Consider the following 72,089-nt stretch of genomic DNA (forward strand, 5'->3'; position numbering starts at 1 on the left):
TATGATGACGTGATTTTCCTTAAGATTCCTTGAATTTTAGGGGTTGTTTCCCCCCTATTTAAAAATCAGGCAAATTTTTTCAGGCTCGTGACTTTTGATGGGTAACACTGAATCTGATGAATCCTATATATTTAGAATCAGCATAATAAGCTGATTCTTTTGATATATCTTTCTTCTGTTTGAAAAAACCAAAAAGATATTAATATTATTTGTTCAATGTAAATTTAAAACAAACAAAAATTAAATTAAAAGCTTTTTCCACACAACAAGTTTTTAAAAGAAAAGTAAAGAGCTCCATTAAACCAAAAATGAGCAGAAATAAAGTCAAATTATCTTTGCAAGGGTAAAATTATCTTCCTACCACAAATCACCGTCAATAAAAATGAAACACACAACGAACAGAAAATGCAATAAATAACTGAGTCAAACTCAAAACGAGCAAAAATCAGCATGAGCAGGGCTGACAAACCCCATGCCTTCCCCAGACCAGAACATAATTTGCAATTTACTTAAAACAATACATTCTAAATGCTTTCACTTTTTGGTATTAATAAATAAAAAATTATCAAAACTTTAAGGAATAAATATCAGTTATTAAACTGACAATCCACGTTCATTCGTAGTTTTTTTTCAGTAGAGTGCAAATCATATTCTGGTCTTGAGAAGGCATGGGGTTTGTCAGTCCTATTCATGTTAATTTTTGCTTGATTTGAGTTTGACTCGCTAAATCAATGCAATGTCTGTTCGTTTTAAGTTTCATTTATTTATTGATGGTCATTTGTGGTATTTTTACGCTTGGAAGATTATTTGACTTTATTTCTCCTCGTTTTAGGTTGAATGGATTACTTTTTCAAAATAAACTTTTTTCTGGGAAAAGTTTTACAAATTAATCCTACAAGAAGACCATATAACTTGTTCTGGAAAAAAAACAGAATTTTTTTTTATTTTACGAACGAAAATAAAATTCAGGGAAATAGTTTGAATCAGCGGACCGGGTTTATTTTGCTTTTAAATGTGGGTTATAAATAATAGTTGATCAAAAAATGTCACATGACAGCTTTTGAATTACTACAGCAAAAAATTTGATATTTTATCTTTTTCCTATTTTCTTATATTTTCAAAGCGCTTGAACCTGTATGCTTTTAGTTTACAGAATTTATTGAATAAATAAGTCAAAACAAACAACTCTCGGCTGATAAATCTTGAATTTCTGTTAGGAATCAGTAAAAATATTAATAGCTATTTCATTGCAAACAAAGCTGTAAATTAAGCAAACAGCGAAAAATTTATTAATGTTGCCTCATCCGTTTTGAATTGTTTTTTCTAAGAAATTAATTTTCATTTTTGTGTAAGGTTTCATTACCGGATTTTTAAAATGAGTTAAACATAGTTGCCATAATAGAACAATAAATGTATCCCAGTGTAGTCAAAACATTGTTTGAAATAAAATTGTTCGGATGTACACGAAAGAACCGATATATAATCAAGGTCTGTTTATCTCTTACTGTAAATAATAAAAACGGTGAAAAAATTATGTAAGAACTAAAAAATATTTTGGCTATTATTTTGTAAGAGAGCACAAAGGTAGCAAACTGGATCATGGCCTAATTATTTTTTCCAATGATGCTTCTTCTAAAAAATATTTTCTTCTACGAAACGTTCCTTTGTGAATGGACCAATTACCAAAGTTGGCCCCTTACTCCCCCGTAACCGTACGAGCCCTGTTTCATCTACCACACATTTTAGACTGGTTAGGGTGAAATTAAAATAAAAATTTGGTGCCAAGAGTTATAATAATGGGCTGAAAAAAAAAACAAAAAAAACCCATAAATTGTTAAGTTCAAACCACTGTAAACATCTCTTGAATTCAGTATCACGAGGACACTACATAATAAAAATAGGTACTTGTGTATTATACGCCACTCACTCAGGTTTACGCTGTGTAAAACTCGAGAACAAACTGGTTTCTTCGTTAGTTTTTATGATACTTTAGAAACAAATTTGGGCTATATATTTGCACATTAGAGGGGATGGGGTAAAATATAGCGGGTCTGCATGCAAAGTGTATTAGGTACAATTATTCTGCATATTATGAAGTAAGAATTGTTTCTAACTTCAAACTGTCCAAATACTTTACCTCCAACCAACCCTCCCCCCCCCCCCTAAGATGCAAATATATAGCCCAGATTATATATTTCCCATCTATTCTGTCACTTGTCTTTTTCTTGGTTCACGCTAAGCTGAAAGAAACTAACGAAGAAACTGGTTCGTTCTCGAGTTTTACGCAGCGTAAACTTGAGTGAGTGGCTTATAATGCACAAGTACATAAAATATTATTGGGGAAAATCTCTTTGGGCAGGTTTTTGATCTTTCCCATTTCCCAAAAATGGTCACTCGTTTCGGTCATTTCAGACACTGAAAATATAGTTCTATTGGGATATAAAGACTGGCATGCAACAGCAACCCCTATTACCCTTTCACTATGGAAGAGAGGGGTGTCATCTTTCTTGAATCTCTGTTTAAAATTCGAATAGGAGCACTAGCATTGTGCTGGACTATTTTGCGGCTGAACAGGCTTACCTAAGATAGGTGAAATCAAGGTTATGATTTCTAAGAAAAAATTAAATTTGTATTCATTAGAAAAAGTGACACACCATCAGGGTTGCCACCACGGTCAGTTCCCTAAGTGTTACAACTGGCCAAATTTGTGTGCTACCCAGCGATTTTCGGTGCTATAGTAAAAAAAATTACTGCAATAGTGCTAAAATATCACTGTTGTGCTGTTGTAGAACTGTTTTAGCAGCCCCGAGTACGAGCTACAGTGCTATACATAATAAAATAGTGCTAAAATGGCACTTTCTTGCTACAGGTGGCAATTCTGCACACCATTCTCCTGTAAAATTGGGAAAATGGTAGCGAATACAGCAGAATGGCTACTCTGAAATACAACTAGTGCAGTCGTGGAGTGGAGTGGAGTCTCTTTAATGAAGATAATGTACGGGTTAAAAGAAATATATTTTCTAATAAATCAATGGTTAATAATGGGGAGTTTTTAAAGACTCATCCCTCCTAAGATGATTCCTAGACCTGATATTCTCCCCAAAGAAACACTGTTCACTATATCAATTTTGAGAATCATAAAATGAAATGGAGTTTATTTGGATTTAGGGTCTTGAGTTGTAAAATAGTACTTTTCATTCTTGCTACTTTTAATATTGTCCTGGTTTACCCTCTGTATCTTCTTCGGCTAAGGCCACTAAAAAGTTCCAAAGCAGGAAACTCCATCATAGTTTTTGCTCGGCAGCTATAAATATTTCGTAAAGTAATTGAGAGAATTGCCAAAAGGTTAATGATGTAAGGGTAGCATAGCCAGAATTCTTGGTGGGAGGTAAATCCAAATAAGGACTTCCAAATCCATATTTTAGTTAAAGTTATATTCTTCGGTGTTTTTTTGTTTTTTTATTATTATTATTCATAAGAAGGGTTGAGTGAGGTTTTCAGCCTATATTATCAGTGACAGCACAGTTTATTTAGGATTTTGGCATTTATTAAAACTAAATAAACATGCACTACATATGAAGTGGGAGGCCTCGGAAAATTTAGCCCATTAGGGTCTGTATTAAATACAATTCACACAGGAAAATCCCTCCTAGAAAACCATTCCGGAGATAGCATAGTGTTATAGCCGTACCTAGGCTCAGCAGCTCATAAGATATGCGACAAGTCCATAATTTTTTTATGCTTTAAAATTCCATTGTTTTTTCCTTCAGTCCTAACCTCCTTCAGCAGCATCCTTAGCTAATGAACCTGACTCCAAAACTTGGTCTCTAAATTTTTCCGAGATTTTAATTCTAGTCTTGGTTAGAATACCCCTGTTTCCTCAGGCTATGTCTCAAATCTTACCTCAGTTCTAACTCATAGACCTTTTCAACTAAAATAGAATTTGAGATAAACTTATTCAAAGTGAGGAATGCAAATAGGGACTTCCTGCATCCACGCTATAATTACAAATATATTCTCAAGCATTTTTTTGAAGCTCAAAAGAAGATTTAAGTGGGTTTTTCGGCCAATACTGTCCATTTAAAGTAGTTTTTTTTTACCTTTCCGTTCAAAATCCTTGAAGGTTGAAAAAATATCTTCAGACTTGCAGATCAGAGAGTCTTACTATATTTAGGTAAATTTGTTAAATATGTAAAGTTGTATGTGTTAAAAATGTGCAAGGTTTTGTACAAGTCTTAGCTGTAACGTAAAACACTTCTGTAATGACCGGTCACCTGAAGTAAATTCTGAAAAAAACTTCGAACAACTTCACGATGAGGAGGGCCAGATCCAGACCATGGTTAGCCCTCAAATTAATGAAATGTTTTGGCCCCCTAAGATAGAGCATAATTTAGCAAACTGCAAAAGTAGGCCTACTCATGTAAGGGAGCCGAAGCTGAGGCCATTCATCAAAAAACATATAATTTCTGACTAAAAATGATTAGGTAAAACAATGCAAAAGACATTTGGCTAATGGTTATTCTAAAATAATGTTTTTAATTTTCTGAGTATTGTACCAACTGCTACAAGAACTGAAGTCTACTTTTAAAAACCTGAAAAACAGTGCCGCTCAACTATTCAAAATGGAAAAAAATATAGTTCATTCTAAGACCTCCCGTCCTTCCATTCTCCTCCCAGATGTGACGCACCTGATTCTACGAAAATTTACTATAAACTAGGTATTTTCCTTGCATTTACTCTCCTTGGAGTTCAGAAACCAATACCTTCTTCTCAAGTGTAAACATAATGCTAAACGTGGCTTATAAACAAACAGTAAGAGGAAATTCCACCCAATTCTTTCCATACTCTACTTAATGTATTAGTGGTACAAAGCTTGATCATTTTCTGGTTATATTTGATGAACCGTCACAAAATTTTGGGATCGCCAGAAACGCAAACAGTTGACCAAACCTATGCTGAAAGCTGAATTCCATGAATACTGATGCTGAATACGAAAAAAATTTTCATTTTCTGAGCACTGTAACCACTGATACGACACCTGCACATTATACTTTTGAACTTGAACTAATTTTTTAGAGGTCTGAGAAATACGGCCTTATAGCCATCCAAAAAATAAATGGAATTCTGGCTTTACACTTATCTTTATGTTTGGTAGTTTCGTAATTTCAGGATGTAAACAAAATTGTGACTTGGATTAGAAATAAATACCAGTTCATGTATTAGGTTTTTTTTTTCTTCGCACGTTCCCAAAGAGTATTTGTAAAGAAATAACTTAGCTGTATTACCAAGGGTATAATATGGAAACAATGCTTAATAAGATTTCTTCTATTTGAATGTTTTCAGACTAAAAAAGCTCTGGAATTAACACTAACTCAGTGAATAGAAAACATATTTTTATTAAAATAAGGTATTTAAAATAAATATAACAAAATAAGATTTGTATAGCTAAAATAAAATCTGAATAACAAATATAAGGAATATATATAGCACCTTTGCCAAACTTTATATAAATTCAAATAAAAAAAGGCAGAAAGCATAAAATTTTCAACTTTATTCCATAATCTGGGCGTGTGTTTTTGAGCAAACATACCATACAATACAAGCTTATGAAATAACTTAGAATACGGACCTCAACACAAAGTTACATTAATATTACCAGTTGTCGTAACTAACTTCTATACCTTTTTATCAGCTGTGTTATATTGCAATTGTGACCAGGCAGGTAAGGTACCAACCGGAAAAGACAAACGGGGACTATACAGAGCCTACTGGGTACATAAAAGTGAGGCAAGATAGGTTAAAGGTGGTCAAGAGATAGGGGCCACCAATTATTCTTAGGGGTTAATTTTTTTCCAGAACAGATACATGCTGACCTGCTCCTTATGTATTAATATTTTATTATTCCTCAAATTCTTTTTATTCTTAATTTTATAAAGATGCGAGAAAAAAAAAAATCAGAGTAGCTAATTTTGATTGACTAAAACCTTTGCAAGTTGTCAGCAGCTGGAAATTTGGCAATATTTGAATAACCACAAATGGCTTTGTTTCATGTTTTAAATATAGTGATTGGGTATTGTTAATTTAGACATTTAACTTGACCCATTTGTAACAGAAGCAATTCTTATATTTAAAAAGAGCATCTTTGATTATTTACGAACTAGCAGAGAAGCCCGCAAGACGACAGGGGTAAAAAAAGCAAATAAGTATTTTAAGTAATATTAAGTAATGAAAGAAATATAATTAAATTAAAAAGATAGAAAATCTTTTAATTAATAAAAGAAAACGTCTATGCTTTTTTAAGGACAAGGAATCTACTGACTGTAAATAAGCAGTACTTGCTAGGTAAGATGACTCCAGGTATCCGTTGTATAACGTTACACGTTTGTAAAAGCTGAGAGCTACGGAAATCCGACAGTTCTATAGCTATATATGGCCAAATCAAGCTAAGCTCATTCTATCCAATTCATTTAGGGTTGCAAAGTACAAGTTTGAAAGCTGAAGGCAGTCTCAATACAAAGGAGACGATATACTGAAAGCAGAGGGATACAAGATCCTCCGTCTTTCTTATTTTATCTACGTTTGAAGGTATAACCTTACCTCCATTGCCTTTGCATTTTTAATTATTATTTATGATGAGATATTTCCGTATAGGTTTATATTTTAAGACTTATCCTGATCTTATCTTGTCTATAACGAAACCCTGGGCTAAATTAAACCCTGGGCCCCACATTAAAACGCAAAGAAAAATTCACTTTGCTACCACGGGCATAAGACGTTACCACAGAGTAGTTTGAACTTGATTATCCTGTTTCTTAAGAAAGTATTATTTCCCCAGTGATGTGGTAGCTAAACATTGATGTAATCCTCAGGCTCAACTATTTTTCAAACTTCAACCAAATATTCTTAATGAAGTAATCTGTCTTACGAAATATTTCTGATTATGCTTTAATTCAGTTCCCTTGTTTTTGTGTTTTTTTCTAATTTCGTATTTACTCCAACATGTGCTTTCCAGTACTAGCTCTATTTTGGGTTTCCACGTCCGTCACCAAGGACTTATTCCTTTCGTTAAGTATGGAGCAGTGTTCTTTTTGTCTTGGTACCATTGTAGTGAAATTCTCCTTGGGAACTCTCTAGCAACCAATGGTATATCTAGTATTTTTTTTTCGGGGGGGGGAGGGATATTTTGTCGGTGAGGGGAGGGAGGGGGTAAAAAAATCTTGAAAAAACTCATCAAAAATTTGTTTACATGCATTTTGTTACGTCTTTACGAGGCGAAAAAAAAATTCGGGAGGGGGGTGTAGCTCCATAACCCCCATCCCCCTGGATACAAATTTAACAACAACAACTTTTTACTTCATTGATAATAGTAAAACTTAATACAGTCCAGTTAAATCTAAATTGTTTTTTTTTTTAAGGTATTTGATTCTTTTTTTTTTCTTATTCTTTCACTTAGTTTAGGTTTGGCTGATATATTAATTAAAACGCAGCCAAACAGAAATTGCTAAGAATCCTACTCAAATTATTTTAATTGTGTTTTCAAAATCAAAACTACTAGGAAAGAGACTGAAGTCAAAATAAAGAATCTTCTTGTTTGCCAAAGTTAAAGCAGATGAATAACTTGTTAATTTCTTAGCTCAAGGATTATCTTTTATATCGCTTTAAAGCCGATGAAATATGAATTAAATTGAAGGCATTTATAAAAGTCCATTAAATAAAGCTTTGCTAAAAAGAAAGAAGTGAAAATTTGTTGCTGCAGAAGGTAGCTCCAATTATGAATTTTGCTAGAATGGCAATGTATGAAATGGCTAGGGTATGAGATCAGAAACACCACAGTTTATAGAATTAGCAGTATGATCATACCCTATCTCACCCATTATAAAAACCCGGACCAAGGTGCGAGTGCTCCAGAGAACGTTTTTGAAGATAGAAACATAAGCGGCATTAGATCTTATCACGGCTAGACAAGTCAGATTTCTCTTGGACACGAAACAAGTGGAAACCCGCTATTACGAATAATGCACTTTGTAACCATTTCTCATTGATTGACGGAAACAGACTAACCCGCTAATGCAGAAAGAAGTGGGAGGAGCTTTTTGTTCGTACCGAGAATGAAGACCAGAAATGATCTGCGATAAACTTACTGGATAATTCTATAAACTGTGAGAAACACTGAACGTAGCAAAAATTTTCATTGCCAATCAGCCAAAAATGAGTGAGAAGCACCAAGGAATTTGGTGACATTTTCACCTAACTTCTTGCTTCTGACGTCTGTGAAGTATGAAGTTTGGTGGAAACCAAACCATGTCTGAGTGGTAACCTCGGTTCTCTTATGAGCCATCCCGCACTTTCAGAGGGGATTGTATACCCTCTAAGTGTGTTTAGCTCATCTGCTTAGGAACTGTATTGAAATATATTTTTTGTAGAGAAGTCACGACGCCTTCTAAGAGTTCATGCTCTATAGCCCCATCTATTGAAGTTATGCACAGCAGTAGATAGAACGATCAGTAAAAGAATTGCATAGGCCATATAACCCCCCCCCCCCCTACAGAAGTCAAATGTGGTAGGAGACAATTTTTTTTTACTACAGCAGTATACCTTCATTAGATTGTTGATGTCACATTTTGCATTGACATAAATAGTAGTTTAGTAGCTTGGTGCAACAAAATGAAATTAATATGAAATATTTTGTAAATTATTTTCTGTGACTAAAGTTAATATATATACTTCCTGTTAAGGTCTCATACACATTTAACAAACTACGAGAAAATAACATATACGGCATAGTAAAAAAATATATATAACAACATATAAACAACAAAAATTAGGAACCATGTATAGGTAAGAATAAAGTAAAACAGCAGACACAAAAAAGAGTTTGCTGGTAAAAAATGATCTAAATTTAAACTTTTGGTTCGTTTTGCTGGCTTAAAACCTCAGATAAAAGTATAAAGACTGACATTAAAATACGTAACCATTAAAACTTAAAAGAAAAAAAAAAAAAAATAGTCTTAGAATCATCACTTCAAGAAAACTCAACGAGGACTTTCAAGAATGTTGAAGTTTCTTGAAGTGATAATCCCAGGACTGATTTGATTTAGTTTTTTCAAACTAACTGTTACTTCTAGTAAAAAGTTTTTAACTAGAACTTCGATTTCCTTGAATAGTTTGAAAACTCTTTCCTCTTAATTCCTCCTTCCATTAAAGAAAACGATTCCTAATCTGTGCTATAAGCAAGTTAAGACTGAAAAACAAATCAGCTTACCTATGTACAAACAACAATTCAATAGTAGCGAACAATGCCACGAAATGCGCAAATTTGTGGCTGCTGATGCGGCGAAGCCACGTTAAAACCGGAAAAAGGGACAAAGTATCCATGTGGAATTCTGCTTCAACTAGAAACAGCTCAGATTAAGTTTTAGTTGCTATTATTTCTGTACATGTTCCATGTATAGACGTATCAATTATTAATAGGCTACAGACAGAATATGTTTTGAAAAACTTCTTACGTTTTTCCTAACATACCAGATAGGTCTCTTCCGCAAATGTTATATATAAGATGTTTCAAGAGTGCAAACTGATTATTTATGCAAGATTCTTTCCAATCTGGGTGTTTGCCACCATTCTTATCAGATAAAAAATGGAAGAATGGAGAGGAAAGCATGAACAACCCCCTTAAAAAAATTCAGAAGAAAGAATTTGATTATGAATTTGTTTTACAGTACAAGGGAAATTTACAATAATGTATAAATCTAAAAACAAAATAATTATCCTTTTGAATTTGAACTATTTATCAAGCAGTTGTAAACAAAATCGCAGATGGCCTCTAAGAACTAACAATACTAACCATAATAGGTAAAAGAATAAAAAGTTTGACAGTAACATATAAAAAAAATAAAATAAAAACATATTTGCCCTTGTTACCCCTTTGAATCTGAATTATTTACCTAGCATTTACCATTCTTATCAGATGCATGAAATGTTTTGCAATGCCTTACTATCAATTCAGGTTAAAAATTTGTGTTCAGGCACCATCATGACACTTATTACTAAGGTCACGTGCACATGTTTTCAGTTTATTTTGTGAAGGCTCTCATTTTCAAAGGCCTTCAGTATAGTGAAATATTTTACAACCTTGGCTGACGGAACGAAATTAAAACAAAAATAATTTGAAAAGCTAGCGTAGCTTATTTTTTGCAAAGAATTAATTTATGCCAAGAAAAACAAAGAAAAGTATTTCTTCTCAGCCTCAGTTGTTGTTTAGTTTACCCAATTTTTAGGCTGTTTTTATGAAACATAAAAGTATAGCCTATTTCTATTTCTCGGTTCATTCGAATAGGTATGTGTTTTTAGGCATTAAATACGATAACGGCATAAATCCGTTGATTTTGAATTAAAATCAAGTATTTTGCAGGCATCATGACGTGGCTAATTGTAGAAAAAGCCAAGACAGACAGTCCAAGTGACTAAGATACGCAATAATCTTTCACATGTCGTTTTGATCAAGAGTAATTCCAAGTTTCCATATACTGTGTTTTGCGAAAAGCCACAGCGATTTTGCAGATTATGGACGATTTTTTTAAAGCATTTTTGCGGATAAAACGCAAATCCAGATGCAATAATTTTTTCCAATGCATGTGAGGAAATGTGCTCAGATATCAAGTGGATGACTTTTTTTTAATGGACAGTACTGTCAGAAAAGTGATATTTGGAAAGATCTTAAAATAAGAAATCTATTGGTATTGTTTTTGTTTTACTAACAACTTGCGTTCAGATGTGATCCACTAAACATTTAACAATCATTGTTTAAGGCACGTCACGTGATTTACGACACATTATAAAATAACCCTTACGATACATTTACAGCGCATGGCTACCACGTTCGTACAGAAAAATGATGTGCATTTTTGAAATGGAGTATGTGTGAAACAAGGAATATGATTTTGTATATGAAAATAATAGGCTATTAAATCATTTTTTTCCAGATTGGAAAGATTTTTTGTAGGCTCTGAAATACTGACACCATAATAGATCGCATACAATAAATTTTGTCTTGCTTTATTTCAGCTTATAATTGTTTTAGTTAATACTGCCTTGTTTAGTCTTTATTCAGATTTGATTTTCAGAATTAAATTAAGAAAAAATAGTGTGTCTTGTAGGATTACATTCCATATTTTGATTAATTCGTTTTTAGATTCCTAGCAAATTTTTTGGGCTTTATGAAATTTCATTGATCATACCCTTCAATTGTCATGCCAGTAAATATATTTTCGAGTTTTTCCAGTTACCTTTTAAGGGAAGCTTTGGCAACCTGGACATGTCAGTAAATACAGCTCACGTATAAATTCAATGAAATCAATTTATCAATCCAATCAATTACTAGTTCTCTAGCTTATACTCTTTGAAACAGAAGAAAATGCATGATATGAGTGAGTTGAGGGTGGGTAGGTTGACTCGGTACCTGGTATATTCCGTACACGAATGCATACAATAGCAGTAAGAATACAAGAAGCAACAAGGATGAACAGAGCTGTCAGCATTCCTATAATGAAGTTCATCATCGTCAAACATATTTCATCGTCGTTGTGTGTCTTTTCTTCTGGAATGGAAAGAGAAATAACAATCATATATAAATAAAAATAATGTATATAGAAATGTAAAATTATTATAAAATCAGTATTGCCAAACGATTCTCAGTAAGAAATATGATATCAATGCCATCTAGGACCTTCTTGTAAAAATGAATAAGAATACAATAAGTCTTGAAAAAAAAAAACACAAGAAAATTTCTGCAAAGACTAAAAAGCTTATGAAATGTATTTGAGATATGAAAAAAAAAATTAGAAACGAAATTGTCCTATGATTTTTATCTTTTCGTTAGTTAGTTTTCCCCATTTTGATCAGCGTCTTTACAAACATAATGTAATTATTGTAATATTATAATGATTATTCGTAATAATTGTAATTATTGTAATAATGTAATTATTGATCAGTAAGTTATGCAGCAAAATCCATCCTCTGTCAATACCCAATTTCAATATTTTTCAAGTTTTCGAGAAAATCACAAAATAGCGATTTGTTTTCATTTTTGAACGGAAGAAACAGATGAAGATGGAAAACTTTGTGACAATGTCTTTTCTAAGACAATTTACTTCCAATCTTTGTCATCTATTTTATGGTAAATGTACAATCTAAAATTTATCATTCTAGTGTGATTGATGTTGGTTTGAAAAATCCTTTTTCTTTACCCCCGTAGTTCCTAGGTCATGTCTCAGAAAGTATAGCTGACACGAAAATTCTGAAGGCACTAGAGGAGCACAGATTATCTATTTGGTTTAATCAAATATTTAAATCCTAGCAAAATGCATGGTTATCTAACAAAACTCGGCCACCCGTGCAATGTCACGCGATGTTATTGGATTGGATAACGCTCCGCCCGTGCTTAGATTGGATTGATTAACGCTTCAACCTGGCAATGTAATTGGATATCGTCAACCTTTAGGAAGCCAAATCATCTGATAGGATAGACTTTGAGGTTTGCAAATCTATTGAAGTGAGAAATCTGCGTAAGTTTCAGTAATTTGTTACTGGAGATCTATCCTTGATTCAAAATCGAAGTTTTGTCCTGTTTTGTAACAGGTTTTGTAACAGGTTTTGTAACAGGTTTTGTAACAGGTTTTGTAACGAAGTTTTGTAACAGGTTTTGGCAGGAGGCAGCCGAGCTTGGTGCATTATTGTTTTTGTTGTTCAAAATATTTCATTAATTAGTAATTTTAATTGTTTCATTTACCAATTGTTTTTTAAAACATTTTTAAAACAAATTATCAGCTGTAAACTCTTCCATTCTCGAGGTATTGTTAAAAATACTTTTTATCTCATTCCAATTGCCTCTCATTTTTGGCAGTCGCTCTTAAATCATTGGAGGCAAACAATCAAGCCCTTAGCGTAATGAGTTGGGAGTTGAGGAGGGAGACATGCTTCTATTATACTTAGTGCTCCATTCATAAATTTGGAATCCAAGCCCCCTTTTAACTGTTTTGGTGATTTCTAAGTTCGTGTTCTATCCACAAGAAAAGATGGTTTGATCTCAATCAACCGTTGTGAAAAGTACGGGCTGCTATCCTACTTAAATCTTTTGAGGATCTGGACCTGTCCCAACTGCTGTGTGGGAGCAAAAGAGGAATGGCCCCTGAATTATTGCAATTTGGGAATGGATATCAACCTAACTCGGTCAGAAGCAAGACTAATTTTTCTGGCTGCGTATTCTAAGGTCCATATCCGTTCAAACCTATAGGAAGAAAGGGCTCCCAAAATTCTAGCTATCTAGATATCTAGCAAAAATGTGTACTGAATATCAACCGGCGTTAGTTGGAAGTAAGAGTAAATGTCATTGCTGTGGCCTTTGGTTGCACAAAGTAAATTTAAATTATGTGGGAGTCGGAGGTCCAAGATTCTTGTGGTAACGACATTAATTGGAAGGGTTTGTGAATTCTTAGTCAAACTTTTTGGGAAGTAAGAATGAGTGTTATAATCCTCCCTTTTGGTATCTCATATTTGAATAGATTATTGCAAGGAGAGACATCTACCACAATAAAATGTTCTATGTCATTAACACATAATGGTAAAAGCTAGTCCCCTGCTTATGCCTTTTATAAATGCATCACGATCCCGGATCTATGGGGTGCGGGATGGGAACTAACCGTGCACAGGGGGAGGCCTTGCCCCCCCCCCCTCCCGAGATTTCACGATTTTTTCCCCATAATTTTCTGATACTTCTCACAGAAAAAGGGATGTAAAGGATTTGACCCCCTCCCCGAAACAAATTCCTGCGTACGTATCTGGGAGGGGGCATAGTTTATCTCAATCAGGCTTCAGATTTCTAGGGGTTTTATGGGAAGTCAAAGCTAATTTCTACGTTTCACCTTTTTGAGTTACCTACTTATATAAAGGGGAGCTAAAAAATTGTTGTAATTAGTTTATCTGCCAGATGAATCTGGTGAATATCAACAAAGCCTGATGAGAGATAGAAGCTAAAGTCCTTCTTGGGGTTTTCAGTTTCAAGGATGAATCTTACCTTTGTTGAAGCGTTCATAAATTCGAATACCAGGATTTCTACCGAACATCAACTAAACTTTGCAGGAAGAAACAGTTTGTGTTCTTTCATGGAGTTCTTCCTCATTTGACCTCTTTTAGGAGGGAGGATATGGGTTGATTTTTCATTTCATAAGTATAATTACTAAGGGGCTTGGCAGAATTCAGCCAAAACTTGCTAACAGTTATATTAAAGGAATTAGGCTGGTGTCCTTGCCTGGTCCAATTGTTTTTAAGAAAGGGCTATTAAATTAGCATTACATCATAGCGGTTTTAACTATTCCTTTAGGTGGTTTGAATCCAATAGGATAGGGTACAGAGTATTTTACTGATAGGTACCTGGCTGACTGACCGTATTTCAAACAATAGGCTATACGAAAAATGTGGTTCAATACCGCTCTCTAGGGTTATAATGAAAGAAAGGTTGAGGTGGCTAGGGCACGTTGGGCGGATGAAGGATGACAGATTGCCGAAGATTGTTCTTTTCGGCCAACCATCAAGGGCTAAACGGAAAGCAGGTCGTCCTCGACTGTGGTGGGAGGACGTCATAAAGAAAGATTTAAAGGAAATGGGAACTTCGTGGGCGGGTGTAAAAAGGGAGGCTTTGAGTAGATTGGGGTGGAGGAGGAGCGTGCGTAGCTCTGTTGGCCTCAGGCGGCTTGGTGCTGCGGTGAGTTGTTAGTAGTAGTAGTATTAAGTGCCATAAGAACCTTGAAGTCTAATCTTGTTTTTGGCAAAGATGGTGCTTCACATCTGTAAATCAACCGCTTACTGAACAGGAAATGAAGGCTGTGACATTCTAAGAAGAAAAGATTTTTGCCCAACAGACACAGTTGTAAGTGATACTAGGCAACAGTGACCCGTAGATTACAATGTTTCTTCAGGCCCTTGCTCCTAAAGTATGGTTTTGAAACTTTATTAAATGCATATTTGTTTTCCTTGTTCTATTAGACAAAGGATTCTCCCTTAGGAGCAAGTTGATTGATTAAATAGTAATTACTTGTAATAATGCATGAGTTTTGTTCGTTCTTTGAAGACCTTCCTTTTGCCTCATTTGAGAGGTTAATTTCCACTCATTCTTGTTTTGATTACAGTCTTGCTGATTATATTCCTTTTGTTGTGAATTACCATGTCCAAAACATATATTTTGGGAAACATAACTTCTACATAGATATAAACAAAGGAGGGGGGACTTTTCTTATTGTTTAAGCGCGTTTAGAACGTTCTCTAACAACAATTCTAAGTAATATTGTAATTCTGGCTCAGAACACGGATAGTTCTAAATTCAATGAATCAATCAATGGATGAATCAATGGATGTTGGTATCTTGTCCTTTCTGTGGAAGTTATACAGTAGACTTGTCGCAATATAGCATGTTTAAAGAGATTAGCAACCTTAAAATCAGCAAAAAAAGGTCGAATGGGTTTTTCAGCATTTTCACTCTTGTGTAAAACTTGTTTCTGTTAAAATAACGTCTTTTCACTTACATATCATAATACACTTTGCTCAAACATGAAGAATACTTTTGAGCAAAAGGTTTACCATTGGTAAACCTTGGTTGAGCTATTGGTTGAGTCATTGGCTCAGTCATCTTCGGCTTAGTATTTTTTCAAGAAACATTCCAAATCTAGTAGTGTGGAGTGGAAGAGCAGCGTGCATATCTCTTTTGGCCTGAGGAAGTTTGATAAAATGATGAGCTGTCAGTCGCAATGTAGTTTATCAGACCCCGAAAGTATTTTTTTCAGACCTCCAAGCCTGGAGTTGAGCTTTTTACCATGGGTGTTTATTAAATTGATAATTCTATCACTACTGTGATTGAACAAAGCTAAATCACAAGATGTTTTTGCAGCATTTTCTTTGAGTTGCCATATGCATTCCTAGTCTTGTAGCATTTTTCACAGGCTTAAGTTATAAAACCTTAAAAAGGTTATTGTTAAGGCTGTTGTTCATGGCCACGCACAAGGGCTGAATTTTGTGTTTGAACGGAGGAACTAAATTTACCTTAAATACAATTTCTTTTTATTGTTTTACGAGTACTGGAATAAGTACAGCTGTCTTCAGAAAAAAAAAATGAAAGACTGGCATTGAAATTAATATAGTTTAAAAGAGCCACAAGATTACATTTATGAACTTTCCCTGGGGCTCTAGATTTTGGTTTTGATCCAAAAAGTCTCCAACCTTTTTTGGTTTCCATTTATTTTTGTTCAGCTTTAACTTTTAAGGTTAAATGAACAATAATTCACGTGATTCTTGAAATTTAAGGGAACAACTAATTTGGCACACATTTTATATTCAAGTATGATTCACAATAGATAGGATAAAACAAGTAAAACTTTGATGTTTTGTGTATTTATAAGACTTCAAGATGGTTTGGGATGAAGTCATAAGCAAAAAATTATGTAAATCAGGATGTCCATGGTTAATGAGGAACAATAAAGAGTGAAGCTTTGAAAGATAAGGTTGAATAAGGAGCGTAAACAGCTGTGTTAGGCTTATGTGGCTTGGCACTCCAATGAGCAGTCGTTACTACTACTACTAAAAATAAGAAACCAAGCCACCTGAGGCCAACATTGCTACACAAGCTCATCCTCCAACCCAATCTATTTAAAGCCTCTCTCTGTACACCCTCCCAGGAAGTTCCCATTTCCTTAAATCTTTCCTTATGACATATTCCCACCCCAACCGTGGACAACCTGCTTTCCGTTTAGCCCTAGACGGTTGGCCGAAAAGGACAATCTTCGGCAATCTGTCATCCGCAGAATCAGTCCTAGCTATCTCACCCTTTCTCTCATTATAGCCCTAGAAAGCGGGATTGAACCACAATTTTTGTAGAGCCTACTGTTTGAAATACAGCCAGTCAGCCGGGTCCCCAGAAGAACCCGTAGTTATAAATACCCCATGCAGGAGGTAAATTTATATAGATGATATTTCTTTGTTAATGTTTACGCGTCAATCATTCTTTAGACATTGAACCTAGATCGTTTTTATCAACATAAAATATTTTTCTGAATAACTTGTTTTTCGCCAATCAGGTTTTCACTCAAATTGAGAAAACTTTGGCATTGTTATACCAAGTCTGTTAACTTGTGTTAGCGAGTGATATTACAACTTTTAAAGCCATTGGCAATTTTAGAGGAACCTGTGATCAACTTACTTATTAAAATTGTCCTGTCCCAAAGGCGCATAAATTGATAATTAGGGTATATTCATCTTCGCCGTTTTAATTCGCATATTAATTTTGTTGCACAAAGCAATTAAGAAATTTGGCCGATTACTAAAGTTTTTTGCTTCATCTTGCAATATACTCCCTAGTAAAAAACATCAACCTATTTCAATAGCCAAATGTCACCACAGCTATGGAATATTTAAACACTTTTAACGAAGTAAAAATATCTATTTTTAAAAAAATACCACAAAGCATGCAACTAAAACGCCAAAATACTTGCACCAACAGTTGATTTGCTGAACGTTTGCGAAGGAACTAAAGCCTAATAGCACAACTGACCATAACATATAGTGGCACATCACAATTGGTAATACCAAAACAGAAGCAAAAAATGACTATATTGGCAACACTGGAATTGAGTAAAGGGTGATAAGTACTTCTTGGCCTCTCAAAAGCTGGATGTATTAGCTGGGAAATAAATACAAACCCGGTATGGAATGTGGCTATGATTATTACTTATGATCACCGTAAAATTTCAATTTTTTTGTTATTTCTTCACACATTTTTTTCTATATGACAACTTTCTAAGGACACTGCTCATTCCATAAGATATTCTGAGTTGCTTTAATAGGAACGACCCCTCTTCAGCAAGACTTGCTGGCTCTCTTCCAGTGTTCTGTGTAAGTCATTTATCGCTTCAACTCACCAGTTGTGAGTGTTATTGTTGACCTGCCATCTGCGAAAGTAACATCATCAGGGGCAAGCACTCGGAGTCTACGGGCTAGACGGACTGGATCTGATACTAAAGTTGCGTTGTTATATTGGAGTGAACGTTTCTTACGGCCAAACTGAAAAAAAACATATAAACTAATTTACCTATTACCGGTATGCTACTGTGTCTTCACAATCTAAAGGGGGACGTTTTCACTTTTTTACCTTTTTCTTCTTTTTTTTCAAGCTAAATACCAAAATATTGTATTTTTAAATTGAAATGCCAAAACAAGTTATTTTTCAATACATGCGGGGGGGGGGGGGAGGCAAAAACTATTGAAAAATATGCAGTCCGTCTCCCCTCTCTACTGACACCACTGCCAAAACACTTACCCAAATCGTAAGTTTTTCTAAGCGTTAAAGCTTTCAGCAGCTTTTGAGGGTGCTGGTGGCTGGTTTGCTGATAACATCTACTTTGTAAAAACTGATGATCAAATGGAAATATTGTTTCTATAGCAGTTATATTATATTTAGAATCCCACCTATATCAAAAATTTCGTTGGTAATCATAATAAACGCAAGGGGGAAATGGTAATCATAATAAGAAAACTTTTGGTAATCATAATAAACGCAAAGGGGAAATGTGGCTATGTTTATGGATTATTTGTTCTCGGTTTTCAAAGTGGAAGCTATTGTTCCTAGAGGTGCTTTTATTAATTTAAAAACAAAATCAGGTAAATACAAAATTTAAAAAACTATAGTATTTAGATCAGCAACTCAATTGTTTTGCGTTTTACTTTAGGTGTCACACTATTTGAGATGATAAGCACAATTAATTGTTTTTAACTTTTACATCCCAACTTTTAAATTTTACACAAGAAACAGGGATAATCTTAATTAGAGGAAGGAGTCCAAGCCATCCCACCTAAGGGGCTAATGTGTCTGGTACAAAAAGCACGAACAAATTTGAAAGAGCTGCATATTTACTTTTTACACATAGGGATCTGACTCGAACCAAAATAATGGAACCCAAGTCCGCTGTGCCAAATTAGCATTTGGCACCAATGTATGGGAGGAGAAGCTGTTGCATGCATACAGTAACCATGCAATACAGGGGGGAGGTGGATTATACACATTAGTTGAACATAAAAGGAAACTAAATTAAAAGTGTAAATCATGAATGTTCATTAATGAACATTCATTATGTTTTGAACAGGGCCGTATCCAGGGAGGAGATTACCCCGTTTGAACCCCCCCCCCCCCCGAAATGTTATTCTGACTCATAAAAACGCAACAAAAATGGAGATAGACAAATTTTGTATGTGTTTTTTGAGGTTTTTTTGTGTACCCCCCCCCCCCGAAATTTTTTTTTGGGGTAAAACCTCCTCCAAAAAAATCCTGGGTACGGCCTTGGTTTTGAATGTTCATTAATGAACTTCATTAATGTTTCAAGAAAAGGCGAAGAAGAGGATTTCTAAGAAGGATATTTGCAATCAGGAGGTTAGTCTTTTTGGAATCTGCAATCAAAGAAGGTATTAATCAAAGTATATTGTTCGGTAGTTTCAGACTTACCACATTTTCTGTGGTACTTACCACAGAAAATTAAACAATTAGGTCCGGCAAAAGGGAATAATTGCGAAAAATCTTGTGACTGAAAAATTTCTGGTTCTTTTTAAAAGCTTTGAATTGCCTGCAAAAGAGCCAGTCAAGTAGGAGCTAAATTTTCATTATATTTTAACTTCACACAGCTTAAACTTCACACAGGAAAACTAATAAGCTTTTGTTTTAAAAAAAGGCGGGGTAATTTGGCTTCTCTTTCTGACTTGTGCTTAATTAACAATGAGGTTAGCTTTCAAAAATGCGACACAGCCCTAAATTAACAGAATTTAAGTACACTTTTTACGATAAAACTGTAGGGAAGTAATCCCTCGTTGTCTAAACTAAAGGAATCCAAGTTTCAAACTTCTTTTTGTCGTTTTTTATTCCCTTTTTAAACACTGTTTTAACAGCCTTTTTTCTCTTTTTCTTCTTTCATTTTTTTTTCGTTGCTGACTTTTTATTTTCATCACAATTTGAAGTCCTCATTGTATATTCCAGACTTACAGATTAGAATTTCGCAGAAAGTTTTGAATTTTTGGGAAAAATGGTTTTTGGGAAATTTCAATTTCAAAAATTTGATCTCCATGACCTGATTAATTTCAGACCGTGGTCAACAAACTTCATGTTTCACTTTATTAAATAGATTTGTCACAAAATTCCTGAAGGGACTTTAATGAATTGAGAATCCTAATGATTCTGAGTAACATAAAAAAAAAAAAAAAAAAAATGGGCTACGTGCCCACAATTGTCAGCATTGTTTTGCTATTGTTTCTGGCTGAGTAAAAACAAACACACACACAAGACTTACCAGGGCTTGGTCTTCAGGGCAAAACCCACATTCACTTTTGCAAAGTTCAATATTACATTCGAGGAATACTTCAACTTGATCGGGGAATTTGAAGGCCTGGAAGTAGAAAATGTTGATTATGACGTGTCAATGTCATAAGGGCTGTACTGCACAGGAAACGAAAAGGTACTTAATAATGAATCAAAAGAGAAAGAAGATAAATGTCCCAGTTTAAACTAAATTAAAAACAATACTCTTTGCTACAAACCCTTCCCCCTCACACTTGTACTAGTAATAATTGTCTTTGTAATAGTATATATATATATATATATATATATATATATATATATATATATATATATATATATATATATATATATATATATATATATATATATATATATATATATATATATATATATATATATATATATATATATATATATATATATATATATATATATATGCCTATATTGGATAGTTATTCCTTATTTCGGAAAGTAATTTCAGTAAATGAGCTCTTATTCTTGAAGCATTGCTGTGCAAAAGTTATAATTTGATTTTTAGAATCAAGTTTTAGGGGGTGATAGCCCTCCTCGCATTAAAAACGAACAGAAATTAAATAAAAAAAAACAAGTTTTTCAAATGAAAGCAAAGAGCGAAATTAAAGCATACAACTAACAGAAATTATTCGCTGTATGAGGCTACTGGTCTCTTCTCAGCCCCAGCTACTTATTGCAAACTTTGTCTTATGTCCCGGTTCTTTAAGAGTGACTGCTCAAACACAATGGCCGTTGAGTTAGGTAAGAGGGTTTCTTAAATAAATAAACTCTAGTGTAGAGAAAGGGGGAATGAGAAGGGGGCTGTCCTCTTTATATACAGAGTAATTTCTCTTAGTTCTAATTTTTAAAGTCACTCTTTACTTTCATTTGCAAAAAGCTCCTTTTTTGTAGTTAACCACGTAATGGGAACTATGTAACAGTACGGACAGGGGAATCATTTGTTATAGGGCATGGCAAGTGCAGTTGCCCCTCCAAGGCTTCAGATTGTCACCCCCCCCCCCAGCTGAAACTTAGTGTCTTCAAACATCTTGTCAAAACTAAGATAGGCCTACATTTTTCAAGCCTCCACAGAAACAGATCAGTTTTCTTTAGTATACATTTGCCTTTATAGTACTAAATGGCTCAATTTTCATTTTTCACTGTTATTTTCGCTTGACTTGAGAAAATCACCTCCAGCTTTGACCCCCCCCCCCCTTCCTCTAAGGATATTGACGAAGTTTTGCTTCTGAATACGAACAGAAACGGGTAGACATGTTTCTAGATGTCTCCAAGGAGAGCAGGGGTTGCTTCTTGTAATAGAAATTGCACTGTTTCTTATATAACATGTATGACAAGTCACGCCCAGGATGAGACTAGATCTAAGCAATTTAAGTTATTAGATTTAGATCAACCAGAGATCAATATATAAAGATGGCAGTTGTAAGAAATAGAAATCGCATTATAGAATCGGATTATTATTGAATGAGTGACAAAATCATATATATAAATTGAGAATTGAAGTAGAATCGACCAATTTTGGATGTATTGCAAAATAGTACATTTTTAAATATATTGGTCATTCCATAAAAGGCTCACATTTTTGATCAGACTAACGGATGATAATTTTAGAATCACATCTCTTCTTTACTACACATTCTTGGGCATTAACAACCCTTTTATATTCTGAAGATTGTTAATCAGCACACTCTCATAACGGCTATTGCTGTCATAAAAGGCTTACTTCCGCCGGTCATTTGTTAACTAGCAATACTTGCCAACAATTAAGTGTGAACTAAAATAATTAAATAATTAAATAAGATAATTAGATATGAGCTAAAAAGGTATTAGCTAACAATTCTCAGAAACACACAAATTTTCTTTTAGATGATATTTATATTTGATGTAAGTCTGTAATAGACTTGCATTATCTACAACACTAACATCAGATGGGCGCGGTTAATTGCAGGAATCACATGTTATTTACAACACCTTTCAATATTTTTGGAAATGCAATGGATCATTAAATTCAAGATCATTCATTATTGAAAAAAATAAGAGCTAAATTTAAAATATCCAGAGGGCTTATTTGCACGTTAATTGGGAACAAAAAGTGTAATTTATAAATTTAATGTTTAGATCCATGATTAATTGTTCAACAAACAATAAATGAGAAATCAGCTCACTGTCTACTCAAACGATTACAGCTGACCCCCCCCCCTCCGTCAGCCCTGGACAGTCAATCAAATGCATTTTATCATCATCTTTTATCCGTCAACATCGAGAATTCTCTGTCATATAAAGACAATACACTTTTCAAATGCAAGCGGCAGATGAACGTGCAATTAATTAAAATTAAATTATTTAATGATCTATTGGTGGATAACTCTCATCAATCGTTACTAAAGACGAAAATTTGGTATATTTTGTAGTCTTATTTCTGATTTTCCAGTTCTGTTGCATAATTTTTGTCGTCTGTAGTTTATCGGTTAGCAGGAACAATCAAGCATTGTAAACACACACCCGGAACGCAGCACTGGCCAAAGCAACCAAGTCACCGAGGTGTTTGTGCGATCTGCCTGAAAGTTAGTTACAAATTTTGTTTTCTCCCAATATTAAGCCACAAACTGTTGCTACGAAATATCAGTTAGAGGGATCAGCTAAGGTAGCTTACCTGGAAGAAGGCAAAGGCAAGTAAATTAACTTCAGCGTTTCCAGTCTGTCTGGTTTTTTGCCAGGGTCCCATAAGCTTCTTCTTCAAAACACAGCCATTGTTGTCAGTAAGTATGACTGGGTTGTTGCGGTTACCATCGTGAGCAATGCAGTCACGGACCTACAATAACAATTTTTAATCAAAACTCTCATCTCACGGGAAGATTTAAGAACATTAGCAATAAAATACCTTCAACGCAGGTAGTGATTTTGTCAATTTAAAAAATGTGCTGTGACTGTTTCTGGAAGAGTCAGGAGAAGGGATATCTAACAAATCCATAAGGCTTGCTTCGTTTTACAAGCTGGTATATAAACCTGCTTATTTAGGTCAGGATATTGATATCAATAACAGGCTTGGTATTTCAACATTCCTTATTTTTAGGGAAAAAAAGACAAGAGTTTTCCAAGGGGCTAAACACTAAATAATGTCTATTCTTGCCTCTCTTATGAAAAATAATGTCCTTTTTTAAAAAATATTGTTTGAGTCTTTGAGCCCCCTTGTCCTTGTTAAATGATATCTTGATCCCTGATCAACAGCAATGCAAGTTAGATATAAAATATTTATTTAGAGAAGATATTTAGAGAAGATATAAAAAGAAATTAATGGAGAATAAGAAATAAAACATTAAAATTAAAAATAAGTACATCTAGGCATATAGTTAATTTTAAATATGATCTTCAACCCAAAAGATCCTAAGTCCCTGCTGAAATTAATTACTGGACTGAAATCATTGTATCAGGAAAACAATATATTGTAATAACATTAATATAAAAATAAATAAATATAATATGGTTGTATTAGAAACAAAATTATGCTAATTTTCATCTTATTTATATATATATATCTACCTTATTTTAGTGGATTATTATTTTTAATGATCCTAAACAAATAATCTCATGCAAAAATAGTGTGAAATACTGCAGTTGAATTTTGGACGTTCAATCCTTTTAGGTACTAAATAAAAAAAAATCTTTTTCAACTGAAAGTAAGGAGCAACATTAAAACTTAAAACGAACAATTATTACGTATATAAAGGGGGCGGCCCCCTCCTCAACACCTCGCTCTTTAAGCTAAAGTTCGAATTTTGTTCGAATCACAAATTCCTGAATCACAAAGGCCGTTTAATTAGAATAGATAGCTCTTTTGAAAGTACTGAAAAAAACTTTAGCGTAAAGAGCGGATATTGACTAGGGGGCGAACCCCCTCATATAAGTAATAATTTCTGTTCGTTTTAAGCTTTAATGGTGCTCCTTACATTCAGTTGAATAAAACTTGTTTTTTTATTTAATTTCTGATCGTTTTTTAAATAATGCTGGGAAATCCGGCACCCCCTTCATAGAAATGTCCCTCCCCCCAAGGAAATATCTTCCATGGAAAAATCCTCCCACGTAACCCCTTCCTCCAACTCCTCTTCCCCAACCAGAAAAATATCTCTTGAAAACGTCTGTATACTTCCCAATAACCAATACTATTATGTAAACAATGGGCAAACTTCATAACTTGCAGCCCTTCCCCTGGGAACTTTGGGGGATTAAGTCATCTTCAAAGACATATTTCTTACATTTTCGACTATGCTGAACAAAATGGCTATCTCAAAATCTTGATTAGGTGACTCCGGGAAAAAATAAGCGTGGGAGGGGGCCATGTTGCCCTCCAATTTTTTTGGTAAATTAAAAAAGGCACTAGAGTTTTTAATTTCCGTTCGAATGAGCCCTCTCACGATATTCATGGACTACAGGATCGATACGATCACCCCTGGGGAAAAAAAAAACAAACAAACCAATAAACACGCATCCGTGATCTTTCTTCTGGAAAAAAAAAAACAACAAAATTCCACATTTTTGCAGATAGGAGCATGAAACACCTACAGTAGGGTTTTCTGCTACTCTGAATCTGATGGTTTGATTTTCATCAAGATTTTATCACATTTAGAGGGTATTTCCCCCTTTTTTGAAAATAAGGCAAACTATTTCAGGCTCGTAACTTTTGAAGGGTAAGATTAAACTTGATGAAACTTATATATCTGAAATTAGCATAAAAATCCGATTCTTTTGATGTATCTACTGGTACCAAAATTTTTAGAGTTTCGGTTACTATTGAGCCGGGTTACTCCTTACTTACAGTTCGTTACCACGGACTATTTGATTTATGAAATCGACATTAATGAGTCTAGTGGACTGTATTTAACTTTAGGAAAATAAAAAAAGTCATTTTCTTGAAGTTGAACGATTTTCGCTAGAGCTTGCTACTTTTTCTGTTTTTTGTTAAATAACGAAAAGCAATCAAACTTAAAATGCATTCAACAATCTTTCTAAGAACAAAGATTAAATGGTAGAAATAAAATTAGAAAATATAAATTACAAAATTCTAAAAACTAGCAAGACTTATTATAGAGAAAAAATTAAGAAACTTTATTGTTCAATCTGGTTATAAGTTTAACTAAATATAATTAAACAAAAAAGTTTAATTTGGTGAAAATAAGCAAAATATATGAAAACCTGATAAAATGAAATGTCTCATTTCTTAACAATTTCAGGCTATTTCTGGTGTTATAGGTCTGCTTTTCATAATAAAATCGAAGTTATTTAGAATCCTTGACTACCCTTCGAAGTCTGAAAAGCTGACGTCAAGATGCTGTAACTTTTGATAATTAACATTTTAATGAGCCATACCGTTCTGATGTTTTAAAGAAAATGTACCGATAGTTCACGGAAGTATGTTAGTCAGGGGCGTCGTTTGGGGGTGGCAAGGGGGGGGGGAGGGGTAGTTCCCCCCCCCCAATAATGTGGAGGAAAATTATTATACATCCCATGCCCTTTGATTATCCAAATGTGGACCCGTCTTGCCCCCCCCCCCCCCCCCCCCCAATAAGAATGCTGGAGAGTCGCTCCTGATGTTAGTTCATATTTACCATAGTCCCTGCATAAGTTATTTACTGGACTATGATGGTCTTGCGGGATTAAAAACAAAAGGAAACTTATGAAACAAAACAAATCAGTAACCATGTCGATGCACATGAGCTGAGATAAATTATTGGTTAAAATCTGCATGCATCATTCAGCTAGAATTAGGTGACAGAATTAATGATAGTATATCATTTTTTACGGATGACGGTAACTACTGATTGCCCGAAATCTGGAAACGCGCCTGAAAAAGGTGATAAAGCTGATATTTTTCTTGTAAGTTGAAGTCTCTGATATGGTAATCATGGTATTCATGTATTTCTAATGGGTTTAATAATATAGCATCTCAACGTAAATGCCGCGACGTGATGTTTTTGACCTTCAATTTTATTAGCTTCTTTGGAAACCAGTTAAAAATGATGATGGAGCAGAATCGAATATACTGAGCCTGGGTTTCTGGAATTCATGCTACGTAAGGGTTTCTCTAATTCAATTCGTTATTTAAAATGACGTTTTTATTTAGCTTAATTAATTTTATCTGAACAATAGAAACATTTTTCTTGTCCCTCCCCCTTCCAATACATTTTACCATTATTACCGGAAATAAAAACAACTTAGAAAATATTATATAAGAGACTTAGTTAATTCAAATACATTTTAATACTATTTAGGTAAGATATATTCTTATCTTTTCTTAGTATTGTACAAATAGCATAAGTAACTCATAAAAGGGGAAAATGGTGCTAGTGTTGGGAAAAACAGCTAATGATATTTAGCGTTTGTCCATTTTGTTCGTTTTTTAGCCAAGCTATTTTCTATTCAGGTACTCTGAAAACTCATAAAAGTGGAAAATGGTGCTAATGTTGGGAAAAACAGCCAATGATATCTAGCGTTTGTCCATTTTGTTCGTTTGTTAGCCAAGCTACTTACCATTCCAGTTACTCTGAAATATGGGGAATCCAAAGAAAGCAGAATTGTGCGACGATTACGTCTTCCTGCTCATAGTCAACTAGCCGACTTAACCTGCCAAGATTTTCTTATGCTAATATAAACCTACCTTGTGCCGATTGCATTTTGACTCAAAATAATTCTTGAAAATGGAATATGTTGAAAAATCAACACTTACTGGAAGATTCAGCTTAAATTCTATGACATTCCAGATTAACAACACAAATTACCACATTTTCTTTGAAATTCCGGCTTTTTCAACAGTCATCGAACGTATGCTGCAAATGGCCTTATCAGTTTTTAGCCTTTATCTTCATATGTTAAATCCCTGAAAATCCAACTTTTACAAGATCCATATTCTTTATAATGTTGCCCTTCGAGTCATAGCCGTCACATATTGGGGACAAAGGGGCGGACTCCAATGCACAAAAAATGTTACTATGTTAAAATATGTTATTAAAATGACGTTAACATCTCGATCTATAAAAGACATCTTTAAAAACGTTAAACATCCGGTAAAAACGTTCAATTAGTCAGTAAAATCAATTAGCAAACATTAATGTTGACGACGTAAAATATCTGGCACAATTTCTTCGAACTGTCTGGGGTTTGAGTTACGACACCCAATATGGATATTTCTGTCCTTGTTACATAGGTTGTTCCCAAGACAGGGCCACATTCAGGAGAGGTAACTGGTTTAAACCCTTAAATATTTCGCGAACTCTTAAATTGATCTTAAATACCAAGGTAAACAAACTATTTCTCCTAAAAAACTAAAATGTGTTGCTCTGACTCGTAAATTTGTCCTAATAATACACTTGAATAACACTTATCCCGCGCCCCTCCGTCGAGCAAAAATTTTTTTTGCAACCCCTTCCACCCGGATTAAAAATATTTTGATACCCTCCTCACCTCCCCGAACGGAAATCCTTGATACAACACTGACTCTAGAACTAAATTATCATAAATGGTAATTAAGTATTTGCCATTATTTTTGTTAAAGAAACATAGGCAATCAATTTTAGTGTAAATGCAGAACAGATTGTAGTGTTGGCCCTTTATATGTGCAGTATAAGTAATTTAAGGGCTAAATTTATCGTTATCTTCCATTTTGGGCTATGGTATTAACAAATAATTCATAACCATCAATGATAGTTTAGCTGAACCTACACTTTCCGTTCCACAAGATTTACCATTTTATACTTGAAAAGTGATTTTTTCGAAACAATTTTTTTTTTAATTCAGTATTCTTACAAGTCATATCTTAGTATTTTAAAAATTTAACGTTGAGGCACGTTTGCTTTTAATTTAAAAGTCAAGAAGGTGTTCTACAAAATAAAAATTAATCACACCTGAACTAAGTCCATTCTACGACGCTCTCTGTATAAGACAGTTCAACTTAGAAACAATCTCCAAGCCCAAGCACATAAGCAACCAAAAAACCATTTTTCACCTCTTATTGATTGTATTCAAATTAAAACAAGGTAAAAAACGTTTTTCTAAGCTTTTTTGCTGTGTTTATGAACTTGGTCTAATTGGCTTCTGAACAGTATTTTTACGTCGAGTCTTTCAAATAGAGGAAAAAATATTGATTTTTGACTACTATGTCTACCATGTTAAAAATTAGTAACTGAATGGTGTTTTAACATTGCCATATATCAGCAGGAGTGGCATTCGTCACGTTTTCTTCATCACTTAATAACTTATGTTAATGTTTGTTTGTTTTTTCAATTGTGAAGTATAACAGTGAAATAAACGGTGGGAAGACATATTTTTTCGAAGTTTCTTCACTTCTTGTTTTATGGACTTAATCCAATTGGCCACTTTAAACCTAATTTAGCTAATTGTTTATTCATCTTCCCAATGAAGGACAAATTAAATTTTTGGTTACTATGATTACAGGGCTCTTTAGAAATTAGTAATTAATAATTAAAAGGTATTTAAATATTACTAAACACTAGCAGGAGCGGTTTTAGTCACGTTTTCTTTATCACTAAAGTTCAAGATGTTATTTTTTTTTAATTATGAAGTGATAGTGAAATAAACGACAGTATATTCATAATTTCGACCTTCACTAGAATGACAAGAATTGTTAATTTATCCTTGAACTATTGTGTACACCTCATTGAAGTATATTTTAATATGCTTGTCATTGAGAATAGCTTTCTCTAGCATTACAGAATGACTTGGGTTTTCAGTATTTTCTATTCACGTACAGTATCTTATATCTTGCTAATAAAGATGTTCAAACATGAATAGATGCATTAGAAAAAAAAACAAATATAAATTGTGATTATGTTTTTTTTAGAGCCATAAGGCTTAAAGCGCTCCTGCAGTGGTTGTCAAAAGTAGAGTTTGCAGCTGGAGAGTTATGAGATGATGTAGAAGAAAAAAAGTGATTGCAATAATTCTTGCAAGCAATTATTTTTGTAAGTTTTTTTTAGCCAAAGGCTTAAATTGCTTCCTGGCTGATCATCAAAAGTAAATTTTCAACAGTCTTTATTACATTGTAAATACTATTCTACACTATTACACTATTTCTAACGGGATCGACGGAGCCATAGCGCTTTTCTAGTTTTCAAAAATATGTCGTAATTTCTTTTTTTAATGACGGTATTTGCAAAGTAAAGGATTTCAATAAATACGTTAGACCCTTATTAAGTTTTCATTATATGATATCACTGATGGGGACTTTGCATGGGGAGAATCTTCCGTGGAGAGGAAATTTTCCAGGGGGTGAAACTTTCAGGGGAAATTGTATACTCGGGGAATTTGCTAGAATTCCTATACGAAATTGGTTTATATGTCTTGCTTTCTTTTTAGTGACTCAATTTTACACGTGGAAGTGTTACGGGTAATTGTCCGGGGTAAATTTTAACCAGATTGAAATGTCTAGAGTATATTTCCGTGGGGAGGAAGATTTGTCCGTGGAGGTGGAGCCATATTTCCTGGCGTTATTTAAAAAACGATCGGAAATTAAATGAAAAAAACAAGTTTTTCAACTGAAAGTAAGGAGCAATATTAAAACCTTAAACGAACAGAAATTACACATATGTATACGAGGGGGGCTGCCCCCTCCTCAACACCTCGCTCTTTACACTAAAGTTTATATTTTGTCCCAAATCCTTAAAAACGATTCCTGAAACACAAGGGTCGTTTAATTAGAATAATAAGTATCTTTTGCAAAATGCCGAAAACTTTAGCGTGAAAAACGAGGTGTCGAGGAAGGGCTAACCCTCTCGTATACGTAATAATTTCTGTTCGTTTTCATTTTTAATACTGCTCCTTACTTTCAGTTGGAACAACTTTTGTTTTATTTAATATTGTTAAGAGAGGAGATTCCTGACTTTTAGTTCGAAGTGTTTATCTAAAGTATCTCTTTCAAAAAGTGAAGCATCAAAATACGTGAAATATGTTGCCTACATGAAGAGTCAATATGATTGTACTATTTTTTTTTCATAAAATGTTTATATAAGATATAGTTTTTTTTATTTCTGATACGAAGAACTAACAATAATCGTGTTTATTGGCCTCTTTCGTATATGCTGAAAATATCAGGCAGCACAGAGAATGCATATCAATACACTGAAAAGTTTTGATATATATATTACGACCGTGACGGCCAAGACTTCATAAGACTGAAGCTGATCTCCCTCTTCCAGAGCATCTGTGTTGAAATTGATTTTCTTATAAATTCCAGACAATATTAGCGTTTTTCTACTTGGTTTATTGAGCTATTCTAACAGCAAAATTAATCCAAATTTAAGTGATTCAAATAGTGTGTTTATCAGCTTTTCTTCTTTCTTTCCTTTTTTCAACTGATAATAATGAAGAATAGAAAGATTATGTTCCAGGACCTGCTCCTACCGCAGATGTACTTTCTCGGGCTACTCATGGATTAAAATGCTCCAACACTACTAACAGTATTTCTGAACAAAAGCGGAAGTGTTACTTACGTGAATATCAAAGCCTGGATCACCGGTGACAGATATTACCATGGTCATAGTTTCGCCAATACGGACAAGGCCGTTAGCTGATGGAGCCAAGGGACCTTTACCAATTTGGATGTCCATAAAGGCATTAGCAGTGTCACCACTGAACGAAACGATTTGAGAGTCAAGTTGATCCACACTAAATATGGCTGAGACAGTTTTGTCGAGCTGGCCTTCCCAGAGACAACGGATTTGTCTTGATGTGTCCCAGACCTAGAATTGAATTATATATCTAAAGTAACTATTGACACAAATTTAACATACAAGATATGTTTTTTAACAACAAAAAAATTGTAACAAAGATACCTCAGGACTAGGACTACAGAAATACGAAGCATAACTGAAGTCTGAAGTTAAATAAAATTTACATTTTAGGCTGAGACCGTGATAAGAACAAGGAAACTTTCCTGTAAAAATATACCCTCACGGATACTCAAACTCTTAGTCTTGTATATACTAGACCAGTAGCTCTCAACCTATTTTTGGCCATGCCCTAGGAATTTCTAAAATCCAGCTACCCCGCTCGTGGTATCTAAATTTTAATGCAAATATTTTACATTTGTTCTCCTGAAGGAAACCTAAAAGACCATTAACTTTGTATATTTTTTGGGGGGGTAGTCCTCTAGGTATACTCTACTCTAATTGAAAACATTGTCTGAATACAACACTTTTTATGCAATATACAACTACTACTACTAACAACTCACCGCAGCACCAAGCCACCTGAGGCCAACACAGCTACGCACGCTCCTCCTCCACCCCAATCTATTCAAAGCCTCCGTTTTTACACCCGCCCACAAAATTCTCATTTCCCTTAAATCTTTCCTTATGACGTCCTCCCACCCCAGACATGGACGCCCTGCTTTCCGTTTAGCCCTAGACGGTTGGCCAAAAAGAACAATCTTCGGTAATCTGTCATCCTCAACCACACAACGTGTCCTAGCCACCTCAACCTTTCTTTCATTATAGCCTTAGAGAGTGGTATTAAACCCCATTTTTCGTAAAGCCTGTTGTTTGAAATCTGGTCAGTCAGCCAGGTACCCAGAACGATCCCTAAGCAGTTTTTCTGGAAAGCATTTAGTAAATCTTCATCCGTTATTCGGAGCGCCCGGGATTCAAAGCCATTATTTTACCACTGTCATCAATTTACTTTCTAATGTTCTAACCTTGGTTTGCAGACATATCTTCGTATTCTTCCTAACCTTTTTTAACCTTGAGAAAACACTCTAAGCCATGGCTACTCTACTTTTAAGACCTTCACAGCTCCCATAGTCTTTACTAATAATACTACCAAGGTAAGTGAAGCTGTCCACTTGATCAATCTTTTCGTTACCCAACGTCACCTTTTCATCTTCACTTATTCCTAGCCTTAGTGACTTAGTCTTCCTAACATTAATTTTCAAACCAAATCTAGCACCCTGAACTCGCAAAACCTCTAAAACTTCATTCATTTTGCTTACACTTTCATCTAGAATGCTTAAATCACCAGCATAATCCAAGTCCAGGAGGCTTTTTCCTGCCCATTTTATTCCGTGGTCTCCCATTGCCTTTCCTGCGCTCCTTAAAACAAATTCCATTAAAATAATCCATATAAAGGGGGATAGAACACAACCCTGCTTAACTCCTGATTTAATAAAAAATCAGCTGCTAACCTCATTCCCTACCTTAACCGCAGCAGTGTTATTGTCGTACATAGCACTAATCACTTTAATGTACTTCTCTGGTATAATGCCTAATGCCTCGATAATTACAACACTCACTTTTATCACCTTTCTTATAAAGTGGCTTAATTAAGGTTCTCCTAAAATCGTTAGGTACTTCCCCTTTTCAAATATTATATTCATAATCTTCAGTAACTTATTTCTAACCTCAGACTCACCATATTTAAGAAACTCATTTACCACCCTATCAGCACCTGGAGCCTTATTATTTTTTAGTCCTTTTAGTACTATTGCTAATTTCTCCTCACAAAACAAATCTTCCTTCACATCCAAGGTATAACAAACTTTTTTATTTTCCTCTATATCTTTTCCTGCAACTCTATCTCGGTTAAGCAAATTCTCAAAATGTTCGGTCCATCTCTCTTTAGTTTTTTCCTTATCGATAATTGCGGCCTCATTCCTGTCTTTAACTGGGCCAAGTCCAGATTGACTACTCCCTCTCAATTTGTTAATATGCCAGTACAATATTTTACTATTATGCCGTCTAGCTGCATCTTCCAGATCCTCGGCAATTTTATCCATGGCCTCCACTTCAAACCTTCTTAGCTCATATTTTAATGCTTTCTCCACTTTCTTTACATTCCTTTTGTTTTCATATGATCTATCACTCAGATAATTCTTGTACAAGTCCTTTCTCCTTTCTATCAAACGTAAAGCCTTTTCACTGATATTCTTAGCTGCAGTTCTAGCTTTCTTCCCTAATACACCTTCAGGAACTTCACAAATTATTTTTCTAAAATTATTCCAACCGTCTTCCACATTATCAAATTTTAAACTCTCAAGTTTAGTATTCAACTGTTCCTGTTCCTGTTTAGTATTTCAACTGTTCCTGGAAAAATTCTCTCAAATTCTCATCCTGGAGTCTACCAACATCATAACTTCCCGGGAGGTAGTTACCCTTCCGATATTTCAGCTTTAAATTTCTAGATGGTGATCTTTACTTTTAACATCAATTACGGCACTCCTATATACCCTAGTATCTCGTATTGATCCTGTCAGTCTTCAGTTTACTATGACATAATCAATAAAGTTTGCTGTTTTACTATCACGTGAATACCATGTTAACTTATGAGCCATTTTATGACCAAATACCGTATTGGTTATAACTAGATTGTTATACCTACAAAATTGCAAAAGTCTGTATCCATTACTGTTTTCTTTTCCTACCCCAAATTTACCTAGGCTGGGATACCGTCTATCCCTATTTCTACCAACCTGGGCGTTAAAATCTCCCAATAATAACATCGTATTTCTACCTGGGACCCTGTCTATTTGCCACTGTAACTGTAAGTAAAATTAATTTGATCAACAACTATCTTCTTAAGGCGGTTCTACAAGGGTGTATATTACTATAACTGATACCCTGAACTTTCTAGTCCTAAAGTAAACAATAAGTATTCAAATATTAATACCTTTCCAGCCTAGACAAGATTCTGAAAATTCCTTATTTATCTTGAGCCCTTCGTCCTGTCTATGTACCCCATCCTTCCTGCCTGAGTAAACAAATTCTATATCACCTAATTTCATGCTTCCTACCCCTGGGATATGAGTTCTGAAACTCCTAATAAATCCAGTTCAAATCATCTGAATTCGTCAGTTAAAATGTTGATACGATGGTCATTTTTTAATGTCGTAACATTCCAACTTCCAATTTTCATGTTCTTTAAATCATTGAAATTATTTTCCCCCCAGGAAAAGAAATGATCGCGTATACCAGTGCAAGAAGGGGATCACATACCTTCTCAAGTCTACACCAAAGTGCTTAAGCCGGCTTAGAACCGGACAGCAAGAAGTCCCTGAGACCTCATTGAAAGGTGGCTTTGTGAAATCCCGGGCCCATCTTGGTCACAACATGGTTTTCAGCACTTGGCGATGCTCTTCTATCAACAAGAGTCGAAATCCTGCGCAGACAGTCTCAAACCCTTTTACCTCCAACTGATTATATATTCATGCCTACAAATATGATGCTACTAAGGGGAGGCAGCCCATAATAGATAAATTATCTAGGAAGAGGTTTTTGAGCCCGAAGACGCCCGTCAAAACATACCAAGCCCAGAAGAATTGTCCATTAGTCAGAATCCCCTGTGAATGCTGTGTCGTTTACTAGGCTATAATTTCCTCGAGGGGCGCCACTCCTCAAGTGGGAATAGAGTTGACCGCAAGGTCCCTAGTCTTGAAGATACCCCGAAAAGGTCGAGGCAGGCCTTTGCAGAGGCCTTTGTCTATAGATCTGGATCTTACGCCCTGCCGCAGTTGTCCTCCTATAGAGGATCCTCCCGCGATGGTTTTCTGCATCACCATGCAATTTAACACATTACTAAGATAATTTCTTAAACCACATTGGCCTGACATCACATAAAGAAAGAAAAACGAGCAAAAATGGGGTTTTTATAGGCCAAATGACGATACTGAAAAAACAAAGCGAATATTTCGAGAGGACAAAACGCCTCTCTTCTTCAGCGCAAAACGAAGTATCAATAAAAGCCAAAAATTAAAAGAATTAAAACCAACTACCTAACAACCATAAAAGCGAGTTATTCGCCAATATCCGCGATTTGCACAAAATCCAAAAAAAACAACAAAAACATGAGCTGCCATCGACGGATACTAGCGAGCAACTGATAAATGAAAGGAATCAATTCATTCACTCGAAAAAACAAAACGAACCAGCAATTAAATAGGTTGGAAAACTATGTCATTTGATTTCGGATTTTAATTAAGGCATTTCTTGCAGACACCCTTTGAGACCTAAGGGGTTGTTCACGTGTTTGATTAGATGACTGGGATGACTCCTCCGCCTGTATTTATGACCCCAGGCGAGGGTGCCCCAGTTTCTATTATGGACCCCCAGGGACAAGGCCCCTCTTGGTCCGTGCCTCCTATAGAGGTACCCTACATATCTGTAGAGCGTTCCCCTATCGCCACCTGGGGACACGCTGAATGACCTGGAGGAGGCCAGGAACATAAAAATGAAATTAATATAAAATATTATTTTTCTTTTAAACATGGAAAATGGTATAGTCTTCTGTATAACTTTTTAAACATCAAATTATTATAGAGAACTATGAACAAAGTTATACAGTAGACTTTTTGGTTTTCTTATTTAATATAACTCAACATTAGCTTGTAAAACTACAATATACAATATACAAAGTCATTGCAAAACTATCATGTATCGTTTGTGCTCTTTAAACGCATTTGAATGTAATGCCATTGACATGAAAAATGTTTTATTTTTCAAAATTAAGGCTCTAAAGTATAGTCAGCTGAAGGTTGCACAGCCTTCCCATGACCCACCAAAATTTGCCCAACCCGGCAAATTTTGTCACCGGGCAAATATTGTCATGCCCAACCAGTGGGACATGCGCCCCACGTTGGAAATCATGGCGCTAGACAGACGTAGTAAATGTAGGTAAACTTATATCAAGCTACAATGAGTCTCAAAGTAACATTAAAATTAATTTTTCAATGAGGAGACTGGTTGGGTGCCTTTAATTAAATGTTTAAGACGGCATGACACCATAATTCAGTGATAGAGGGCATTTTTAATGTGCAGTAGACTGAAGTCCCACTGGTGACAAATTGTTTTCATAGAAGCTAGTTCTTTCAACATTTAAAGTCAAGTTTCCAAAGACAACTTTTGTGCAAGGGGGAAGCTTGTATATTAGGACGATTATCAAACTACGCCCACCTAAGTTACGCCCGTAACAAATATTGGTGTTACGGCTAGGGCTCATGTGAGAAATTTTTACATACCTATAGCCATACAAGAATTGAACGTTTCTTTGCCAATTTTCTGTTGCTAAATGTCTTTTTGAGTGAGAGGAGAAAACAAATTATTGAAAATTTGGAGATATTTTACAACCAGTTTTAATTGTAAATAGCAATTAAACATTGGAAGTTGATTGAGATGACAACTCCCTTCGCATTTAAAAGGGTATTAAATTTGATACTTGAAAATGGACAGAAATTAAATAAAAACAGTCATTTTAAATATAAGTAAGCTTTGACGGTAAAGCTGAAATAGAACAGAAAATGATCTTAAATATAAGAAAAGCTCCCAACAATCTCCCTGGCTGAAGGAGCTTCCATTTCACAGCATAATCGGTTAAGTATAACCCACATAACGTTATTAGTTTTGAAATATTAAAGCTCTATTAGTTTTAGTTTAAAACTACAAATTAAAACTCTACCATTTAGTTTAAATGACTAGTGATGTGACTAATCTGATTATCAAGTTTATTTACTTCTTTATTTTTACCTCCTTCCATAATTGTGTTTTTCTTTTCACCTACTCGATTGTTGTGGAAAAGACATGAAACAAAAGAACCAAGAATAGAACAAAAATAACAATAAATAATATAAAACATGCACAAGTGAAAATTTTTTTTTTTTAATCTTACTTCTTGGATTCCTTCTTCCATTTGAATGACAATTGTGTTTTCAAGGTAAGCTTGTCCACCAGATCCAAGCTCATCAATAAATTGGGTACCACATTGGTTAAGCACCAGGGTGAAAGTGTAGCTTGCCTGATTACTATTCAATTGGACAAACGTGCACTCTTGTCTTGTGTGGAAACCCTGAAATAGAAAAATAAAAGTTGCAAAATTAGCAAAAGGGAAATTCTAGAGAAAATGCCGTCTACACGCGTCGAATCCCCCAGCCCTCTGATAACCAGCCGAAGCTTCTAGCTGTAGAGTTTGACAGCCATCAAGGGGCATTTCTATTACTATCTAACGTGCTCCTTAAAAACTAAAAATTCTAGGAATTTGTAAAGGTAGATTTTCAATTCTTGCCAAAGATAAACAAAGAGATTTCTTTTTAAAATATGGTTATTCGGATCCCTTTCGTTCTTTATCCCGGACTAAAAATTGAAACCGGACCGCAAGAGAGCCAATTATGTGATTTGTCTTTTCTTTCAAACATATGCCTAGAAATTGTAAGATTGGGTTATAAAATATGTCATAACAAATTACTTAACCAGACATAAACCAATTACTTTCAACCATACTTTTTACCACAGTATTGAAAGAAAATTGTCTCTTTTGCTCTTGGATCTTAGTACATAGCAGGCTATCGACTCTCAAAGAGGGCTCAAATGTATTCCATAGCCCAAAAACTAAAACAAAACTGTACCAAAGGGTGCGTCCAGGATTTTTGTTCGGGGGGTACAGTAAAAAAAAAACTTTCAAAATGCTTTAAATACTAATTTTATGTATTTTGACACGTTTTTTAAGAGCCCAGTCGACCCCCCTCCTCTGGATACAGCATTGTCTATAATATACCAATTTTTGGCTATAGTAAATCAAAAGGCGGACAAATCAACATAAAGCTGTAAACTGTATTTGTTTAATTTCTTTATTAAGTAATATATGGTTTTGAAAGAAATATATAACTTGGATCAAATATATGACGAAAAAATGTAGATATCAAAAGACCAGATATGTAGCTATTCCTGCTGAGTAAACAGTACATAATTCATTTAACATGAACTTTAAAAACCTTTAAAACCCAAAAATTGGAAATTGAAAACATGAAAAAAAATTTAAAAAAAATTGAAAATTGAAAACATAAACTTTAAAAACCTTTAAAGCCCAAAAATTGGAAACAGTGATTGAACCAAAACCGGCTTTTTGACGGCCTAGATGGTAAATTTTTTCGTTGCAAAAATGTCACATAGCACTGCTTTAAAAAAAGGTAGACTTAAAGAAATGTTGTTGCTGAAACACTCTTTATTCGTTTTATTGGAATTAAATTCATATTAGAACACAAAAGAACCAATCTGGCTTTGAAAAGGCAGAATTATTTGGAAACCATAACGCCTAGGGATTACTGTGATCGATTCTTACGAAAATACGTCAAAGCTGAAAACCTATGACATTCTCTCCTCTTCCTTCTACTCAGTGGCGTAATTTCGTCAAAACCCTGAGGGGGGGATGCAAAATTGGAACCAATTTTCCCAAATTAAATGTAAATGACAGTGAAAATGTAAAATGAGCCATATAGTACTAATAGGGCAAATATTTACTAAAGAAACGGATCTATTTTTCTGGATGTTTGAATTATGTAGACTTATTTTAGTTTTGACAAGGTTTTTAGCAGAAACTGAATTTCAGCTGGAGGTCGGGCAAACTGGGGTCTGAAGGGGGCAGTTTCCCCCTCCCTGTCCCATAGCAAAATACGCCTGTTCTTTTACTAAGAAATTTCAGGAGTTTGACCAGAGGGTTACACAGAGGTTTGACCAGAGGTTTTTTAAGGAGGGGGGGGGCGCAAAATAGGTTGATCCGATAAACTTGCGTTAGGAGCAAGTTTAATCAACGCAAACTTACGTTAATTAAGTAAATTACACTATTTTAGACTACGTTAGGAGGGGGGCACCCCCCAGATCTGCCACTGGGGTTTCATCATTGTTTTCTTTTCTGAAACACCGAATGAAATAAAAAGGCCTGATAGTGTCACCCTGGCACCACAGATGTATTACTTGAATAGATTCTACGCGATATAGAAAAAAAAATGCAATGCATGATCAGTTAAGCAGCAATCAGGTGACACCAATAGTGACGGGGGCGCTAATTTGGAGCGGGAGGTAATTTCTCTGCATCCCTTTGTCCCAGAAGATCTTGAACAATATTCTTTTGGATATTTTCATCAAAAAAATAAAATTCCCCCCCCCCCCCCTAAAATTTTGAATAACCCTTTATTTGTATTTTCATTTTAAAATGCTAAAAAATGCTTGCACCTCCCACTTTTTGTGAATTGACCCTCACAAACTGGCGTAAAAGATAAATATGCCTAAATAATCTGTTTTTCGTGCATTAAATGCCTTTGGAAATCGTTGCTGGTGGGATGGAAGACATTGTTAGAGACTTTCCCTAAACCTTATGACGAATTCGTCTTTAACCTATTATAAATGAATACGTCTATGTGGGGCACAAAACTTACTTTAGCATAGATGACTCCTGAGAAAACTTGAGTGAAAACAACAGTGACAACCATGCTTTCTTTTCCACACTGGACGTCTAGATTCGATATTGTTGGCATAGGACCAGTTGGCTGAAGGGGCATAAGCAACATGTTATTTGGATCTGTATTAATTGGCTGAATTACAGGTCGATTGATAGCAGGCAAGGGTACAGGGTTGGTAGCTGGCAAAGTTGGTAATGCTGGTTGGAGTGGCTGCACTTGGGGTGGACGCGGGGCTGGAATTAATGGAACGGCTGGTTGTATGGGCCTCGTTATTGGAGCAAATGTGGCCGGGGCAAATGTTGGTCTTGTGTTTGTTGGTGGAAGGTAGTTAGCAGGTATGGCTTGCGAATTGATATTTTGCGACGCAGAACCTGAAACAAATTGATTGGCTTTATACATATCACAAACAAAAAAATGTTATAAGTTTATACTTGTATTATTATTATAAAATATCCTTAAAATAATATGAAATTTTATCAATGTATAGCATAAAATATTATGAGTTTATTTTTCAGCACATTATATTTTCAAGTAAAACATATATATGAAATTAATTATCCGTTAATTTATATATAACATGAAGCAAAAATAAATAAATAAATATATGTAGAATGGATACAGAATTTGGTAGCTGGTAGCCATAGAAAGTCTTGATAGTCTTAGTGGTAAATAATAAAATTGAGACTCGTTGACGTTAAGATTTCTAGAGGATCAATACTAATTCCATAGATAACCATCACAAAGAAATACTCTGTCTGGTAATTAATCAGCAAGATTTATTTTTAGCATGGCAAAGAAATTATATTGGTTAAAAGTTTACTGTTGACATTTCTTATAGGATGCCCGTGAAAAGTTTTCAAGCTGGCATGCGTGCACAAGAAGAGGACATCATAGGGTCCCTATCCTTCTTTTAAAATATTCGGGTTTGTTCGACAATCTATTTAGTCTCTCACGTTTTATATACGAGGGTGCTCTAAAAAGTTTCTGACCTCATCAACAAAAGTCAAGGAATATAGTTACGCTTCTTTTAAGAGGCGCTGACACGATGAGTTTTAGCCATTTTGGACGTGCAGTTGTTCTTTGACAGTCGTTTGAGTAGGTTGATGTGAGTTTTTTTGTCAAAATTGATAAAAAGGGATATAGATATGTCATAAAATGTTGGTTTATGAAACACGCCTGCACAAATCAAAGATGTGTTGGACTCTGCTTCATCGTTAACAGTGGAATTTTGGGAAGCTAAATTTAAACTTGGCCGTAAGAGCTTGATTAACGATGAATTTTCGGGACGCCCAAAAACTGACGGCTGCTGAATTAAAGTGATCTATATAGCTGAAGTTATGAAAATTTCTGAAGGACTTGTTTGTCACATTTTGAATCAATATTTAGGCATGAGGAAACTGTCAGCGCGTTGAGTGCAACGTTTGCTGACGTTAGACCAGAAACGATTTCAAATGAGCATTTCCAACACCCTGTTGATGCAGTTTATGAGATAAGATAAGAACTATTGCAAAAAGCATGCGGGCCACAATAACACGCACAACTCCGACTTTGGTGCTGACTAATTATTATTTATCTATTATATTCACAACGTTGAAACCATTTCAGCTGCATTATATATATCAATACTTAAGAAGCTAAAAGCAGAATTTGCGGAAAACAGTCACGTTTGCAGTAAAAGAAAATGCTTTTCGCCAATACAACGCGCCATCTTGCACCTCAGGGGATGCCAAGGTGAAAATTCACGAATTAAGGTTTGAACTACTTGACAATAGACAATCCACCTTACTCACCATATCTAGCCCCAAGCATCTTCTTTCTGTTCCCTCAGAAAAAAATTAAGCTCGAAGGACAGAGATTTTCGTCAAACGAGGAGGAAGTCACATTCTTGAATAAGTACTTTTCAGAGAAAGACGACTAGCACCATATTGACGTGTTAAAGAGAAGGGAACATCGCCGGAAGAAGTGTGTAGACTTAAAAGGAGACTATGCATAAAAACAAAAATAAGAAAATTTAAGAAAAAATGGTTCGTATATTTGTTAGGTCGGAAACTTTTCTGACCACTCTTGTATATTGATAAATTGCCTCTTTTTGTGTTCTTTAGTTTGCGTTTTTCACCCATCCCTAAAAAAAAATCGCTTTTTACGTGCTCGTGCGCAAATAACTGCCGTGCAGGTCAAAAGCAAAATGATCGAGACGGAAGGCTCCTGATGTGGCGAGGTAGCTTTTATCTTTAATTTTGCATGAAGTTTGGGTCTTCTTTACTTCTTGTATGCTACAGAAGTAAAGACAGCGCTTAAAGAGAAGAAAATAAGCTGAAAAGAGCATAAGGTGTGACAGACAGCTTAAATTCACTTTAATTCTCAACAGCATTGATGACTGTTTTACTAGTACGATTTTGGTGTGTCGTAAAATTTAAAACACAAATTGTTTTTCTGTTATTATTTTGGTTGCTGCAAATATGAAATGTTAAACAGCAATAAAACTGACGTAGAGACTGACAACATGTTATTCAAGCTTTTACTTTCTTCTGCGTGCTGGCAATCAATAAGGACGTGAGAAAATTTTGAATGGTTTCCGGTCTGTCATGCTGATTCAGATGAGTGGAAAACGAGAGAGAGAGAGAGAGAGAGAGAGAGAGAGAGAGAGAGAGAGAGAGAGACAGAGAGAGAAGAAAAAAGAGACATGCTTTAAAAAATTAGATCTAGCAAGCACAGTAGAATCTGTCAATGTAGCTATTTCCATTTCTCTTTTTCCAAAATCTGTAATGGTCGCTTAAAAACAATAGGTCTATTCGGTAAAAAAAAAATATCTGTAAGTGTTTATCAACAGGTGGTGTCAGATGCCTTTTGAGAACCTCATCGACTTTAACAAGAGGAATACCACATTGTGTCTCCTTTCTGACATACCCTGTCGAAGTGTAACTTTTGATTTGAGAAATCATTTTTTAAGTTTTATGTGGTTCAGTCTTTAATTTGAGCTATGAGTTGCTGGACGATTTTTCTACTGTCAAAATTATAAATGGTGCGAACTTGTCTGGATTTCAATAACCAGAAATTGCTTGTAATCGAAGTTTGAATTGTGTCACAGTTCTTTGATATTGACGTCTGGAACACAAAGGCCGCTTAATTAGAACAATGAGACACTTTTTAAAAGCACTAAAAAACTTTAGTATAACGAGTGAGGTGTTAAGGAGGGAGCAACCCTTTGTATATACGTAATAGTTTATGTTCGTTTTAATGTTTGAATCTTAATCTAAAGGCGTTCTAGTCCTTTATCAGCAAAATCGTTTAAATTTTGATTTGCTGGTGTAGAACATTTACTAAAATTTGACCCACTTAGGAGGAATCCAAATTAAGCTGGACCCTTGTCAATTTTGAAAACTACACTAGAAGAAAGAATAGAATTACAATTTGGTTCCGTTGCTGGTACGCATATTGGAATTCGTTTTATTTATTAATTATTCATCGTATTAATTAATTATATCTGACTGATATATATCTAATTAACTATATAATTAAGAAAAATACAGATTATTAATTAATATTTAATTAACTAATTAATTAATGTACCAGTATTTCATTTAATAATTTAGTTAATGATTAAGTAGCCTAGTGATATATGATGTTTTTTGAATATTTGCTTTATTTCATCAGTTAAACTGTGAAGCGATATACAGCTTTGATTTTGGAATTTTTAAATTTGGATCTTCAAATCGACACCTAAAACTACGAATCCAGATTCCCAGGACACTTTTCCATGTTTTTGATGCTAGAAATTATATTTTGGAAAAATAGCATTAGCAAATCCTTAATTAAAAAAAAATTCAATTAATATCATATTCAAATGTGGCTTTAACATAAATGATTTATTTTCATACTCACCACCGATACCAAATGGTTTGTTTGGTTGCTGGTAATTATATCCTTGTTGAGTCTGCCTTAATGATCTCGTATCATTCTTTCTACTCCTGGTAGATGCGACCTTGTCTAACTTCTCGGTCGCTACAACCTAAAAAAATTCTGGTATTGAACTAGGAACTGATCTTAAGGAATTGGATTAACTTCAGTGTCTTTTTGCTTGGCATATTTGTCTAAGAGCCTGTAAACACCTTTATCCCCCCCCCCCCAAAAAAAAACGTCATATTTTAGCCCCCGCCCATACCTATCTTATGGGAACATTCATTATGTGCGCATAAGTAGTTGTAGAGTTTGACAAATGTGTAGTAGAATTTATTTTTTACAATGCTCGTTTTTTCGTAATGAGCAATTTGTGAAGATTTCTATATGGTCAAGTTTATATAATTTTGTTATTCTGCCACCATTTTGGTTTATTTACATTGGGTTGCATGGGTAAAGTTGTGTTGTAATATATCCCTTAAGATCAGTTCCTAGTTCATTAGTCAGAGTCTTTCTTTAGGTTGTAGTGACCGAGAAGCTAGACAAGGTTGCATTAGCCAGGAGTGGAAAGAATGATACGAGGTCATTAATAATTTAAATTCAAGAAATTACGTCTTTAGTTCATCAGTTAAACTGTGAATTGACATGCAGCTTTGATTTTGAAATTTTTAACTTTTCATCCTGAACTCGAAACCTAAAATTACTAATATAGATAGTCAGTAAAAAAAAAAAAAAAAAAAAAAAACCGTAGATGCTAGAATTGTATTTCGGAAAATGGCGTTAACAAATCCTTACTTAAGGCTTTTCAATTAATTTTGTATCAAAATTTTGCTTTATCAGAAATTATTTTCGTACTCACCACCTATACCGAATTGATTGTTTGGTTGCTGGAATTTATATGCTTGTTGAGTCTGCCTTAATGACCTCGTATCATTCTTTCTACTCCTGGCTAATGCGACCTTGTCTAGCTTCTCGGTCGCTACAACCTAAAAAAAGACTATGATAATAATCTAGGAACTGATCTTAAGGGATATATTACGACCTACAAATGACAGTTCAAACAGGGATAAATATTTCTATAGGACAGTGAAAAACTATGAAACTCTGGATATTTCGATCACATACACAGTTTTCGTCATCAGCAGATAAACACGTCATCTACTGATGATGTCATCCACTGTGTATCAAATACACAATGTTCGTCATCAGCAGATAAACACGTCATCTACTGATGACGGTCACTGTGTATGTGATCGAAACACCCGAATTTTTGTCTTGTTTTTCATTATCTAATGACAGGATTTAGCCCTATTTGATCTGCTATTTGTGCTTCATGGAAAGTCAGTGTGATCTTTCAGAGTGGAAAACACCATTACAGCACAACTTTAGTCATGCATCCCGATGTAAATAAGTCAAAATGGCATCAGAATAACAAAATGGACACATAGAACCCTTCACAGATTGCTCATTACGAAAAAACGAGTAATGTAGAAAGTAATTTCTGCTACACTTTTGTCAAACGCTACAACTACCTATGCGCATATACATGAATTTACCCATAAAACAGGTGTGAACATGACATTTTTAACAAAAAATATGACTTTTTCTTTGGGGGGAGGGTCTGAAGGTGCTTACAGAATCCTATACAAATATGCCGAGCCAAAAAAGGTATTAAAGTCAATTCAATCACTCAAATATGAATGCTAAAATAGCACATTGGCAGTTTTTTCAAACATTTATTTTGCGAAGGTTCATAATAAAGAAAATTTCGAAAAAATAGAAGGTTTTTCACAACACTTATAACACATTTTATTCATCTCAGGGTATACTTTTTTCAACATAAGAGAGGGCTGGAGGGATGACCCCTCCCACCCCCCTCCGAGACGCACAACAAAAAGAAAAAATTATCCCGACATTGAAGCTTGTGTATGATTTGAGCTTTTCAGGGAGACCTAAGTGAAGTTCAGAGTGCAGTTAATCAACTGCACTAGCAGTTGATTAACTAAAAAATTTATAGGATTGATCATAAGGATATTCCCCAAAAGTAGCAGTTATTGCCAAAAATCACTAACAAACACTTGGTTGTCGAATATTCGATAGTAAAATTATTGTTTATTTTTACTAAGCTCATAATGAGTCACTGAGATAAGTAAGCCTTTCAAGATTGGGGCATTAGAAGCTATAGTAATGACAGTGATTCAATGTGGTTATGGGCCAAATTCATCAAAACAGAAAAATTCCTGCGATTCACAAATTGAAAAACCAACAACTTTTGGGTACGGTGACCAATAGACATTAACCGAACTAACACATTCGGATTCATTATCCGAATGTGCGTCCAACAATCGCATAATGATTTATTTTTTAGTAGTCAGTTTTATGATACTTTCCCTATCCACACTGTTCGTTAGCTGAAAACCCATTGCCCATATTATTAATTAATATCATAATGTAGCAACATTGATAATTGTCGGATCCTATTACACATGAGAATAAAGCGTAAACCACAAATGTAAGCACAATTCATTGATATGTGTTGCTTAATCAACCGTGTTACTAATTTAATGCTTTAGAACTTTAAAGGTACTACAAATATTTACTTAACAAAATATATTATTGCCATTTTTTAGTAAGGACCAATAATTCTCTTGTACAATATTTTGTGTGCCAAACCATTATAAATACATAATCACAAGTTTAAAAAATCCCTTTAGCTTTACTTAAACTTTCATGAGATTTTTCATCAAACGCCAGAACTAATTAATGTCAGTCTTGTACGGTCAGGTCGTGGGTCAGGTGTACCCTCTTTCATATAAAAAAAAAGAAGAAAGACATAGCTACAAATTAGAAAACAGAAAATTGTTTATAATTCAAAACTAAATATTACTGATAGTATAATATTTTACTATAAGTGTTTATACTATAAAATCTAGGAAGCCAAGAAATGTAATTCAAACTTACCGTAGCTAGAAATAATGCTACAAACAACTTCATCCTCTCGACCTAGAAAATACAAATGAATAAAACCAATATCCACTAATAAATCACTCAACACTAATTCAAATCTTCTTCAGGTATTTTGCACCTCCACAATACCACTATTCAAAAAGGTTAGGAATCAGTGAAAGTTGGCCATAAGTGAAAGTGATTCACATACGGGTATCATAGTTAAGTCACTTTTTGCTAATGAAACGCTAATCATAAAAGTATTCCCTTTGTTTTACCACCTTGACGCGAGTATGGCAACTCACAAAGTATGGGATTATTCTAATTTAAATGACATTCCTGAAGCATTCAGGGGTATTTTTCAGGGGGATAGCATGGGTGCCCCCACCATAACACAATAGATTTTGAAACTTTCGTAAAAATTGGAAACCATAAGAGATTTGGGCGTGTTAATTGGGGGGATGGGGGGTGGTCAATTCCCCCTAGATTCCCCCCCCCCCTAGATCTGGAAAAAAACCTTCCTTTTGATATTTGAATCGAAAATATCTCTTTTTTTGTAATTTTATTGACGAAAAATCGAAAGAACGACAAAATTTTCCTCCTAGATTTACTTGTTATTGCCTGGTCTTATCCTTCTTTTTTTATCAAGCAAATATTGCCAAAAAGGAACGAAACCACAGAGGAAAATATAAAAGTCTCTAGATTTCTAATGGACCTTAAGTCTGAAGCCTCTCCTGCATGTGTGTCTACTTTTATTCCTACATGAATGGAATTAATTACATAAAAATGCAAAATTTGGGTGGAATGAAATCTTCATATTCATATTAGCAACAAATATGCCACCTTTGAAAGTATCTAAAGTATACTACTTGATTCAATTATTACTTGATTTTGTCGAGGAAATTACGTTTATCTAGATATGAAACCCTGGCTGATGTTTTGTACACGTATAAAAAATGTTGTCACTGGGACCTTTAGTACCGTTAAGATATTTAACGGGGGGGGGGGGGGCCCGACAAATGTTACCAGGAACTTTGTTTTAACCAAGATTTAAATGGGAATTTTCTCAGTGCTTGTATGATATAGCCCCGACCTAATATTCTTCGTCTAACTAAAACCTTACATGTTTCTCTGACGCTCAATCCTAATGAAAAATACCTAAGTATGATAAAAATATAATACTTTAGAAACAAATCTGGGTTATATATTTCCACATTAGAGGGTGGGGTGGGGGTGAAGTATAGCGCGTCTACATGCCTTGTGTGTTAGGTACAATTATTTTACATATTATGAAGTAAGAATTGTTTTCTAACTTCACACTGTCCAAATACTTTACCCTCCCCCCCTAATATACAAATATATAGCCCAAATTATATATTGCCTATCTACTCTTGTCACTTTTCTTTGTCTTGTCTCGCGCTAAGCTTAAAGAAACTAACGAAAAAGCCGGTTCTGCAAGGCATCAATGGATGAACAACTTGTGTAGTCGGGGCTATATCATACAAGTACAATTTTCTCGTTTCCCTATTCTTATGCATTTTTTTTTAATTTTTTCTATTTTACATTTTAGGAAAATTACCAATAACAAAGTTTATTGATTTTTAAAGGTCAATCATACGATCTATTATATCCTTGCAAAACGATTTATTCACCTAGTTTTTATAAAATTCGTGAATTTTATTTACATACATGTAATATGTCCACTAGCCAGGTATTAAGAAATTTATTTCAGGGGATTGCACATCAAGGGAGGAGAAATAATCCTACTGGGGTGGGGATGAATCCAAAGACACAAGACAAATTTGTGATATGTATTAAAAATATGTATAGCTATTAGAAAACAAATTTTAATTTATCAAGATTGCTCGGTCCGAAACACGCGAGACAGCTACTCGAGAAAAGCAACGATCACATAGACATTACACGGTAATTCTTATCTGGTGCTGAATGAACAAGGGGTTTCTCACTAGCGGAACTATATTTAAACTTTAGTTTTTTGGGGTCTGGGGGGGGGGCAAGGTACGTAGGTTAGGTTATGTGTTTAATATATGCCATGCTTTACCCCACCCCCTAATGTGCAAATATATAGCCAAAATTTGTTTCTAAACTATTATATTTTCATCATATTTTGTTCTATTTCATTAGCATTAACCAAACTTTACTTCTGGCGTGTTTCCCAGCTAATAGAACAGTACCATACATACACACACACACACACACACACACACACACACACACACACACACACACACACACACACACACACACACACACACACACACACACACACACACACACACACACACACACATATATATATATATATATATATATATATATATATATATATATATATATATATATATATATATATATATATATATATATATATATATATATATATATATATATATATATATATATATATATATATATATATATATATATATATATATATATATATATATATATATGCTAACCTCGTTTCCTACCTTAACTGCAGGAATATTGTTTTTGAACATAGAATTTAGACTTTTAAAGGACTTATATGGTCGACGTCCATATAAAAACTCTTCTATTGTCTGAATCAAACGCCTGTTTATAATCTATAAAAGTGAGTGCCAAAGGGGTCTGACATTTCAGACAATTCTCAATTATTAATCGACGAGTGAAAATTTGGTTGACACATCATCTGCCCTTTCTGCTCTTCATCTGCTACACATCATCTGCTCTTAAAAATTTATCTACAGCATCACGCAGTCTAAGAAGTATCGTATTGCTATTCAATTTGCTTCCATCATAAACCAAGGTAATGTCTCTGTAATTATAACACTCACTCTGATCACCTTTCTTATACAGGAATTTAATTAAAGTTCTTCGAAAATAACTAGCTACTTCCCCTTTTTCAAATTAGCACCAGAAGCTTTGTAAATTTTAACCCTTTTTAGTACTGCCTTTAACCCCCCTTCGCAAAATAAACCTTTCTTCACTTCCAAATTGTCAGAAGCAAAAAGGATAAAAATCGATGTCAATGTAAAGAAAAACTGGCCCATCAGAAAATTATTTATCAATAACTAATGTTCTTTTATTGCACCTCTTAAGAGACGAATTTATTAGAGGCTGGCTTTTAAAAATTGAATCTTAGAAAACCAATATCAACCAAATTTCCAAATTTCACAAAACCAATAGGCCTACTGGACTTTCAAGACATTTTATATACAAAAAAGACATTTTAGCCCAGGCAATACTCTGTAGGAGCCAGTAACTGTTCTTCTACCCAAGATTTGTTAAGTTAAAAAAAAAGTAATTAAGTTATTAAACCGATTATTTTCATATTTGTGGCTAATTAACAAATCAGCAAACCGCAGCATTATGAACACGGAACTATGTCCCACAATGGTGACAAAAAAGAATAAGCTAATTAAAACTTCCTCATAAAAAGAAAAGACGCTTTTAAGCTGCCTTAAGACAGCAGATTTTCCACATATGAAAGGAGAGGTCAACTAGGAATGGGAGATTTGAACTCTTTAAATTTTTTTTTTTTTTTTATGAAGATTAACGGTGTTGGACACTTCATTCTATCTGATATCCGTTTGTCCTTTACTTTACTCTGCTTTTATACTCTAAGCATTTGTTTTTCTTATTTTAGCAAATATCTGGCCTGTCTCCAATTGCAGGTACCCATGCCTGCTTAAGATAAATGTTTAATTTTTGCAAACCTGAAAATTGTTGTTAACTCGAACAACCGGCTCATAGCAAAAGACTTGTGGAACAAGCTTTCAAACGGGCAAAACCAATAACCTAAAATTATTTATAGCTTCACTTTATAAAGTATTAAATAAAAAAACAAGTTTTTTTAACTGAAAGTAAGGAACGACATTAAAACTTAAAACGAACAGAAATTATTCCGTATATGAAAGGGGTTGTCCCCTCCTCAACGCCTCGCTCTTTACACTAAATTTTTTTATTTTTTAAAAAAAAAAATAGAGTTGTGAGAAAGTAAAACTTTAGCGTAAAGAGCAAGGCGCTGAGGAGGGGACAGCCCCTTTCATATACGGAATAAATTCTGTTCTTTTCAAGTTTTAATGTCACTCCTTACTTTCAGTTAAAAAAACAAGTTTTTTTTTATTTAATTTTTGAATATTTTTGAATAAATGCAGGTTTTGATCTTGGCTCACAGTACATGAATAATTAAAACAAAATTTTCATATTAATTTTCTTTTATTTGGTTAAATGGCTTTCTCGAAACTTGTTTCATTTTATTTACGAACGTTTTTATTAGTAATAAATATACGTAACTTACGAATTAACTTACTTAACGAACTTCTATATTCATATATTTTTAATACGTATAATAGGGGTTCGCCCCCTAGTCAATACCTTGCTCTTTAAGCGAAAGTTCGAATTTTGTTCCAATTCTTTAAAAATGACCGCTTAATCACAAAGGCCGTTAATTAGAATAAATAGCTCTTATGAAAGTACTAAAAAATCTCTGGCTTAAAGAGTGAGGTATTGACTAGGGGGTGAACCCAATCATATATGTAATATTTTCTGTTTGTTTAAAGTTTTGATGTTGCTGCTGTTGCAGTTGAAAAACTTACTTTTTTATATTTAATTTCTGATCTTTTTTTTAAATAATGCTGGGAAGTCCGGCGTCCCCTTCATAGCAATGGCCCTCCCCCCATGAAAACTTCCTTCATGGAAAGATCCTCCAACCTACCCCCCGCCCCCAGCCACGTACGCAGGAATTTGTTGGGGGGGGGGGGGGCTAATCGTTCAAACCCATTATTCTGTGAGAAAAATAAGAAAATTATGGGAAAACGATAAAAATCGTGAGATTTCGGGGGGGACCGGGCCCGGAGGCCCCCTTCCCTGCGTACGTCCCTGCCCGACCCCCTCCCCCTCACTACCAGGAAAAATCTCCCCTGAAAACGTCTGTACGGTATACTTCCCAATAACCAATAGGCCCACTATATGTTAACATTGGGTAAAGTTCATAACTTTCAGCCCTCCTCCCGGGAACTTTGGGGGATCAAGTCATCCTAAGAGACATAATTATAATATTTTCGAGCATGCTGAACAAAATGGCTATTTCAAAATTTTGATCATGTGACTTTGGGAAAAAAATGAGAGTGGGAGGGGGCCTAGTTGCCCTCCTTTTTTGATCACTTGAAAAGGTTACTAGAACTTTTAATTTCCATTCCAATGAGCCCTCCCACGATATTCTAGGACCACTGGGTCGATACGATCACCCCTGGGAAAAAAATAAAAATATAAATAAACACGCACCCGTGATCTTTCTTCTGGCAAGAAATGCAAAAGTCCACATTTTTGTAGATGAGAGCTTGAAACTTCTGCAGTAGGGTTTTCTGATACGCGAAATATGATGGCGTGATTTTCATTCAGGTTATGTAACTTTAAGTGGGTCTTTCCTCCTTTTTTCGAAAATCAGCCAAATATTCTCAGGCGCCTAACTTTTGATGGGTAGAAATACACTTGATGAAACTTATATATTTGAAATCAGCAGTAAAATCCGGTTCTTTTGATGTATCTATTTGTATCAAAATACCGTTTTCTACAGTTTCGGTTACCATTGAGCCGGGTCCCAATAACCAATACTATATGTTAACATAGGGTAAAGTTCATAACTCTCAGCCCTCCTCCTGGGGGCTTTGAGGGATTAAGTCATCCTAAAAGACATAGTTATAATATTTTCGACCATGCTGAACAAAATGGATATCTCAAAATTTTCATCGGGTGACTTAGGGAAAAAAATGAGCGTGGGAGGGGGCCTAGTTGCCCTCCATTATTTTTTGGTCACTTAAAAAGGGCACTAGAACTTTTAATTTGCGTTCAAGTGAGCTTTCCCACGATATTCTAGGACCACTGGGTCGATATGATCACCCCTGGGAAAAAAAACAAACAAAAAAACAAATAAACACTAATCCGTGATCTTTCTTCTGGCAAAAAATGGAAAAAACCACATTTTTGTAGATAGGAGCTTGAAACCTCTACAGTACGGTTCTCTGATACTCTGAATATGATGGTGTGATTTTCATTAAGGTTGTATAACTTTGAGGGGGTCTTTCCCCCTTTTTTCGAAAATCAGCCAAATTTTCTCAGGCGCGTAACTTTTGATAGGTAAGATTTAAATTGATGAAACTTATATATTTGAAATCAGAATTAAAATCTGATTCTTTTGATGTATCTATTGGTATCAATATTCCGTTTTTTAGAGTTTCGGTTACCATTGAGCCGGGTCGCTCCTTACTTACAGTTTGTTACCACGAACTGTTTGATATCACGGAAATCCATTTTTACAGCTTTATTTTATGGGCAAGTGACAATTCCAAAAAAAGTCGAATCTTCGGAAACATTCTAGTTTGGTGGCCTCACAGAAGGAAACATCTTTATAAAATAAAAGTAGTACCATTAAATTCTTTATTTATGCTTTTTTCAAATATCATTTTTAGCATTTCTGACAATGCATCCCCCCCCTGATGGTCCAATACATACCTCAGGATGTTTCTGACATGTTTTTAGGATGTTGTGTAACATGTTTTTAACATGTTACGATATATTTCTACTAATCAGGTTATCATGTTTCCTCCATTGTTATCCATATTTATAAATTATTCCAAATACTATTTTACCTAAAATTTCGGTGTAATAGCCCCCCCGCGAAACTAGACTTTTTTAGAGTTGAGATAAAGCTACCCGTTTTGCGACATATGACGAGATGAAAAACAACGAAGAATTGTATAGTTAGGATTATATATGGGGCCATCTCGATGTGGGGTGGATTGTCAGAAATGTGACTAGGAAATTTGAAAAGAGCATAAAACAAGGAATCTAAAGGCATCATTTTGTTTAGTAAAGATATTTTGTAAGGATACTTCCTTCTTTAGAGCCACTGAACTTCAATGTTACTAAATATTCTTTAAGAAGGAAATAAGCTGCTTAGAGAAAAAAAAACTTCGACGAAAATATTTTTTTTATGAAAAACTTTAAATTAATTTTTTTTTTTTTATTCCGCTACAATCTATTAATAAGAGTAAGAAAATCGTTTTAGCGTTTTATTTAGAGAGAGGGGATGGCAGGAATTTCTGCTAGTTGACAACGAACAGAGATAAGAGCAATTTATTTTTCCCTGATTTAATTAAATATCTATCTTTCTTGTGAAATTTTTCAGCGGTCACCCTGACCTCCTCCAGAGTGGTGGGTTTGAATCAGTGGCGCAACCAGGGGCGAGGAGGCGCGCCCCCTTACGGTAATCTAAAGTAGTGTAATTTACTTAATTAACTCAAATTTGCGTTAATTAAACTTGCTCATAACGCAAGTTTATCGGATCAACTTACTTTGCGCCCCCCTAAAAAATTTTTTCGGATCAACCTATTTTGCGTCCCCCCCCCCCCCCTAAAAAAATCGTGGATCCACCACTAGTGGGGATACAATTCAGAAGAGGCCAACAGTAAGTTGGTAGCGGGAATTATAAACTTAAGGATGATTGCCTATCTAAAAAATATATATTTAGAGAAAAACTCACAGAAACTAATCCTTTCTTATTTTATATTCACCAGCAACCGTCACTCCAAAACAGCAACTAATATTTTAGCCATCTTATGAAGACTATATATATTGTCAACCCACACACGTAACCTTTTTTGCCAATGGCTACTCGAAAAAAGGAAAACTTTTTAAAATCTTTTTTTACGAGACACCAGCGTTGTGGAAGAGTTTGACCTTGATGTAAGGACAATCGTATTCGTGACATGAAAAATGTGAGAAAGGATGCCATAGATGGTTGAAACACTTAAATTGTCAAAATTAAAGACTTGATAATGTTTGATTTGAAAACAGATGCGTGAGCTATGGTGAGGAGAGGAAGCAGAATGATTCGTCATGGTGTCAGGTGTCTCTGCCATCCTTAATTTTGATTGACTTCGTTATAATCACACATTGACAGAGTAGGCTGACGTTCTAAGTTGACGTTTCATATTTTATTTATTTTATCTATTTAAATTTATGTCTGAATAACTCACTTTGACAAAACTAAAGCCAAATAGTTGTAATATTAGCGTGAAGAAATCCATAAAATGCAATAAAGTAAGTTGAAACTTCGAGTCGGTTAATTTTCGAAATTTTGATCATATACAAGCAAAGTCTGAAAAATGTATATTCTAAATTGTTTCGACTTCAGATTTTTCTAACATTTCTGACCAAAACTAATGGGAAAGCAGCTTCCAAAGACTTTTCAACAACAGTTTATTTAGAAATCAAAATTTGTAGATGTATAAAACAGGATATATTTAAAACGTAATTTTTAAAATTGGAACATTGGAACATAAAAGTTACTGTTGAATAAAATCTTGAATTTCCAGGAATTAATATAATTACACTGTAGTTCATTTCCATTAGTTCTTTCCAGTCTTCTTGATTATAGTGATTTTATTTTTTATTGTGTTTTGAAAAATTAAAGCACCCTGTTAAAAATACATAGGAATTTCAAATAAAACGAAACCGATACAATAGCCTTTTGAAGTTTTACAGTTAGGATGGGAGGTGAGTAACTAAACTCCTGTTTGTAGTAGTTTCTGTTTTTTTAAGTTTGACTTGAGTTTCCGTTTTAGTTTTACTCTTTTTAGGATTTGATTATTTGTCTAAATCAGTACCTGAATTTATGTTTGATGTAAAAATCCATTTCAATTTCTATCCGTTTTGGGTTTCAATAATTCTTTGATCGTAATTTCTGGTCGTTTTAAGTTTGAATTACTATATAATTTTTTTGGCTTGTCTTAAGTTTAAATGGGTCTTCACTTTTCATTGAAAATTTTCTTTTTCGTTTTTTCTTAATTAATAACTTAAAAAGAATTGACAGCGTGACGCCCTCAGGTGGTGTTGGAAATCACAGTATAAAGATAATAGCAGTAAGTTTGCCGCAGATAGTTTCTGGCTCTTCATTCTCGGTGCGAACAAACATCTCCTCCCACTTCTTCTTGCATTAGCGCGTACAAACAGCTCCTCTCATTTGATCTGCCATCAGCGGTCCAATTACGCTGGAACACGTATTTGGGCAGAAACTTTCTCAAAATCCCTTTGAAACCAACCTGGGACTTCGAAACCTACTTTTAATTCCAAAAAACATCTAATGATAACATTGCTCTACTAGTCACCGATTTTCATATATATATTCGAATAAATTAATTTAAAATTAGTTCTTCAAAATTTAATCTTCCAACGTTGAAGCCAAGTTCCGTGTTCAAGAGAAATCTGACTTGTCTACCCGTGAAAAGATCTAATGTCGCTTATGTTTCTACGTTCTCTGGAGCACTCGCACCTCGTTCCGGGTTTTTATAATAGGTGAGATAGGGAAAGATCATACTGCCTATAATTTATTTACTGTGCTGGGAATTCAAATTTATTTATTCTTTTCTTATATTTTGGAAGACTTGATAGGCTTGATGGAAAATACATGCGTAGGCAATGGTGACAGGAGGAAGTGACGAATGAGTAGGCTGACATTTTACAATGGACAATCTTTTTTGTTCTTTTAAATATGACATCGAATAACTTCATTTGATATAACTAAGTCCGAATATTTGAAATAATAAATATAAAGAGATTCAATCAATATAAATCAAATTAAATGAGGCCGAATAAAAAAATTTCATCTTAGTCTAATCTCAGAAATTTATTCTCCTAAAGATATTCCTCTTTTATATCTAGAGCATTCGGACTTTTTTTTTCCTTCATATCGGACGAAACAGTATGCAAAACAGTTGGCAATCGTAAGTTGTTTTTTGTTTTTGTTTAAGCGCTTTAAAACATCCTCATTTACTTAAGTTGTAAATAGGCCAACGCATGAAGAAGCGGTAACTATCAAGCATTATTAGAGCTTTTGGACATCATGATCATCGATATCAAGTCTAAAGGTTGCATCTGACATTTTCACACTTTTGGTAAGGCTATTTTCTATGCCCTTCTGGAAAGGGGTGCAACCAGATAAGTCTTTTGAGGGGGGGGGGGGCAGATTAAACTTTTTTTTAGGGTGCATAGAGAAATCCAACCTGGATCTAGTGCAGGTGGACCTATTATATATCTTTTGATCAACAGTTGTATTATGAGGAACCATATTCTTTCGTGTATGTATGCCATTGCAAGACCGTTTAGCCATTCTAGGGAAGTTCTGTTTCTCAAATAGGTCTTTAGCAATTTCAATGAACAATATGGCTTTGCAGGGGTAGAAGTGATGACTAGGACTGTTGTTAAAAATAAAAAGTAACACATTTACCATGAGCAAGAAGCCAGCATTGCAATCCTGCAAAGTCTCGATGACAAGTTTTTTTTTAATTTATTTTTTTTATTTATATATTTATTCCCACTAAATGATCTCACCGTAAACCTCTGTAGCTTTACAGTCGTAAAATTCCGCTAGTTGATGATTTTAGAAGTGTTTAGTAGTGTTTTCTAGGAAAGGAATAAATAGTGATCTCTTGAAATGTTCCTCAACGGAGACGATCGGAACGTTGTGTCTCATTGTTCACCGTCTCATTGTTTTTGGTCTCAAAACAAGGATCTTCAAATATTCAAAAAGGTCACTAGATTTCTTAAAAATGAGTAATAATGAGACACTCGTCTCATTTCGGGCGTTTTCTAACTTCTTTTTTAAAGCTATTGCAGACTTTGCAGCGTCAGAGAGGTCTAGATTTTCTCTGTGCAAGTACAAAACTTAATGGCAAAGTCAGGGAAATAACATGCTCGGTTACAAAGAGGCTCACAAAAAGTTACATTTTTGAATCACACTTTGAAGGAGCTGAGCCTCAGCTGCAGGTCTATTGCCAACACAGAACATGATTTCATCTAGAGCTGACAGTACTGGAAGAGGCAATTCTATAAATAATTATGCAGAGCCGTGGTAATCAGTCCAACGAGTGAAGTATATTTTTTTTAGATTTTTTTTTCTTCTGTGGTCATTTTCTTTTTTTTCAGTTTGTGCATTAAAAACGTCTTGCCATTTTACACTCGTCTCATTTCGGGCGTTTTCTAACTTCTTTTTTAAAGCTATTGCAGACTTTGCAGCGTCAGAGAGGTCTAGATTTTCTCTGTGCAAGTACAACACTTAATGGCAAAGTCAGGGAAATAACATGCTCGGTTACAAAGAGGCTCACAAAAAAGTTACATTTTTGAATCGCACTTTGAAGGAGCTGAGCCTCAGCTGCAGGTCTATTGCCAACACAGAACATGATTTCATCTAGAGCTGACAGTACTGGAAGAGGCAATTCTATAAATAATTATGCAGAGCCGTGGTAATCAGTCCAACGAGTGAAGTATATTTTTTTAGATTTTTTTTTCTTCTGTGGTCATTTTCTCTTCTTTCAGTTTGTGCATTAAAAACGTCTTGCCATTTTACACTCGTCTCATTTCGGGCGTTTTCTAACTTCTTTTTTAAAGCTATTGCAGACTTTGCAGCGTCAGAGAGGTCTAGATTTTCTCTGTGCAAGTACAACACTTAATGGCAAAGTCAGGGAAATAACATGCTCGGTTACAAAGAGGCTCACAAAAAAGTTACATTTTTGAATCGCACTTTGAAGGAGCTGAGCCTCAGCTGCAGGTCTATTGCCAACACAGAACATGATTTCATCTAGAGCTGACAGTACTGGAAGAGGCAATTCTATAAATAATTATGCAGAGCCGTGGTAATCAGTCCAACGAGTGAAGTATATTTTTTTTAGATTTTTTTTTCTTCTGTGGTCATTTTCTCTTCTTTCAGTTTGTGCATTAAAAACGTCTTGCCATTTTGGGGTCTTAGAAAAGCTGTAAACACTTTGAATTACGCCCATGCAATATTGCACACCCTGAACAGAGCATTCTTCAGAATTCAAAGATTTAAGCAGTACGAGCGTATATAAATATAGTTCATAAATACAGTTCAGTGGGATTTTCAATCTCACTATAGAAGCTGAGCCTCAATCGCAGCTTCCTTATCAATCCAGGATTTGATTTCCTCTTAAGCTGTTCATTCCAATATATATAGTTCATAAATATAGTTCAGTGGGATTTCAACCACACTGCAAAAACTGAGCCTCAATCACAGCTTCCTTGTCAATGGAAGATTTGATCAAATAGTTCGCCATAAAAAAAAACTGTAAGCAAGGAGCAACTTCGCTCAATAGTAACCGAAACTCTAAAAAATGGAATTTTGATACGAATTGATATATAAAAAATGGGTTTTTATTCTGATTTTAAATCTATAAGTTTCATCAAGTTTAGTCATACCCATCAGGAGTTACGGGCCTGAGAATATTTGCCTGCTTTTCAAAAAAAGGGCAAAAACACCCCATAAAAGTCAAAAAATCTTAATGGAAATCATACCATCAGATTCATCGTATCAGAGAATCCTATTGTAGAGGTTTCAAGCTGCCATCTGAAAAAATGTGGAATTTTATATTTTCCACCAGAAGAAAGATCATGAATATGTGTTCATTTTTTGTTGTTGTTGCTGTTTTTCCCAGGGCTGATCGTATCAACCCAGTGGTCTTAGAATACGAACCTAGAATATAGAATAGTTTGTGGTAACGAAATGTAAGTAAGGAGTGACCTGGCTCAATAGTAATCGTAACTTCAGTTTTATTTCAGTCTTTGACCTATTAAGATCTAAACCAGTTTATATTGTTTAGCCAGTTTTCAAAGAGGATTATTGTTTGGATATTTATTTCATTGCGCAACAAGTGAAATTGTGTACAATACTGTATAAAGCAGTGAAAAATTTGCTTTGGATAATTGGATAATATTATAACTGTTGCTGTGGATGCCAGAGTACTATTGAACAAAGGTCTGCAGGTCTTCACGGTCCATCGGGCCACCAGCCACAAAGGTGATCGCCAATGCCATCCGTGGGCCTGCTCAGTAAAAGATAAGTGATTTTGTATTTTTTCTCGTTTGTGTCTTCAAGATGCCCTTTAAAAAGTTTGATTTAGCCCTAGCTCATTTCCAAGGATTCCCGTTATAGCCAGTCAGAGTCCTGCGGATCGTTAAAGATAGGAAAGGCAGAGAAAACTTCATTGTTTTCTGCTACGGAGATCACAAGGAAATTAGGCTCACTGAAAAAAGCTTAGTATCGTATGAAGATAATATAAAGGAACAAGGAGCAAAAACCGGGAAAAGGAGCAAAGGTTGCGTTTGAAGAAGCTAAAAATTCTCCCGAAATGGACAAACAAAGCAAATCATACGCTGCGCTTGAAATCAGCGAGCCAGCGAGCTCGTCATCTCAGCTGTTGGAGAGAATTGTTGCTAGCGAGGATGAGATTGCAAGAACACAAAAATCAATGACGGAATTAATTACTGAGAAGGTTTTAGAAAAGTGCGGGGATAAACATCAGAAAAGTGGGGATTCCCTAAAGCAATCGTGCGAGACGATAATTAGTGAAATCTATGCCTCAGTGTCCCTTGAGTTTACACCAAAGTTTCAGAGCATATTACAGTCATACAGAAGCTTCAAAGCAGAAGTTCAAGGTCTGGAAAATTGCGTGGAACAGATGGAAAGTAGAATAGATGATTTTGAAGAAGAAAAGCTTCTAGACAGCCTAGTTTTCAAGGGTGTGAAGCAGTTACCGGGTGAAGATTTGAAAGCAACAACTATGAATATCATAACACAGAAAATGGGAGTCACCGGTTTTTCGCAAAATGACATTCAGAGTATTTACCACTACCGTTTAAATATTTCTACTGCACAAGGCCAAAGAGATGTTGCACCGGTGTTTGTGAAATTGAGAAGCAGCGAAATGGCAAAGAAACTTTTCAAGAGCAAAACTAAACTTGCTAAGTCTGGCATTTTCGTCCCTGAGGCCCTAACGAAACGCCGTCGGGACATTCTGAATACGGCAAGGGATAGTTTTGGAGTGCGAAATGTTTGGTCTGATCGTGGGCTAATTCTTGCAAAACTCCCAACAGACACCATTGCTCCCAGGATTCAGTCACTGGCGGATTGCTTTTGGTTGCTTGCGGTGATTTTGTAGTTTTGGCTTATTGTTTGTCAATGTTTTGTTCTCTTTTCATTTATTATTATTTATCTGTTCCGGGAACTCAGCTGCACCTTTTTCGTCTTTAATTTTTTTTTAATTTTAATTTTTTTTTTCACAATGAAACTTATGAAAGTGTTTATTAGATATAAATATGTGTGATGTACCAATCGGTACCACATTGAGGCTCAGCCAGTTGGAAAGTTGCCCGTTTGATATTGATAGTTATTTACTTTCGGATTTGTAGCGTTAGAAATTTTGTAGCGAGAGATACAGACATATAAAATGAAATAAACACAGATAAAAAGGCAATAGATTTATTGACTTACATATTTAGATGCACAGCAATAGGTCACTTCAAATGACAATAATGGTGACCGAGATGAAAGAGTTTAAGACTTCTATTTCAATAGACCCGCTTCAACTTTACGAATAATCTCAAAAAACACTTCTGCCGCACTATCAAACGCAGTTTTTTAGTCCTGCACCATGAGGACTGGCTCACCATTGGCCCAAGAGGACCAAGGATGCAAATCTTTCGTCCAATGAATTCTTTTAAATATTTTTGATGATTAAAGCGTTCACACGGTTTTTTGCCATTTACACTTCCTTAGAAATATTGTGCATAGCATTTTTGCTACTAATCATCTTAGTAAAATTCAAACGACTAGCGTTGTTGTTTGACTGAAGATAGAATGCAATTTCTATTTTTGCTGATTAACAATTAATACTCTTGGAAGCGATATTTGAACTCAATTACGGGACGTTTAATTTCTGCCTGAATCATCTTTAGAAGAAAAGAATCTTGTATTTTAAATATATCGAATTTTACTCATGGTACACATCACCCTTCCCATCAATTAATGACGTCCCGTCATTAGGAACTGCTCGTTAGGAGTGCTAAAAAATGTCTCTATTATTTTTTTATTTTGTTCTACATCCCTATCTAAAAGTCATCTACCGGGCTAAGATAATTTATGGTTCTCGGTTAGCTACTGTACTAAGGATTTTTTTTCTATATCTAACACTGATTAATCTTACATTTCCAACAAAGTTGGGGCTATTCTAATTTTACATTAGTTTTTTTTTTTGATTTTGCTGTCTATATGACGTACTACATTCTATCTACACTACGTTAAATGAATAATATGATAATATTACACCTAATTCTACTTGTGGTACATACATGAATGATTTATAACATACAATATTGGGTTAATCATATTCACTGGTAACATTAAAACACTTTCACTATTGGGATTTTTGAATTATCCAAGTTATTTAGAAATAACACATATAGTTTAACATCTATTCATCACCTTCGAGTCCTTAGTGTACTACACCCTTCTGTTGCAAGTTATTGTCCTTCACTCTTTTTGTCTTGGCATAAATTTTGAAGCATTTACGTTATGGTTTCGTCATGGAACAGTTCGAGCCTGGATGTTTTTACACGACAAGTGTTCCCTAATAGTCTACTGGGAAATGACCGTTAAATATCGTTCTAATAGTCAACTGGGAAGTGATGATTCCCACTACAGGTGTTGGCGTATTTCTTCTCATCATATGATTGTTTAGGATATCTTGAGGCACATAGAGAATGTATTCTCGCGTTAAAATTGTTCATTTGTGCCTTTTATAAAATTGTTCTACACCCTTCTGTTGTATATTATTGTCCTTCACTCTTTTTGTCTCGGCAAAAATTTTGAAGCATTTACGTTATGGTTTCTTCATGGAACAGTTCGAGCCTAGTTGTCTTTTGTATAAATACTTAATACATTCGAAAATATTTTATGCCTGTTTTCTATTTTATCATTAGCTTGTGGGTGGTACGGAGCTGTCACCATTTTCTCTATATTAAGAAAACTCATTAAATCTTTTGTTACTTTCGAAACAAAATTGCTCCTGTCGTCGCTCAAAATTTTATTAGGAATACCAAATTGTAAAAATAACTTTTATAATGCCTGACTTCTGGCATACGCACCTTGATTTTTTTAGGCTTTTGCAAAAGTAAATCCGGAAAAGTGATCTATAACCGAAAGGATACAAGTATGGCCTCTGCTAGAAACAGGTAGGCCTCCACTTGTCCCGTATAGGTCAAATGAAATAATATCGAAGGGGTACTTTGCTACCGGGATCCTTCCCATTGGAGGATTTGGATAAGCTGGGGGATTTTTCTTAAGTTACATGCTTCGCATGTACTTACAAATTCTTTAAGTTTTGTCAGTGCAGATTGTACGTAAAAATATTGTTTCAATCTATGGAACGTTTTCGTTACTGCTAAATTTCTACCTGTCTAGGGATGTTAATATTCAACTATAGGTCCTTTCACATATTTGGGTAATACGAGTAGTATTGAGGTATGGTTTCTGTTTGTCTCGGCGGTTTCTAGTTTAAACAGTGTTTCCTCATTCATGTAGTAGCAAAAATTATCTATCTCTTTTGTAAGAATTTTGACTTCATCCCTTGACACATCATTATTCAAAAATTAATCTATAAGCGCTACACATACTTCGTTCTTTTTTTCCTTTCTTTTTATATCTTCCAAGCGTAGCGGACATAATGAAAGTTAATTTTCTTCTACTGTGTCTTTGGATTTATTCTTCTTACATCAATGTTTGCTCTTAAAAATTATGGCGTTAACTTCATTTCCTTCAGCTTCCGATGGAATATTTTCTGGGTATCTACTTAAAAAGTCGCAAGCTTTGTTTTGTTTTCCCTTTAAATGTTCAAATTTGTAATCTAGGTCTTGGATTTTGATAATCCTTCCAGCTAGAATGCCTATGGGATCTTTTAATGTGCGCAGGTACTGCAAGCTTTTATGGTCTGATCGTAGTATAATTTTTCTACCAATTAAATAATGTCTAAATTTCTCCAAGTGGCGGATAATATATAATAATTCTAAATTTGTGGCGGAATAACTGCTTTCACCTTTTGATAAGGTTTTACTCGAATAGCATGTAACTTTTTCTATTTGTTTTTGTTTAGGCGTTCCCTCAAGAGGATTGGGGTTTTCTACCGGGATTATTTGCGAAAGAAATGCGCCAATGCCTTTTTAACAAGCCTCAGTTGTAACTACAAATCCTCCGTTTTTGAAATCAGGGAATGCTAATCTTGGTTCAGAAGTGAGGGCCTTTTTGAAACGTTCTAGGGACGTTTAAGCTTCCTGGGACAAGGTAACATTATGGGAGTTCACTTTAGTTAATTCTTTAAGGGGTTTCATATTTTGGGCGTAAATGCGTACGCAATTTCTAAAGTAGCCAGTAAGTCCTAAGACCCCCCATAATTCTCTCACTTTTCTGGGGTGCTTGAGTTTTTCAACAAATTTTATTTTATCAGGGTATGGGGATATCTCTCCCTAGGTTACTACTACTCCTAAGAATTTAATTTTAGGTTGAAATAAATTTACTTTCTCAGGCCGGCATTTTAAATTGCCTTGTCTGAACTTCTCGAACACCTTAGCTAACGTTGCTAAATGTTGTTCAGTGTTTTCCCCACGCATATAATATCATCAACAAAACGAATTATATTCTTTAATCCTCTTAACAGGTGCAATAGGGGTCTACATAGCGCGCTTGAACTTGTTTTAAGCCCAAATGGTACCCTTAAGTATTCATAAGAACCATATTCGGATGCTGAAAATGCAGTCTTATGGACATTCTTTTCGGCTATTTTCACTTGGTGGTAGCCTTGGGTCAGGTCCAAAGAAGTAAAAATTTTGTTTTTGCTTGAAATTGAGTCAAGAATTTCCTCTATTCTTGGTAGAGGAAATTTATCGCTAACTACCTGCTTGTTGAGGACTCCATAATCTACTACGAGTCTAAGATCTCCATTCTTTTTTGGTACTAAGATCACTGGTGCACTATACGGACTTATACTTGGGCGTATAATTTCGTTTTGTTCTAATTCATGGATTTTATTTTTTAACCACTCTTTGTGCTTATATGGCACACGATATTGCTGTTTTGCTACGGGATTACCAGTCGTTAAAATTTAATGTTCATAAAATGGTATTAGCCTGATGTCATCTTCAGATGCAGAAAATAAATCCATAAAATTCCATAATAATTCGCATAATTTTTTCTTAAGTTCCAAGTCAGCAATATGAGCCATATTAAATTTGTTTAAAAGTTGTGATTTAGTTAGAGGATATTTGTTATTTGAAGTTTTAATACCGTTAACTAGGTTTCTCTTATAATTTTCCCATGTATTTAAATCCTTCTCCATTAGAACTTGGATTTGAACTAAACAAGTCCCCTTTTTAGTTGTAATTGTATCATTTTCGTGATTATTGGATACCCAGATAAAACCTTCACCTTTGTCATAAGATATAATCTGTTCCTCGCATAGCAGATTTTCAGGTATTTCAGACGGTGTCGCAAACCATATTTCTGATTTGCTAATTACTGGGTCGATCCTCTGGGATACTTGAATTTTTTGCATGGTTTTGGTAGAGACTTTTGTTTTTCTTATCGTGAATCCGTAATATTTCTCTTTATCTTCATTATTTATTAGATTCATACAGGCACTATGCTGCGTCATTGCGGCCTCTTGTGGCGTCACGCTGGGTTTTACCATGCTCTTCCATAATTCCACTATGTTTTTAATTTCGTTTGATCTGTACTGTTGCTTATCTCCTATTTTTATTTTCGCAGATTCAATACTTTTTTTTACTTAAATTTACTTCATTTCTGCAATATCTCTCAGGCTAATTGAACAAACCCCCGATCATGCCATGTCTTTGCGAGACATTAGGTTCAAAATACTGTGACATTAATCGACCAAAAATTTTGTTTACTGTTACGTTGTCTTCGTAACCTCTGTTACGATTTCTTAAGGTAGAAATGTCTTCCCCTACCTTAGCTGGGTAGACAAGCCTCTCATTAGCTACGTCTAATAGTATTTTATTAGACCTTAGAAAGTTTGCGCCTATAATAGCCTCATATGGAAAATTATCACATATAATAAAATTTGTCATGAACGTTCTATTGTCTCTTTTTAAGTTTAGGCAAATTGACCCTTTTGCATTTAATTTATGACCTGTCACGCTCGTTAAATTGGGATTATTAGGGTTCCTCTGTCGCCTAATATGAAGAGGCAACATATTGAATACGCGAGAGTTTATGATACTAATTGTTGCACCTGAGTCAATCAAAGCCTTAAAATAAACATTTTCTACACAAAAATCATTAAATATAGGTAACTTGTTATTAATATCGCTACAAGACGGCACTAATATTGTCTTGGACCTATTAAATATTCCGGGCACCCTCTGGGTCCGATTTATATTTCTGAGGGGCCTGAAACGTTTCCCTGAGAATTTATTTCATGTGTCGGTGCCTGTAATAGATATTCAGAAGTATTAGGTTCCGTAGGCATATTTAATTGATTTACGTCTGTCTGTCTTCTCCATGTATTATTATGGTATCTCGTGTCAGTGCCGTTTGCTGGCGTTGACTACCAATGCCATTGGCTTGCAAAATTTTCATTTACCATCGACAAATTTTCGTGATTTCTATATGGCATTCTTGCATTATATTCGCTTTGGCGAATATTTGGGTTTTCAAATCGGTAATTAATTTGTCTATTGGGGGAGGGTTATACAAATTTGGTTGGTACGCATTATAAGGTACTGATTGGCGCAATCCCCCCTGGCTATAGCCTATTGCACAACCGGTGTTAAAATTTGTTCTTCCGAACAAATGGTTGCCGTAATTTTGCGTGTTACCGATAGCAATTCTTGGTATGCGATTGGTGACATAATAGCACTCTCTGGCGATATGGCCAACACGATTACAATTATAGCACATTATTATTGTAGCGTTTTTACTATAATTAGATTGTTTAATAGGCTGAAAGCGTACTGTTTTCTGCCTAGCGGGTTCTGGTGTTTTGTTTCTGTTTGGCACTGGGGAGTTATCCCTTGAAAAGAAATTGGGGGATGCCTGATCACCCTTGAAAATTTGGGTTACGTTTGAATTACCTAAACTATTCATTTTTGCTTCCCTATGAATATCAAACATTTTATTAGCTTCAACTAGTCGCTTAACTTGCTGAACTGCAAGATTCAAAGTCTACATGTAATTAGATATTATCGATCTGTATAGTGTTGTGGGTAGCTCTTGCAAAAAGGTATTTAGTATGACTTTTTCATACAGTTGCCCAGAACCACTTCCGTATTTTGCCTCTACCGAAATGCGTATATTATCAAGATATTCCCTTATATTCTGTGAAAAATCAAAGCTTACTACTCCGTGTTTTAATTTATTTATAAAACTGTTGTGTATGAACATATCTTTGAATGCTTTTTACAAGTTATCAACCGTATTTTTTGGCAAATTGGCTTTATTGCCTGTGGTCTGTTTGATCTGTTTTAGAAAAGTTAAGGCCTGGCCTTTTAATTGTTGAAGGAGTTTGTATTTTAACGCTCCAACGTCCGTTGTTGTTGGTTGTACGAACTGGGTCAATTGAATATTAAATTCGTTAATATCCGATTGACCATTGTACTCTGGTACAGATTTTGCTATTTCTATATTTTTCGCGACTAACTTCTGCACTATTAATAAATCGTTCAGTTCGTCCATTTTTTTTGAGTTAATTGAAAATATATTTATTTTTAATTAATATATTTTGGGGGATGCTATTATATCCTATGAGATACAAGGGTTTTCCTGTCGTAGCTTAGCGGCAATAGGCCTAATCACTTTTCTTATATGTCTGTATCGTTCCCAATAATTAAATTCAAATTACAAAGTTTCATAGCCTAATTAGTTCGCAAGTTTTTCTCCAATTTCCGACACGCGCCATTTGTAGCGATAAAAAGATTGATATTTTTAGCGATGGAAAATTCTCCAATAGCGCCGATTATAGCACTGGAGATTGTGTCATCTAGGCTAATATCGATCTCAATTAATAAGAGAAAATTGAATATGTAGACATATAAATATGGCTTCTTTTTTCTCGATCTATGTGGAGATCCGAATCCCTCTAGGAGCGTTTAGCTTTGACACACACGAACAAATTATCTATTATAAGACTAGATTTCAGAAATATAAAATAGAACAAACACAGATAAAAAGGCAATAGATTTATTGACTTACATATTTAAATGCACAGCAATAGGTCACTTCAAATGACAATAATGGTGACCGAGATGAAAGAGTTTAAGACTTCTATCTCAATGGACCTGCTTCAACTTTACGAATAATCTCAAAAAGCACTTCTGCCGCACTATCAAACGCAGTTTTTCAGTCCTGCGCCATGAGGACTGGCTCACCATTGGCCCACGAGGACCAAGAGTGTAAATCTTTTGTACACTTAATTATTTTAAATATTTTTGATGATTAAAGCGTTCACACGGTTTTTGCCATTTAAACTTCCTTATAAATATTGTGCATAGAATTTTTTTGCTACTAATTATTTTAGTAAAATTTGAACGACTAGCGTCGTTGTTTGACAGAAGCTAGAATGCGATGTCTCTTTTTGCTGAGTATAAGTTTAGACTCATGGTAGCGGTATTTGAACTCACTTAAGTGACGTTTACTTTATGCCTAAATTATCTTTAGAAGGAAGGAATCTTGTATTTTCAATACATCACATTGTAGTCATGATACAGATTTGGCGAATGAAGAGTCTACAGTGAGTTATAGACCTTTGCAGTTTAGTAAATATTGTGATCCTTCTTATCTTGGAATTATGCAAAATGCTGGTTTTAATGCGTGTTGGTGGAACTGCCACCTTACTTCTTCGTATGATGAGATATTTGATTTTCTTATGAAATGTAGGAATCTCCATGTTAAGGCCCTTTGTGAAACATTTTTGAGTAAGGATAGTCCTCTCTCGTCTTTTAATTTTCCGGGCTTTCAGCTAACCACGAGGAGTAGAGCTTCAATGAACATCGGGGGACTCGGTTTGATAGTAAGTGATTCACTTAATTGGAAGCCCAGGGAGGATCTTGATGTCTGGAGAGAAGGTAAGGTAGAAACACTTTCTATTGAAATTGAGATTGGTATGAGGCTTGGTGTGAGAAAAATTATCCTATCAGTAGTTTATAAACCTCCAAGTGCGTCGTATGAGGAATTCACAGAAGGTTTCCGAAGTCTTCTAATGATGGTTCAGAAGTCACAGCAAGAATTAATATGTATGGGTGATTTTACCAGTCTGCTGACCCCTGATTGACAATGTGTTTGTCTCTTCAAAGTATATCCGAAAGGCGTTTTCTAATATTGTTGTGAATTCGGCATCTGATCATTTTCCAGTGGTATTTAATTTAGATTTAAAAGTGTCACGCTAGAAAAATTGTTCGAGAGATTAATCCTGAAAACATTCAGAAGTTTAAAGAAGAAATAAGTGCAACATGTTTTGAATCTGTATTGAACCAGACTAACCCCTGTGAAGCTTTTGAGCAATTTAGTAGCATCATAACTACTGCATTTGATAAAACTTGTCCGCTGAAGACACTCAGACAGAGACCAAATATGCCAAGAAAACCATGGGCCGATGAAGAGCTAGTTAACTTATTTGAACAGCGTGACAGTGCGTTTCAGGATTATCTGAGATCTTCAAAGGAGGAAGATAATGCTCATTTTAAACAGCTTCGGAATATGGTGAACTCACTGAAAAGGAAAAAAAGAAACAATATTACTCGGCACTTTTTGACGAAAATAAAGCAGATCTGAAAAGAACTTGGAAAGTTAATAATGAACTGGTTAGCGGGCGTCGGAGAACTCACGACCCTCGAATTGAAATCGAAGGAGTGGTTGCAGAGATAGACAAGAGCTGTGTGACAAGTTTGGTGATTATTTTACTAACATTGGAACGAAGATACAAGCGGAAACTAGAAATTCCCAAGCTCTTGTTGGTAGCAACTCGTGTACTGATGGGAGGGGCAAGGGAACGGAAATGGAATTTCATCCCTGTGATTCATATGAATTAACAAAGATCGTCAGCTCGATTGGATCCAACAGCGCCGGGTTAGATTGTGTTGACCTGAAGACTATTCGATCAATTTTGGTGTACATTCTTCCTGTGCTAGTGCACCTAATAAATTTATCAATGGAGAAGGGAGTATTTCCAAAATTATTGAAAACAGCAAAGATTCTCCCTTTCTACGAAGGGGGCACTCAAATGGATATATCAAACTGGAGGCCTATTTCTGTTTTGCCAGTGTTTTCGAAAGTTTAGGAAAAAGTTATCTATGGAAGACTTTATGATCACCTCACGAGCCTGCATGCATTGTATGATGGACAGTTTGGATTCCGGAAGGGCCATTCGACTTCGCATGCTGTACGACATCTTTTAGAAAATGTTAATTTAGCTTTGGAAAAGGGTGAATATTGTATTAGTACTTTTATAGATTTTAAAAAAGCGTTCGATACCGTTGATTTAGTATTTTATTGGATAGATTAAGGGATTTGGGTGTAAAAGGGAGATGTTTGGATTGGTTCAGTTCGTATTTAAATGGTAGGTCAGTTAGGGTAAATCTAGGGGAGAAGTTTTCTAAGTTTTCCCCTGTTTCTTGCGAAGTTCCCCAGGGTTCCGTCTTAGGACCCATGTAGTATTTAGTGTATGTTGACAGTATGCGGTTATATACTCCTGGTGCGTCTATGATATCTTTTGCCGACGATACAGCACTTGTTGTGGCAGCGAAGACTCTTGAAGAATGGGTCCAGAAAGCAAACAAAGCTCTGCAAGGGTTGAGTGACTTTGTAGGCATTAGCTTACTTAGCATTAACGCGGCAAAGAGTAACTATATTCTGTTTAGTCGGACTGGTGTATCCCCAAATCTTCCCAGTGAAATAGCAATAAATGGTGATGTACTAAAGCGGGTTGAGGAAGTGCGTCACCTAGGATTCATTCTCGATCAGAACCTCAGCTGGAGAAGACACGGTGATGTGGTTGCGTGTAAGGTAGCCCGTTGTCTTGGGATTTTAAGACGTTTTCAACAAATTTACCTTCTCATATTTTAGTTCTTTTATACCATTCTTTGATTGCGCTGTATATAAATAATGGATGTATGATTTGGGCTAGTAATTTTACGTGCAATTTTAAATGAGTGCAGATTCAGCAAAATAATGCAGTGAGATTAATTGGTAAGTATGATACAGGAGTTTTAAGTACAGAGTCGATTTTTAGGAAACTTAGGATTTTTAATGTAGGTCAGATTAGAGATTTTCAGATTGGTATTTTTGTGTTTCAGAGTTTGAATGGTTTAGCGCCTGATGTTTTTAGTAAGTTTTTTGTTTGATTTCATTTTATCATGGATATGCTACGAGAAATGCTGGAGACTTAGTAAGTGAGCCAAGAAGCACGGTTCGTTCTAGCCATGTGGCAAGGTATGGAATACTTTTCCAGACCTTGCCGGTGGTCTGGAATACTTTTCCAGACTCAATTCGGGAAGCGGAAAGTGTCCCGCAATTTAAAAACCGGTTAAAGAAGCATCTCCTTGCGGGCAGTTGGTGAGTGTGGGGCTGGAAGACGAGAGAGGACAAATTAAGTAATTTTTTTTTGTTCTGTTATTGATATATTCGTTTTATGGGGCGGATTGTTGATATACCATATTTTCTTAAGAATATGAAAAACTTTTGATTTGCCAAATGTAAGTTACATTTTATCTTTATGTAAGACTATGGGTAACAAAGCAGTTTTCCTTACCTAGAAGTAAAAATTTTCATGAAATAGGAAGGCAAATCAGAAAATTAACTATAGATATTAGCGTCGAAAGACATTTCATATAAGGGGGGGGGGTAGTCATTTAGAGGAATCGTTTCTTGCGTCAATGAGCGAAAAAAAAATTAAATTGTCAGTAATTTCATATTATTAAGGTAAAATGGAACCTGTATTTTATTTCTCAAAATGAACTAATTTGGTAAAGGGTTTAATATAGCCTAACATATATTAAATACTTAACCTAACCTAACCTAGGTACCTTTCCTCCCCCCTAAAACCCAAAAAACAACAGTTTAAATATTAAACTAATTTCGAAAGCGAAGGGTGTCAGCTTTTAGAAATCTCATATACCAGACAGCGTATGTCAAGCTTAGTGCAGCTGTATCGAGTATTGCAAGAACTGTGCCTTGCGTGGGGGAGCTTCTGTGGGACAGGTGGCGTTCCATGATTTACACCCAATGTCGGAAATCGGGCAACCTTTCACTTGAAAGACGTAAAGGACAGGTGAAAAACAAGCAAAGATAATTCTAAAGGTAATAAATAAAAATAAAAAAAAATAAAACAGAAATTTTGAAAACACTGCTTCTAAACAGTCATTAATGCTAAACGAATATGGTTGTGTATATTATATGTGCACAACTGCTGAAGTGGCGGCTTGAAACAGCTCAAATGAATATGTTGGACGACTTCTATCTACTGGCACTGATTCACGAAAGTGTAGGGGAGGGGGGGGGGGGTGTTTTTTATGAAGCTGAAAAAGCAGAACAACATCGAGCAAACATACCTAAAAAGTAGCGGCGACTTCGCTTCTTGGAGAAACCATCGATTAGTCTATCCAAACCAGGTTTCCTTACCTCCTCTTATTCAACGGCCAAGATCATCAGATCACTGAGTCTGTCATTCCACGTCATCCATCGTTGAAAACCCTTTA

The 72,089-nt window shown here is 35.0% G+C and overlaps 1 protein-coding gene across 2 annotated transcripts; it reads right to left on the minus strand.

Annotated features, from left to right (window-relative positions):
• Positions 1–17,461: 17,461 nt before the first annotated feature.
• On the minus strand, positions 17,462–54,130 carry LOC148946528 (cuticlin-1-like). 2 transcript variants are annotated; one of them, XM_089097411.1, is made up of 9 exons: positions 54,022–54,130; positions 46,491–46,532; positions 44,389–44,515; positions 39,609–40,003; positions 37,070–37,246; positions 30,910–31,158; positions 23,064–23,222; positions 20,373–20,468; positions 17,462–18,102 (listed from the first exon to the last, which is right to left on the minus strand). In XM_089097411.1, exons 2-9 carry the CDS (start codon positions 46,521–46,523, stop codon positions 17,944–17,946), a joined length of 1,395 nt encoding a protein of 464 aa, XP_088953537.1. In that variant the 5' UTR covers positions 46,524–46,532; positions 54,022–54,130; the 3' UTR covers positions 17,462–17,943. The 2 variants fall into 2 exon arrangements, with proteins under 2 accessions (XP_088953537.1, XP_088953538.1); XM_089097412.1 differs by lacking the exon at positions 44,389–44,515 and adding an exon at positions 43,515–43,641 and having other exon boundaries at positions 54,022–54,112.
• Between the last annotated feature and the right edge of the window lie 17,959 nt (positions 54,131–72,089).

Source organism: Artemia sp. Qi Xiang Cuo, chromosome 11 (assembly GCF_049724085.1).
Source record: "Artemia sp. Qi Xiang Cuo chromosome 11, ASM4972408v1, whole genome shotgun sequence".
Lineage (NCBI taxonomy): Eukaryota > Metazoa > Arthropoda > Branchiopoda > Anostraca > Artemiidae > Artemia > Artemia sp. Qi Xiang Cuo.

Excerpts from the sequence above, each read along its gene's own strand:
- LOC148946528 (XM_089097411.1), bottom strand. The coding sequence starts at position 46,523 with ATGAAGTTGTTTGTAGCATTATTTCTAGCTACG. Across the intron at positions 40,004-44,388 it reads CAATCAATTCGGTATAGGTG|GTTCTGCGTCGCAAAATATC; the intron begins GTGAGTACGAAA and ends AATTTGTTTCAG. Across the intron at positions 18,103-20,372 it reads GCCCTGAAGACCAAGCCCTG|TTTGGCCGTAAGAAACGTTC; the intron begins GTAAGTCTTGTG and ends GTTTTTTTTCAG.